Source organism: Calypte anna, chromosome 2 (genome assembly GCF_003957555.1).
Source record: "Calypte anna isolate BGI_N300 chromosome 2, bCalAnn1_v1.p, whole genome shotgun sequence".
Taxonomy (NCBI): domain Eukaryota; kingdom Metazoa; phylum Chordata; class Aves; order Apodiformes; family Trochilidae; genus Calypte; species Calypte anna.
Genome location: NC_044245.1, coordinates 112,402,616 through 112,472,982, shown reverse-complemented (window position 1 = coordinate 112,472,982; position 70,367 = coordinate 112,402,616). Strand labels below are relative to the sequence as shown.

The 70,367-nt window shown below is 39.2% G+C and overlaps 2 protein-coding genes across 3 annotated transcripts; both read left to right on the top strand.

Moving 5' to 3' along the window:
- The first annotated feature begins 33,214 nt into the window (after positions 1-33,214).
- On the top strand, positions 33,215-43,000 carry LOC103534668 (transmembrane protein 68-like). 2 transcript variants are annotated; one of them, XM_008500648.2, is made up of 6 exons: positions 33,215-33,542; positions 35,049-35,213; positions 37,684-37,877; positions 40,557-40,617; positions 41,000-41,139; positions 42,896-43,000. In XM_008500648.2, the coding sequence occupies exons 1-6, from the start codon at positions 33,215-33,217 to the stop codon at positions 42,998-43,000; spliced, it is 993 nt and encodes a 330-aa protein (XP_008498870.2). The 2 variants fall into 2 exon arrangements, with proteins under 2 accessions (XP_008498870.2, XP_030301387.1); XM_030445527.1 differs by having other exon boundaries at positions 40,557-40,644; positions 40,979-41,139.
- A 4,197-nt stretch (positions 43,001-47,197) lies between these two features.
- On the top strand, positions 47,198-68,625 carry LOC103534667 (transmembrane protein 68). Its single transcript, XM_030446317.1, has 7 exons — positions 47,198-47,268; positions 51,535-51,865; positions 54,178-54,342; positions 60,032-60,225; positions 62,360-62,420; positions 64,133-64,272; positions 66,290-68,625. Exons 2-7 carry the CDS (start codon positions 51,538-51,540, stop codon positions 66,392-66,394), a joined length of 993 nt encoding a protein of 330 aa, XP_030302177.1. The 5' UTR covers positions 47,198-47,268; positions 51,535-51,537; the 3' UTR covers positions 66,395-68,625.
- The last annotated feature ends 1,742 nt before the right edge of the window (positions 68,626-70,367 follow it).

The window sequence follows — 70,367 nt, the reverse complement described above, 5'->3', positions numbered from 1 at the left end:
ATACTGGACCAATTTTCTTGTGAACCCATCATCGAGCAGTCAATTGCACCAGTCTGTCAGCTTGTGTGAGAAATTATTGTATCATAAAATCATTTTTTGTTGGAAAAGACCTTTAAGATTAAGTCCAACCATCAACCTAACTCTTCTGTCTGGAGTGCTAAACCAGGCCCCTAAGCACCACATCTGCATTTCTTTTAAACATCAAAGATGGTGATTTAACCACCTCCCTGGGCAGTCTGCTCCAGTATTTCACACCCTTTCAGGAAAGAAGTTTCTTCAAATGTGGTGCTTGATGTGATATTTCCCCTATTGGAACAGTAAATGAGCAACCAGATCCCTTCCAATGTGAGATAATCTATGATTCTATCAGTACTTCACATTGAGTTGGTATGGGGTTAATATGCCCTTCACTGGAACCTGAACTGATTTGCCTGATACACATGAATGAAGCCAGAGCAATTAGTGGATCCATAGTGGGCTGCCCAGGCTTCCTGCCTCCCTCTGCCTGCCTGTGCTTCCCTCTGGCAGGACCTTGTTCTGGAATTCTTCCTTTGCTTCTCTCACCTACTTTCTGCTCCTTGCTCTCACACACGGTTGTGGGCCTCAGCTTCAAGGGCCTTCTTAGACCTACCTGTTGCTATTTTATTGTTCTGTAATTTAGGTGATAGTGAAGACCTCCACTTCCCTGTGATCTGGGGTTTGATGGTTTTATCGACCCAGAATGTGATCTTGCCTCCCAGATGACTTTAAAGCTCTTCATTATTTCCTTCTTTTTAAATCCCTTTTCAAGGCTAGTTCCCATTACAGATACTGACCAAGTAATGATAAACTTAGAGATGTTGAGAGTAGCATTTTTAACTCTTAATAATAAACCAAAAGCTAATACATGCAATGTGTATAACTAAGAAGATATTCTCAGAGTAACTCCTACCTTCTCACTTAATGCTGAGCTCCAGCCTTACATGCATGTCTCCTCACCATGTATGAGAAGTGCTGGAGAAATAAGGCAAATATTTCTGAGTCAAGCTGGACATTATTACATGTTTATGTAAGAACTTATGGAAAATAAACTTCACTGTTTCCTTGGAGGAAGTTACCAGATTATACATGTATCTGAGTATAATAAAAAAATCCAAGTAATGTATCATCATCTTGATTTATAAGTAGATTATAAGATTAAGAACAGTATTCAAAATTTTTTAAGCTATGTGGTACAAAAGACAAGTAATTCTATCATCTTTTTATAGTAGATAAACTGAGAGAAATATTTGAGCATGCTTAATTCAATGTATTTTGTTTTCTTATATCAGGAAGGGATTTATAGACCTGAATGACATACATGAAAATCTCTAATTTCAACAATTTATATATTGGAAGAATCAACTCAGCTGAAGTATCGTGATGTGTGCAAAGTTATTGGCTGATCCAAATTCCAGTTATAATGCTTTTAGTACCCGAGGTTTTTCTGCTTGGTATTCCATACCCTTTCAGTCTTTTGCTTCACATTTACAAGAGCAAGTGTGGCTTGAAGGGGCATTCCAACAAACTGAGGGACAGAAGGTGGCACATGGTGATCTATCTTTGGAATTTCTATGGAAAATTATGGTATAAGTGAGGGGTTTTTTTCTTTTAGCTTGAAAATAGCCTCTAATAAAGAAGAGGAACTGGAGGAAATGTCACTTCTCCAGCTGCAGATGTACGCAGAAGAAAGTACAATTGGCTTAAGCTTCAGACCTCCTCCAGTCCTCTAAAAAAGTATTTACCAGTGTATAAATGGCCAGATACATATTGCTCATGAAGTAGATGTTTCTCAGTATTATCTATGTTTCATTTTTGTTATGAAATGCAAATGCAAATGCAAATCATAAGGTCAAGGTATTCATATACAATTTTGTAACCATCTGTGAGAGAATTTTTTTTTTTCTGTGTCAAATTCCCCTTTGACACTTTGATAGTAGTGATCTGGCACACATGAAAGTATTTTGTGAGTCAACATTGTCTCAGTGAGAATTACTCTTACAGTTCCCAAAACCTTGCACTTCTAATTCTTGTTCAGCACATAACATCTTTTTTGCTTTGATTTTGAAAGACATTAGATTGCATGTGATAATTTCTTTAAATAGTTGATGGGCTAAGCAATTTTTTTAAAGGACAAAAAGCAAACATGATAACCAGGCATGGCTTTTGTTGTCTGTTTATTACTATATGGTGCATCTTTGATCCCCTGCTTGCCTTCTTAAAGACACATTGTCTCAGTCTTCTAGTAATGGGCAGAATCCTCTAATTCTACTGTAGCTCTACCCAGATTATGTTCATTACACAAATCCGTGAGAGATGGAAGTTCTTGTAATCCTTGTGATTGCCTGAGCTGTTATGGTTTGCTCAACAGTAATTACTTCTCTTTCACAGAAACAAAGCTGTTTAAGAGAAGGTCTATTGAAAAGCAAGAAACAGAGGTGCTTCAGTCCCAGCTCCACATCCTTCGATTCCAGTATAGAATATGAAATTGAGTTGTGCTTATTTTTTTACAGTGAAGGTCTCTAGGTTTTTTTGTTGGTTTTTTGTTTTGGTTATTGGGGGTTGTGGTTTGGGTTGTTTTTGTTTTGGTTTTTTTTTTGGGAGGGGGGCTATGTGTAGTTTCATAATTTTTTTTTTTTGGGTGATGGGGGTGATGTATTCTCTGTGTAAACCAGGCCAAATAAGTGTATGTGACATTTAATTAGCAGAAATTCCCAGAGAACAGGTAACTCATTTGTTGCACCCCCGGGTAGTCCCATTGGTTATTGCTGGTACCTTTAATTCCTACATAAAGAATCTTCTAGCTCACCCTCAGAGGCAAAAACCAGAAAAACCAGCCAGGTAACAGATAGCTTTTATAATGCTTGTACCATGGATTTGATTGTTCCCTGGGTCCCTGTGTCTTCAGAGCCCAAATGAATCTGGTCAGTGCCTACTGGCTTCAAGGCACCTTTGAATCCTGTGGGAACCATAGTTAATTGGAACAGTACCCATTTGGTCTTGCCAGTTATCAGGCACTGTTAACCTAATAGTTATTTCTTCCCATTGTAGTCCTTAGTTTAACTTTTTCTGTTCTTTTTTTTTCTTTTCTTTTTTCTTTTGTACCCTAGTACATGCAGTTAAATTGTATCCAGTTACACAGTCCTAGCTAATGGACCATACCATTTATTTTACGAGCAACCAGTATTCACTTGTACTTTTGGATGTGCTACTGATGTAGTTTAAGCCAGAGAAGACCACATCCTGAGACTATGAACACATCTGGGACATCTTAAAAAATGAATTTAAAGATATTTAGCTTTAATTCTTCTTTACTGTAAATTTCTCTTTGAATTAGGGTAGTTTTCGTAGGTGCAGCCTTCCATGACTATTCCTGCAAGGAGGTTTTATATGGCTTTATTACAGTTCTGCTTTTCAGTGCAACTCTGAGAATAATAACTGTGTTGCTTCTTAATTTTTGCTTGCAGGTTTTCTTACTTTTTAGCACTGTATAAGAGCTCTGGTCATAGATCCATTGTACTAAGTGGTACGTGCATACTGAGTGATCAGATTGCTTCTAATCTAAAGGGTGGGTAGCAACTTTGTGTAAATAATGAAGACTTCTGTGGAGATTATTACACTTTCAGGCCAAAAAGCAATGTCACAGACAAATCAAAGGACATGGCCATAAGCAAGAGCTGAGAAAAGTGATTAAGTTTTCACCTCAACAGCCACTGACCACAAAACTGTTTGAAGTAACTGGAGGGTAACAAAACTAACCTAATGGATCTCACCTCCTGAAAAACAGGGTCACAAATGAGGGACATGCCCTTTCCTGTCTGCAGTAAAGCAGTTTATTGTTAGTGCTTCTGTAACAAAAGGTCTTCCATACAGGGATTTCTCTCTGATGCTCACCCTTTTTTGTGCTGAGGTCCTGACCTGCAAGAGGAATGCTATCATTTGCAACTAATGTTTGGAGCTGGGACAAGCTGTTGCAGTAGCAGGCTGGCTGGTTTCTGAGGCTTCTTTTTATGTTAAAACTTCAAATGACTGGTAACTTTATTATTTTCTTTCTGTTAGTTCATAAAAATTATATATGTATTTCTTTCATGGTACCTTTGGATTATATGGTTTGAAATTTTTTTGCTGTGTTTCAGGATTAGTATTTTCAGTCAAATTCTAGGAGACACTGTTTCACTGAAACGAATCATTGAACCATCTTGCTTCCAGTTCATATTGAGGATCCAAAAGCTTTATCTGCATTTTTCTTTTAAATGTTTTTGCTGACTGGAAAACTTTTATTCCATTCTGCTCTTTCTGCACTCTGTAAGCCAATCAAGTATTCTTAATTACCTTAGTTGGTTATAGCACATGACTATGAGAAACTACAGATGGTTTGTTCATCTGGCAAGTATTTTCCCAAATTCAGCAGTTTGGCTGTTTTGTGGAGGTTTGACAACCTACTGAATTATAATTCATAAGTAAGAAATTTCCTTTATATATTACAAGCTCATATTAAAGAGTGACCATATATACAGAGAAATGGCACAGGAATGCATCAAACCAGCAACTTTCTTTAAGATGAAGAGTGATATATTTAGAGGATCAAGAAGCAGCTTGTTATTTTCTAATTATATTTACACTAGGAAATTAAAGAGTCAATCATCTGAGTTAAAGAGCTATTGTAACTTGAGTGTGATTCAGGGGTACTTGAGCTAATTGCTTACTGTTTTTTTTAATAGCATATTATTTTTTCAACACAAGGGAGTGTGGCAGAGAAGACTTTCTCAACTTTAGCACAAAACAGGATCAAAGTGGATTACTGATTTAGTAACGACACATAATTAGCCAGCAGTCTGTGAACTTCACATTTGCATAAATATCAGGAGGCCAACAGGAAAAAAAACCCCAACAAACAAAAACCAAAACAAAACACTTTCAAGATGCTAAAAAGCACCTGCAAGTTTCTAAACACTCTAATTTCTACCATTTCTAATCCGACAGGAGCCTCTTCCAGTGTGCACACCCCTCTCTCACAGCACAGGGGTGACAGGCACACCCTCCTCTTTTGGCCATGCATCTTCTCCTTCTGGAGATGGGGCTGCTCTGTCTTTGTGTGCAGCTCCCTGCTGCTTCCCAGCCTGTGCACTGGCAAGGAGGCTTCCCACAGGTTCCCACACCCCCCCCTGAGCTGTGGGTCCTTCTGCCACTGCACCCCATCCTGCCAGCCCTGTCTCCCCATGGGACAGGAATGGGGACACAATGCCAGTGGGTTGGCTCCTGGCAGCATTCAAGGCAGGGTCTGGTTACTGTGCTGGGTATCATCCCACAGTCACAAGTTTCCTGCCATCTTTTACACACCTCAAGCTCTTTTCTCAAGAGCCTCTTGGTGTAGCGGGAAGAGCCTTTCTTGCTCCTGAGGCTCGATGAGATGCTGGCCTCACCATTGCCTCGCACCAGAGTGAGCTTCTTTCTGTGGGTGTGTGTCCCACCTTTATTGACCCCCTAGTAATAGGGGGCCTGTCCTAACCAGGCACAGGTGGACTCACACCCACTCTTTGGCAGCTCGAGGCACCTGGTTTATCTTGTGTCTCTACATCTTGGTAATGCCCTGGCTGCTGCTTTATCCAGTGTATACCTGTTGTAAACAAATGTTGTCATTATTCCTTTCCTCACTTGATTCTCAGCTGACTCACAGCCTCATGTGCCAGCTGTGCTGGGAAGTCAGGTAGGACAGGGAAGGGTCAGATGCTGAGATGCTATCAGTTTTGGCCCAAGCCAAATAGCAGCCTATCCAACAGTTCCTGGGCACAGTGTGGGGAACAAAATCAGACACTGATTGTTTCCATCAGGCAGAATGAACGAAGCGACCCTGCTTTTGGAGGAGGGAGGAGAAAGGAGTTCAGTCCCACAGTCACAAGGACCTCTTCCTTGTCTTCATGGACAAAGAACAGTGTGGTCTGGTTTGATGTACTAATGTAAGTACAAGCAAGGAGAATGAATTACTTGGCCCTTAAGGTGGGTCCTACTGATCAGTGCTGAACTACCAGCATAGGGAAGCTTGTGCTGCCACTGTATTTGTTGAACATGTTGTGTAGCTTGAAAAAAAAATAAAGGAAAGGAAAGGAAAAAAGAAAAAAGAAAAAAAAAGAAAAAAAGAAGAAAAATTAAAAAAAAGAAAAATTAAAAAAAAGAAAAAAAAAGAAAAAAAAAAAAAGAAAAAAAGAAAAAAGAAAAATGCTTCAGTTTCCAATGTGTCACTTTGTACCCAAATCTCACACATAGAAGTTCTTTGGGAACAGATTTTTTTTCCTGTCCCATACCTTCTTGTTAGTGTATCTCTTTCCAAGGGAAACATATATTAGGTTCTGTTGTTCTGGGGAATGAATGTATTTGAGCGGTGAAAAGCCTCAGCATCTACTGTATGTTGCTAAAATGATACCAAATCCAATGGAATGTAAAGCCTGTAATGATTTAGACTTCTTCTTTGTACTCTCCAGAAGGCGATGCAGATGTCCATGTGGATTCTTGAATTTTGAGCTGAAAATGGAAGTGCAATATCACATGAGGCTTTTAGACTGCAGGAAGTGAAAGTCCTAGTGTTATCTAGGAAACAGACAAAAAGGCTGTCGATAGGCAGATGGTCTTTCTTTACCAATTTTTTCTTTTTTTCAAAAAGAATTTTGAAATTGTGTGTGTGATTTACTTATAAAATTGTCCTTTTAATTTAAGAGACTTACCTTGCTGCCACAATTCTGATTTGACTGTAAATTTATTTGGTTACCTTCCTCTTTGGATGTCCATGAGCAACACTTTTTTCTTTTTAATCACAATGACCATAAAACATCGATTTTAATATCTCTGCTAGGAAATGGCTTCCTGCTTTTGATTGTATTGTGTGCACAAATGCCATATTAAGCATAGGTGAAGAGACAAACAAAATCTCAGCTGCAAATGTCTTAAGCAGCTTCTTTGCCAGGTGTAATGAAAAAATTTGGTCACAAAAATTTGTTATCATTAGGACCATCTCCTGTACTCGGTCATATGATGGTTTCATATTTGTCTTATCAGATTTCTGCCTTCAATATTATTCTTGCTTTCCTCATCTACTCCTTTATTTTAGTGTTATTTTCAGATGGAAATTTCTATTCCAAATGATAATGTAGTACATCCATTAATGCATTCATAAGTTACACAAACTGGTGCTAAAAAAGCTGGTATTGAATTGGCTTGTAATAACTGCAGAGGTGTCAGTCAAGCAATATAATAAATTTTAGACATCTGTAGTGAAATGAATGCTGCACAAGAAAATCAGGCCATATGCTATGCTCTAGGTTTGTCTTCACATCATTTTGACCATGCTGACATTTTGAAACGTTTCACTGCCAAGACTCAATGCAAACTGCTGAAATATTTAATTCTTGACTGCCCACTGAATATTGACTAATGTGCACTTTCATTGACTGTGTCCCCAGCATGTTTTACAGAGATAAATTATAGGCTTCTGTCATGCTTTAATGCTGGGCCTGCAATTAAATGAATGACCAGGACAGATGCCTTGCCTAAATCTATTACTGGAAGCAGAGGATTCTGAGCACCTCACCATTTACGAACAGCGTGATGCTGAAACCACACTGGAGGGACCTTTGCTGATTGCTTATTGCCATGTTGCTGTTCTTAGAGATTACACTTCATTTCTGTATTAACACAGGCTGACTCTGCCATGCAGCAACTAATCACTTTATCAGCAGGATACCAGGTAAATACTTCTGTGGTAAATAATATGTTTAGAGCCTGAATTTGTAATCTAAATTCAGACAGCAGCCTCCGTACCACAATATACGGAATGGATTTTCCATTTTTTTGCTCAGTATTTCACTTCTGCTTGGTTCAGACACAACTGCTGTCAGCTGGAAGAATTAATTGCTTAATAATTTTTGCAACAATTTGGTGTCAGAGTTGCAAGCAAAAATATGAAACTTTTTAGATCACCTTTTACATCAGTGTAGCGAATGCATTTCATATACAGTAATTAAATTTTGCCACACTGCTGTATACCAGTAGAAAAGGCTTTAAAGGTTTTAAAACTGCAAAATAAAAAGGGGACAGCATAGCTTTACCAGGAGAAAGAAGAATCCAGAGCCATCTTACTCCAAGAGTGACACAGACAGAAGATTTGATTAATCTCAAGGATTCAGATCCAGCTCTGTGACCCAGAGGCCAGTTTGGTCTGTGGTCTGATGCTTCAAGGAGATAGGTTTTAAGCTGCAAAACATTACGTGAGCCATACAAAGGAAAGATAAAACCAAAGGCAAAGTGTAATTACTGAGTGATATTTGCGAGTAACTGAAGGAGAGAAAATAGCAAGAAAAATAGAGACTTGAAAGACAAAGGTGAGCATATTAATGCTTTCCTGGGTTGCACGTTAGTTGCAGCTCCTTATCCTTTGTGTTAGCCAGTAAATGATTGCTGAGTGCTCTTGAGCTGTGTGTATAATGCTTGTAAAATCTTTGAGTGATGAAATGTGACCACACCTATGGAGTGAGAGTTACCAAGGGTCTCTCTATAGTCTGCTGTATGAGGCAGTCTGTTGTCTATCCCAGTGGCTTTATCAGTCAGAAAGCTGTGGAGGTTCTGCCTTCTGCCTTGTGATTCCTTGAGAAAGAAAATAGGCTTCTCTTTCACAGCATGAAAATATGGCTGTATGACTTATGTATTTGCCTTTTACAAACAGGTGCCATCTTAGAAACATGCCCTGCATATACATGAAATAACCTGTGGGGTTAAGATATTGTGATTCTACTTTTCTTTGGGATTACAGGGATTTATTTATTTTTGCAGGTGAACTAACTTCACATTGTACCTGCTTGGCACAGTGCTACTAATCTGCATATATTTTGCATGTTTGATTCTTCCATCAGTCTGCTTATCAGATATGGTACTGTATTGCTATTTTAGGATGAGGCATAGGTAATCTAGTAATAATTGATCATGGATGCATTTTCATCTTGGCTTCTTAGAACTGACACATCCACAATTTCTACAGTTCTGCCCTAGGACCTGTTTTATTCAAGTTTTTACGCCTTCTTTATCCATCCTTCTATGAATAAATCTCAAGTAATTTAAAATAGCCTGGCTGTTTTCTGCAGTCTTTTATATATACAGAAGTTTTTTTACCTATTCCTGAACATGCAGAAATGTATTAGAGAGTGTCACAGTGTTTTTTAGTGTGCCTTTTTAAGGAGCAGTTGTTCATGACTTTGTCCAATTCTTGTCTAATCCCTTTTTGAACCTATTATCTCTCTTTGCCTTTATGAGCTTCTTTGATAGCAAATTCAAGAAACCCACTGCTGTATAATCAAGTATTTCCTTTTATCTTTCTGTAACCAATTATCTATCTGCCAGTAATTTCATTGAGTGTGCCTTGGTTTTAAAGCTGTGGGAGCTGATGAACAGTTCTCCATTCACCTTTTTTCCTGTCTTTATGACAGGGTAACCCCTAACCACATCCCTGTCAGCCTTCTCCCCTAGAAACTGAGAAATCTCATGTTTTTATCTCTCCTTTTAATTTTTTTGATCATCTTAGTTGCCTTTCTCTGTACCCGTTCTAACTTGGTCCTTGTGAGGCATAGTTACCCAAACTACACAAAGTTTGGGAGCATCACTCAAGGTGATGCTCAAGGTTTGGGAGCATCAGCTTTTTATATGGTCACAAAATGATATCTTCTGACTTGTTTTTTTGATTGTCACTAAACATTCAAATAATGATTTCAAACAACTCAGTGATAACTGTAGTGAAATGAGGCAACCAGGTGCCACTAATTGCCAGGTAGTGGGCATGAGCTTGTGTTAAGCCCACCTGTGCCTGATTAGAGTGGACCCCCACTGCACATGAGCAGGATACCTACCTTTTATTGGCCCCCTAATCCTGCTCATGCGCAGTTGGGGTCTGCCCTAATCAGGCACAGGTGGGCTTAACACAAGCTCATGCCCACTACCTGGCAATTAGTGGCACCTGGCCTCATTTCACTACAGATAACACTAGGGTCTCTTTATTGATCTGTGACTCAAATGTATCTTTCTTGAAAAAGCACTTTGGAACCAATCCCAAACAAACAGCTTTCAATCTTTGCAATTTATTAGTAAAATGAGCTGTGTGGTTATCCAAGCTCTGTGAATTATTCAAGGAACTGGCTGTAGATTTGATTTTGAACTGCTTTTATTGAAACTATTGATCACTTAAAACAGGAAATAAATTAAAACAGTACAAATGTTACTGGAAAGAAATGTATCTCCCTAAATATATTTCAAAATTTAATGACAGAGAAACATATACAGGAAGTCAATCCCTTAGGGGTCAATGCCTAAACTTCAAGGTATTAGGGTGCAAGCCAGAGCTCTCATTGCACCTCCAGGTGGGAGTACAAGGATAAGCACAGGAATACCAGAATAAACACCAGAAAGTCTGAAATCAAGCCCATCCCTTATCTTCCTACTACTAAAATAGATACAACTTCATAAAGAGTAGAGGGGGTGGATATACCTAACTGGTCATAACCTATCTTGGCAATCAGATCTAATTTTAACTGTATTTTGTTACTCTGTGTTTATCTAAGCCAGTCTAACCTTACATCCTGCAGTCAGTTCTGCCAGAGGTGAGAAGGTGATAATTTCTACAGTTCTTGCTTGCTTTCTTCCTTTGGTTTTCACTACTTTAACAATGCTGTGTGGACTGACTTGGAGAGAAACTCAATATAGAATGTGTCATCTGACCTACTAAAAGGGCTGTTACTGGTATTACCTCCCCTCCTGCTTTCTCTGAGAATGCTTTCTGCTTGCTCTCTGGATCAGGTGCAGACCTGATTGTGTTTATCTGGTACTTAGCATAAATGTGTTCTCAGTTCTATGTATCTAGATACTAATTAAGTTTTACACCAGTAAACCAGACTCTTAATAACAGATAAAAGAGGGAGAAGTAGCACAACTGGCTAATAGCATCAGATTTGCATGGAGAAACTGTTGGGAAGGGATCATAAGAGATTTCATCTTGTTTTCAAGAAAAATATTCTAATCAAATACAGATCAAGTTGACTCAGTATCTTCCCTGAGATATACAGGAAGGTTGAAAATAAAGATATACTGGTAACACACAGGTTGAAGTGAATGTGGCAGCCAATTGCAATTCACTGGTTATCACTGAAGAGGATGGGATCCAAACAGCAGGGGTGAGAAACTGAATTTTATCTGCTTAAAGTTTATGACCTTTTGACTTACATTATATCATGGGGAAAAAAAAACAACAGCCACATATAGAGTTAAATATGAAGAAGATTTTTTTAATTTGAGGGACTATATTGGCACACAGTCAAATTTTTGTCTTGGTAATAAATGGATATGAACTAGAAACTGTATCTGATGACCAAGAACTGGAATAGTGTCCTAAGTAGAGTCCTGAGCATAAAAAACCATAAGGGTCTTTAAAACTGAGTTTGAAATGTTTTGGTTTGTTTTTTTAAAGATTATATAGAATATCCTGAGAGAGAAAATTAAGTTCTTACATATTTCATGTGTTTATTACCTCAAAAAGGGCAAGCAAAAGAGCCTTTTATTTATACTTGAGTAACAGAATACAAACATTACATTGATCTTCATGCGTTGGCTTCTGCTACTTGTCTTTGGAGCAGGGCAGAGGGATCTCCTCTTCTTTTTCTAACCTTCCTCTCCTAATCTTACCCCTTCTTTCCTAACCCAAGTCTTGCAGAAAGAAATCTGTGTTCCTATTGACATTAAAGTTGCCCAGGTGTGTTTGTGGTGTACACTGCTTCCATGCTCAGCATCCATCTGTTTTGCCAGAATTGCTATCGAGGGAGAATTTTTTCCTAAGTCATTTTTGCAGGAACAACAGTTTCTCCCCATCATCTAAGAGTTTTCTTAAGCAAATTCCTTCTTGTTGCAGATATCTCAGTCACAGACAACTCCCTTAAGCTGTCCTATTATTGTCCTGTGACACCTAATTGCTATGACTCTTGACCTCTTATTAAAATTCTTAAGCTCATTGATGGGGATGCATCATGTGCCATTGCAATTGGAGGAGATGTTCTGTGGGCTTTTATCTGCCTGTACCTGAGACTTATAGAGAATGGATTTGCCCCCATTATTCTTTTTATTCTTTCTGATTTTATATTACAAGTAGTAGATGAGTAGCTTGTGCCTATCAGTTTTTTTCTTCAATGAAGGCTTGTTTATTTTTGTGGAAAGTACCAATTTGAGCTTTGCTGAACATTGGAGAAATGAAACAAAGGCAAGAGTATATACTCCACCTAATTTTACATGTTTAGATTCTTCTGATTCAGCTCTCCTTGATGAAACAGACTGAGGAAATTTAACTTTTGTGAAGGTCTGAGAAAAAAGATGCTGCAGCAAGGTCAGTTTGATTTGGACATAAACACAACTTTTTGGGCATCTTGGTCACCTAGTGACCCCACTGTGGTAGGTTTAGGACTCATCTCCAGCTTGAATTAGCTACAGAATCCAAAAGGCTGTCAGCTTCTATTCAGAATTGCTCAAAAGACTTGGGCAATCAAAAGGGAGATGTTTGAAGACGAGAAGAGTAGTTAATGCACTGGGTAGGTAGAAACAGATACATGTTAAAGAGAGATTGAATGAAATGGAATATTTTAAGGAAGAAGAGAAGCAGACATGAAGTTACAGTGTCACTGCTGTACATATGTGCTCTGTGTAGTTTTAAAATCTCTTCAATACAGTTAAAATTCTAGTGGATTTTAAAAAAGCTTTATATGGTTTGGCTAAAACTCAGTCATGAACATGCATCTCAAGTTTGAATAGAGAATGTCACAGTGCTAAGGTCTAGGGCTGCCAAAGAGATACCTGCTCTGGACTAGCTGCAATTTTTTTCTTTTTTCTAAATAAGACTTAAATGGGTTAAAAGTGCTCCCAAGCATTACTCCTTTTGCTTGGGTAAAGAAATCACTGCTGTACCTCAGGCCTTTGTTCTCCCTGATGAAGGTGACTGTAATTCCTCTGGGGACAGGAGACACAAGACTTAGAATCAGTTCTGAGGAATTGGGCAGCTTCATTTCTCTTGCAGTTTCCTTACAAACCATGAAAAAAATATAAAAAGAAAACCACCGAGGAAGCACATTTCAGCTTATTTATATTCTTTGAGCAGAAAAAATAACCGTATCATTGGCTGATATAACCAACTATATCAGCCTTCTTGCCAACTGTTAAAAATCCCACTGTTAACAAAAGAAAATGATTGCTTGCTGCTTTTTTTCTGTTTGAGTTCATTTGTTCAAAGCTCTTATGTGTTTTGTTCATATGGCAAATGAAGTGGCTCTTATCTGTACTCCTGAGTAAGCTGCCTGTGTTTGCTTTTACTGAGCAATTAAGTTTTAATTTTATTAACTGAGTAGAAAAAAGGCAATAAAATACTTATCATTAAATTCATTATAATTAAATTAGAAAGAAGAGAGAATTTACAAATCAAAACAGTGTTCTTCAGGCAGGAAGGAAAAATAAATTGAGCTGTGAACAAAAACCTCATGTTGCACCAATATTGAAATTATGATTACAGAACTTGAAAGATAATTCCAATAGAAATTGAGCTTTTTCCTGATCATAACTGCTACAGAAAATAGTGTAGAGGAGTGAGGATGTGAATTTATAGAAGATTAAAAAAAATTAATTCTGGAATTGCATTTAATCAAAACCAGTTTACAATGTAATCCAGATTTAGATTGTGAAAACTGGTTCACTGAAGTGAACTCTGAAGTGTTAGCACTTCTGGTAATGAATTACATGCCAGTGAAGTAATATCCATGCCAAATGTGACCCTTCACTTGGTTCTTCTACAGATATATCAAAAGAGGAGCAAGATCAGTCCTTCAGCTGCCCTTTATCAAGAACCTTACTTGAGAAACTCAGCAAGACCAAAAAAAAAAAAAAAAAAAAAAAAGCAAACTAATAAATAAATAAAATAAAAAATAATTCAGCAGTCATCATGAAAAACATCTAATATCATAGCCTTCCACAAAATACGTTTGGAGATCTATACTCTTTGAGAGTACATGTCATCCTTTTCATAGAGGGTAATGTCACTGACCTTCTGGAGTAATTATTACTTTCTAGGAATGCAAGGACTGAGACCAGTGGCTTGTCCCTTAGTGGAGCTGCATGAAAGTCCATGAAGGCTGCATGAGAATGCATCTCAAGAACTAAATAGTATCTATCTGTAATAATTTAGGAAAATGATGCAGTTAAAAAAATGCAAAGGTCCCTTAAAATGCAGCAATGAGTAAAATATTTTAGGGGAGAGGAGGTAGCAAAACAACTGTGTATTATGGCCACACAATTAATCAGGAAATGACAGATATATTTAAATTCAGTTCTCAGAAAAACCTCTGAACCCATCACAGAAGTGGTGTTCAAAGGGCAACTTTAAAATCTGTCTTCCCAGATAGATTGTGGAGTCTCCTTCTCTGTAGACTTTCAAGACCCATCTGGATGCATCTCTGAGTGACCTGCCCTAGTTTTGGTCCCACTCTGGCAGGAGGCTTGGACTCGATGATCTTCAGAAGACCCTTCCAACCCTTGACTGTGATTCTGTGAATTAATTCAAGCCTAGATACATTTAGACAGGGGAGATTTTGCCAGCAGCTTGCTGAGATTGCCTGAGGAGCAACGAACACTTTTCTTGCAAGCAAGAAAAACCAAAAGATTGGAAATAGATTAATAGGGTAACATTCCCACTTTAATGGGTTCTAGTGGTAGACCCTAAACTTGCAGAGGGGAGTTTTGAGATTCAGTCTCTTTGGAGCTGCTCGCTTCCTTATTTAAAATGTACAATGTCTACATATAGATAATGCAACTCTCATCATTATATGGAGGGAAATACATCTGCAATGGATGTAAAACACTTAGGAGCTTTTAGTCTGTTTTTGTATCATTTGCGAGTAATTTATATAAACAAGCACTTAAGAGAAAGGACATTAAGATTTGCTAATGTAAAGTCACAAATTGACAATTTTAGGCTAACTACCTCAACATTAGCTCATCACAGATGAACATGGCATCATTTTCCTCTCATATGATGTATGTATTAGTTGGTGCAAGTGGGTTCAGATGCATCAAGGCACTAAAAATCCTTTTGTTTTTAACATATCTCTTGTTATTCTAAACCCCTATTATCAGCTATTTTTTTAATAAAGCTTTTTTTTAGAAAAAGAACAAGCCCAAAAGCTCACTATGTATCTAGACATATATAAAATATATACAGAAAAAGAAGAAATCAAGGTAGAAAGGCTCTATATAATGTCAACTGTTACACAACATTTACAGGCAATGTTCTACCCAGGATGATTAACGAGACTATTTCCGCATCTGGGTGGTGCTAATGGAAGAGTTAATTATTTGTTATAACTTTGATTAAACTGTTTATGACCTTTGGCTTTACTATCAACTCTCTGACTTAGAGTGCCTAGGTAAGTGCTACTCCTGTGGGTTTCAAAGATGGTTTTGACCCATAGATGTTAAATCAATTAGTGGTTTGTTCTCTCACTTTTACTTTAATGATCCTGGTAAGTTCTGACCAGGAGAGGTGAGGAGCTTGGCTCTTGAAGAAGTCCCTGGCTTTGAACATTTTATCATACAGGCCACATTTATGATGGTCAGGAGATGCTTTTTTACAGAGGCACAACATTGAGGCAAGAACATAAAGAAAATGAAAATCTACCGAATTTTTTTACTATTAGCTACTCTCAGCTGCATGTTTAGAAAAACTTTTTCATTGGGTGAATGATTCAGACACTGTTCTGATAACCGTACGGGGTATAGGAGTCCTTTGCTAGGGGTGTTTGGACTATGTTGCTATAAAGCAGAACTTCTGAAACTCTTATTAACTGAGCAATCTACTTATAGCTCATGATGTTGTATAAAAGATGAGTATTATAACAGCTGCTCATAACTGTACACCCTTCTCAGCAAATGGAGTCTATTTTTAGGATGTATATTAAGAATGTAAAGAAAATTAATAAAAGAAAATGAAAAGAACATAAGAAAATTTAATTTTAGTTTATCTTTTCTGATTCAGGGAATGAAAAAGGGCATTTTTTTCTTTGATTCATTAATTCAACTACATGTTCCCAAACACAAATGGCAAAAAAAATCAGTTGTTTCCTACTTGCGGGTGATGGGAAGTAAGGATATCCTACCAGAAGCAATAGGATTTTGTTTGCAATTTCAGTTGCTAGGTTTGGAGTTATGTGGACAGCCAGTACCCTTGACAGATGGAAACAAGGATGATCTCAGCTGTGGGACTGAGTCATGAAGCAGATAGGCAGTCAGAAGGCCTAGGGCAGCAGCTGTAAGAGGACATTAATTCAAGATGAAATCTGTAACACTGTGACCAAATTATCAGGCAGTACACTCTGTTTAGGACTCACCCTTTACCCAACAATTACTGGTAATAACAGGGCATTTAATCACAATGTTAAATAATTATTTTATATATTTTAATAATGTTATATGTTTTAATAATTTAATAAAATATTAAATACATATGGATTTTTTTATAACCTTCCACCAGAATTATTTCACTCCTTAGGGATTTACAAATTTACCTTTTTCCATCAGAAGTCAGCAAGCTAGGAGCCTGTATCCTGTATCAAACATGCTACTGAATTAAAAACAAGCCATATTGTGCCAGCTCTTAGGTGTTCATAGCAGCAAAGTAACTGAAGTCTTGAAGGTGTGCAGTAGAATTGCAGGTTTGCACACTGGGGTGTGTGGTCTTCAGAGCTTGAAGAGTGTTGAGTCTTGAAGTGAGTGTGTGGGTCAGGACTCTTCCTGCTTCCTCACACCCTCTGTATGAGTACATGGGATGGAAAATGTCTGGCATCAGTCAGACTTCTCTTGATGCTAAAATCCCAGAATCCATATTCATAGCAGATTCTGGAGGAGAATAGAAAAATGGTAAGAGGCAGATCACCATAAAGGCAATACATTTCAAAGTCACTTTCTTTTTTCCTTTAACATGGCTGTTGATATGCATGTTAGCTTCATGGAGGACCTTTAGGAGCTGTTCACAGTTACTGGGCAATGGGTTTCATAATTCAAGAACTTCAGAAGCTTTTCTCATGAGTGGAAGTCCTTCTGGAAGGCTCAGTAGTGGCAGAGTGTTGCCCCTGTACTCAGTGCTGGTGAGGCCACACCTCGAGTACTGTGTCCAGTTCTGGGCCCCTCAGTTTAGGAAGGATATCGAGGTGCTGGAGCAGGTCCAAAGGAGGGCAACCAGGCTGGTGAAGGGACTCGAGCACAGACCGTATGAGGAGAGGCTGAGGGAGCTGGGGCTGGCTGGAGGTTCAGCCTGGAGAAGAGGAGGCTCAGAGGAGACCTCATCACTCTCTACAACTCCCTGAAAGGAGGGTGTAGCCAGAGGGGGTTGGGCTCTTTTGCCAGACGACTTTCAACAAGACAAGAGGGCACGGTCTTAAGTTGTGCCAGGGGAGGTTTAGGTTAGATATTAGAAAGAATTTCTTTACGGAGAGGGTGATCAGGCATTGGAATGGGCTGCCCAGGGAAGTAGTGGATTCTCCGTCCCTGGAGATATTTAAAAAGAGACTGGATGTGGCACTCAGTGCCATGGTCTAGCAACCGCAACGGTGGTTCAAGGGTGATGATCTCTGAGGTCCCTTCCAACCCAGCCAATTCTATGGTTCTATGATTCTGTGAAGCAGCATGGATGCAGTTACAGATGGGATATGGGCTGTGTGAGAATGGCAGTAACTACATCCCCTTCTTGCTGAGGCCACAGATACAGCTGGGACCCTGGAGGTGTGGGCTGTAATGACAGAGGACACTTCCATCCACCTTAGCAGTGTCATGACAAGCCTCAGTGCAGTCTGCTCTGTGGCTTTCTCAGTGTGGAGATGACTGTACCTCTGGATTTCTTGTCTGCTAATCTGATCAGCTTCCCAGACCATCTGGAAAAAAAACAGTCTTGAGCAAGTGAAAAGAGATGGTCTTGATATCTGCAGCATACATCTCAGCCTCGGAGTAACAAGGTTTAGGAAAAAACACAGGTGATTTAATTCTCTGATCAAATGTTAATATCTGGGAAAAAAATTTGCCCCAGAGGTACCCAATCAAAAAAAAAAGAGTATTACATTGGAATAAGCAGCTACATTGGTCTTGATCTTCTTCAGCCTCATGGCACCTGTTATCATCGGGAGAAACACCCTCCTGAGTAGGTGTAATGATGAATACATTGCCAGGGGCTCAAGAGGTGGATCCAGGAAGGCTGCAAATGATATCAGGTGACAGTGTTTTACAGATGGGAACAAGTTGGCCAATCCCTGAAAAGGATTGTGTGTAAATATATTTGTGGAAACACTGAAATATAGAAATGCCACACAGTTAAGTGTGGCTAAGTTAGCTGCCAGATGAGCTACTGGAGGCTTGGTCTGACCTAAAAAAATGATAGACACCTTCAATTCTAACAAAAAATTTAGGATCATTAAGCTAATTCAAGCAGACAGAAAGAAGCCTGTCTTCACTAGACTCATAATCTGGTATATTTTGTCAAAAGAGTTTCATGGGTCAACTTTTATTATTATTAAGCACTTTTTTTTTTTTTTTTCACAAGGAAACAAGTATTCCCCAAAGGCAGATTAGCAGCCATTCAAACCATTATGTCAGGCATCCGTGGATTGGGATGGTAGAGCATCACAGAGTTCTGTGCTAGTAAACTGGGAAGAAAAAGTCAAACAGTTTAAATCATGATATGCAAAAACATAGCAGATTAACTGTTTCCATAATTTTCTCAAATGCAAATCTGGCAATTGGTGATAAGAATACCTCTGGCTAGTACTTGGTATCTCCTATCTTACTGTAACCAGTGAGAAAAGAAACAGAACTACCTTAAATTGCTTTGTTCAGGTCAAGAGGAGCATCCTTAGCTGAAAACACCATCTTAAATCTCGCTGGTGTTGACTGTTCTGTGCTCAGATTCCTTATCCCAAAATATCTTCAAGAAATTAATGAACTCTGGAAGAAACCTCTAATTATCCAGACAGGAAAAGGAAATGAGTTCAATGTTCAAACAGTTGGAAGCAATATTTATTCAAGAATACTCACAGAAGAAAATATGAGAAGGATTATTTTTGTGATTCAAGTTATTTGATCTCAGGTGGCTGAACACAGGCACATTCACATGGTGATCATGGGAACATACTTAGGTGTCAAAGTACAGCTCATGTTTTGGAAATGAACTGCATTTTAAAAGTGAAATGCATATTTTTTTATAGAATCCCTATTTTACACTTGTCAGTAACACCTTACAAGCAGTGTACAGAAGAAGCCCTAGAGATATATAAATAATAAGCAGCTTTTCAGGTGTCCTCAAGCTGCTAGAGCAGTGTAAAATGAACTCAAGTGTGGGTAAGAACCAAGGATCTCGGCTGCATCACCAGTGTTACTTGAAATATCTGTGGCTCAGTGGGTGAAGTGAATGCAGTTCAACACCTTGCAGCAAGTCTATGAAATTCAGATTCTATCCTGAAATACCTATGCAAAAGATTGTAGGGTTTTTTTTCATGGATGGCTTTATTTTAGAAACATGCTGAGGTGATTAAACAACAACAACAACAACAAAAATGCTTATAGTAATAGGCTTTGTGGTGATAAATGTAACCTTAAAATGTTAGTAAATCTAAGAGTAAAGTAACTGTACTATAAATCAGCAATTTGATTCCTTACTAGCCAGCAAGGTCTTGAAAAATCTCAGAAAATATAAAAATTAAAAATCTAGAAAAATAATCAAGTTCTAGAAAATCTTTTTTGTATGTTTTCTGAAAGGAATAGGGGATTGAAAGACATGTAGGGGAGAAAAAATGTTTAAAGCAGTCTAATTAAAGAAGTGTGATGGCTTGGGTTACTTTCTTATTACTAAAATACAAGCCTAATTTCACCCATTTTTCAGATTTCTTTAAGTTAATTGCTTTTGAAAAATTACTCAAAATAATTATTTATCAGTGTTTTATTGCTAAGATTACTTCACTTTATGTACTCCTGAAGAGCTCCTAAATTTTTTAATGTGCCAGGAACCGAGCATTTAAAATTGCAGCAAATAAAACGGACGTGTATCTGTGTTTACTACCAAGTTTAACCACATATTAAAGTACTTTAATTCATCATCTTTCAATCCCTCCCATCAGACCAATTCTTTATATTCTGAAACATCTGTTTCCTTTACAGAAGGCTCATAACAAAATCATTGTAATAATAATAATCATCATCATCACCATCTTGTAGTGTTGTGGGGTAATCTCTATTGCTACATTTTTTTAGACCAATACTGACAACCATTTATAAAGACACAGACATAGGAGGAACTGCCTGAAGCGAGGGGATGGACCTGATCACCTCTTGAGGTGACCTGGTCCCTTCCAGACCTGCTCTGGCCTCTCCCTCTACCTCCTTGAACAGAAGAATTGGGCAACATTTTTGTCTGGGGAGTGACACCAGAGATCACTGTCACTGTCCTGAGATGGCTAAGTCCATCCATTAAGTGCAGTTAAATTCAGATTTTTAATGTCACCAGCGATGTGGCCTACCCAGTGATGGTAAAACCTGGTCTCAAACACATGACAATATAAAATAGTCCAGAAGTTTTGCCATTTTCTGTGTGAAAGGGTGGCTTACTGAACAAGTAGTTCAAATGGCTTAGAGACACTGGACTAAATGTGTTTTCCAGGCATCCATCTGTTGTACTGAACACCCTCAGAAAAACTGCTCTTGCAACAAACTTGACTACAGCTTCTGACTCCTCATTTGTAGGCTGATGTTCACATTTCTGCCTGGGCTTTCTGGTTTTCTTTAAGAATTAAAAAAAATCCTGCAACTTAAAATGAGTTGAAGTATTTTCTCATTTGTCTTTAAATATATTCACACCTATGAAATGGTTTCTCTAATGTTCAAATGCTCAGCAAACTCTCCCAGGCTTTAACCTTTTCTTTCTGCTGTGGTTTAGTCAAGATAATAATTCATATAGCCTTTATCATAGAATCATAGAATTGGCTGGGTTGGAAGGGACCTCAGAGATCATCGAGTCCAACCCTTGAACCACTGTTGAGTGCCACATCCAGTCTCTTTTTAAATATCTCCAGGGATGGAGAATCCACTACTTCCCTGGGCAGCCCATTCCAATGCTTGATCACCCTCTCTGTAAAGAAATTCTTTCTAATATCTAACCTAAACCTCCCCTGGCACAACTTAAGACCGTGCCCTCTTGTCTTGTTGAAAGTCATCTGGCAAAAGAGACCAACCCCCCCCCTGGCTACACCCTCCTTTCAGGGAGTTGTAGAGAATGATGAGGTCTCCTCTGAGCCTCCTCTTCTTCAGGCTGAACAGCCCCAGCTCCCTCAGCCTCTCCTCATAGGATCTGTGCTCGAGTCCCTTCACCAACCTGGTTGCCCTCCTTTGGATCTACTCCAGGACCTCGATATCCTTCCTAAACTGAGGGGCAAACTTACTTAATGATGATGAAGAAAACACAGCATTTTCATTTTAGTCAGGGCATTTGAAGTTCCACTATCGTAAGTGTCCAAATGAAAATTACATTTCATACATCAAGAAGATGCTAGGGAAAAAAACCTCCCAAAATCAAAGAATGTCTTAAGTATGTTTTCCCAAAGCATAATGTATCCTACACAAATCCATTCAGCAAAGTGCATGCTCCTGTAAGGTTTTATGACCCTTCAGCTCTTCAGAATGCTTCCTTGTTGTGTACATCCTGTGTGGGCAATCTGAAAGGGTGTATAAAGGAGGCATGTCACCCACACTTGATATTACAGCTCATCTACCTCATTTTCACCTGTGCAAATTCTACCCACTTAGGCAATTGCTACATATACACCCACTCAACTCCTAGCAATAGAAAGAATGCTATTATTACAGTATTTATCTGAAGTAATAACCAGAGCAAGGCTGCCTAACATCTTGACAATCAGGACATGAATTCTATTTCAATGTCTATTTTAAGACTCAATGGTGTGTACATTTTATAGTGCTTGTAGTGGTGCAAAATCATTCAGAAGCAATCAGGCCATCACTTAGACTGCTCTGAAGTGGAGACCTCAGTCCTGACTGTAGTCCAGCCATGGTACAAGCTGTACCCCTATGTAAATGTCTGATGAGATAAGGCTGAATTCTACTGTGTCTACACCTGTGTAAGCTTAGAAAATAACCATGTATTCAGGATGCACACAATAGTTAATAGCTGTGTAATTTGCATATGTGCTTGTCAGTCACATCACTGTGGGGCAAGTAGATTAAATACACTTCAGTCTTGCTAAAAGATGCACACTTATGATCATCACTGGTATCTTGACTGCTCACAGCAACACTGGGCTTGGTCCATTCTGCCCAGAATGAGACTACATTATCAGAGATACTCTATGTGTGTTTTTTCCTGAGGGACCACACAAGTGTTGCAGTGCAGAAAACAGTGTGTAACTACCCCAAGTGTTTCTGGATCTCTGTATATTTGGGAGGAATAATTTTTTCCTCTCTTTTCTCTGAACTTTCTGACAGCAGGTTGTGATATAGTTACTGTCAAGAGGCAAAATTTAAGTATTTCTATCCCATGAGCTATATGGATCTCTTGGTTGACTTTACCACCTGCTTCTTGAGCTTTCAGCCATTGATATGGAGGCTGAATAGTCAGTTGTGAAGCTGGAGTGAATGAAGGGAAATCACCAGATATATTTCTGACCTGCATCTAGGCTCACCTACTATGAAACATGAAAAATGCAGTGTGCTTGTGTCAAAAAGAGCATCACCTTTTAAAATCTAAATATTTGCAAAGACTGTCCTCTTTGTATACTATGATTCCTCACAATACAGCATTTATATATTATATGTACTATATAATATATATCTTATATAGCATCAATCAAACTACTACTAAGCAAAACAACTCATCCTATTCCCTCTAACTCTAGGTGCAAAAATAGCTCAGGGCTTTCATTGAGGCAATGAGATTTTATGGCAACTGCTGAATTCCAGGAGACCAGAGGGAGAGAGAAGTGCAAGGGACTAATAGAGATTGTGGTAATGAAGGGTGGGGAGCCAAAGGTGGGGAGATTGTGATAATCTGGGAAAAAAAAATTAGGAACCATGGTGATGAGGAAAAAGCAGCTGTTTTTCAGGTGAGGCAGATTAATATTGAGACTAGAAAGAGAGAGATGCAGAAATGAGAGAGAAAATTTCAACATAAGAAGCAATGCTGGGGGAAAAGGAATAAGGAGTAAGAATAATTCAGATTGAGACTAAATAAGAAGGATAAGAAGGGAAGGGAAATTATATGAATGTCAATGAAGTGGAGATATATGGAAAAGAATGTAGAGGACACTTGCAAAATATTAAGGTGCAGAGAAAAGAGAGAGAATAATACCTGCTAGACAGCATGCTCCTTTATAAATTGGAAAAGACATAAACATTTCTGATGACTTGTCACATCTCTGCTATCAGAAAATGATCTGTTGAACACCATGGAAAAGTATTCATGACAAGAAAGCAGGATGAAAACCTGTTGTCTAGTGAAGGGTTACACTTCCATCAAGTGTTGAGCTCCAGCTGTAGTGCTCAGAAGGTCTCCAGCCCTGCAGGCTGAGAAGCACCATCCCTACCAGCGGGGAGATGCTGAATTTGGAGGGAGCTGGTTTACACTGAGAGCTGTGAAAGGGAACAATAATAAGAGCAGGGATATGAAAGATAAATGGGGAGATTTGAGTACCAAAGCAGCCTTTTCTCTCATGATCTTGCATATGTAAGAGACAGATTTTGGGGAGTATGGCATCAGGATCAGTAAGCTTTTCCTAGAGCTCAGAGTAAGTACTCTGTTGTCACCCAGATCAGCTCCTTCTGCTTCAGGGCAAATGAACTGAGCTAGGTTTTAGACCACAAAATCCTAATGTCAAGTGATTTCTGTTTTCTTCCAGGTCAGCAATGATATTTGCAAGAACAGGCTAAGGCTGAGCCATCAGCCTTGCCAGAGTTTGGCTTCACTCTGCCCATTTTACATAGCCAGAAGAGAATAACCTTTCACATGTAATGTCCATATACCCCTGCCTGGGCAATATGGCTTCTCACAACATCTACAGCCACCAAATTCTACACATCTAATAGCTTTCCAAGAGTGCTACTGGGAGATTTTTCCTTGAGGATATGAGGAAAAAGTAGTATCCTTTGATTTACTTGATCCTGTTTCATGAAGCAAGTCTCCTAGAAAATTAACCCCAGAAAAATTTGTCTCAGGTCTCACATCTACTATTTCCAAGCATGTCTGCAATCAATCCCACAACTGTGGTACTATTTCCTATCAATGATTGGTATCTCTAGAATATCAGTTCTGAAAGACAAAAAAAAAAGTGTTCACGTTTAGCTTGTTGAGACTAGAGACCTCCAAGACAGCGACCTTTTCCCATCACTCTTACATTACTAGCTGAAATAAGATCCAGTTCAAAGGACCCATGAATGCCACCACTTGCTCCATAATGGGGTCAGTAGCCATTGCTAACCCTGTTCAGGTCCTGTTGTTTATGGAGCAGCAAGTATTAAGAGAAAGGAGGCAAAACTGAGGCAGATTTTTTTGCACCATTATCAAATAATGACTTTCATTTAGTTATGAAACTTCCCAGCTTGCAAACCCAGATGGTTATTTTATGTTCAGCATCAATCATTCCACATTCTACTGGAGCAGTACTCAGTGAAAAGGAGCCACCTCTGAGTGCAACCCACCCGCAGCATCATGCTATTTTTATTTTTAATTTTTTGCCAGAAATCTTATGCAAATATAAAACATGCTAAAGCTGTAGACTGATCACACTAACATTTATTCTGACTGACCTTTAGCTGAGCTATGTTTCTCCCTTATCCCTTAGCCTTCAAATTATTTAACAGTAAGTTATAAACCATTTGAAATTTCCTTTCGCTAGACTTTTAAAAAAACCCACATGCCTCTGTTATATTCTCCTAAAACAAGCTTCTGCATCTGTCATCCTTTGAGTTCCTTTTTAATTCCTTTTATTAATCTAAATTAATCTGTATAAACAAGAAGGAAATTGAATTAAATAGAATATTTGGAAGATGATCTCAGTAATGCCTTCTTGCACTGGATGTAACACTTCACTAATCCCACAAGGAAGTATTGCCAAATAAACTGTAAGGTAATACCTCTTCCATAGCTTCATCCAATTGGAAGGATTGCCTGTCAGGATTTAAAATTGGAACATAAACCATGAGTTTATAATGTCTCTACATCTTGAACTACTATTTTCTTAACATGTATTGGTCTGGAACACATTGGAGTATACAGGAGACTCCTAAGACAGAAACCAGTAGAAAAGTATCACTGCATGGATGCTGTTTTGCAGGTTTGTGGCTACTTCCCCTGAATCACAGGCACAGCTCAACATATATGCAGAAAGAAATGCACTGCAGCCATGTAATTTATTTCATGGCAGTCACTGGGATTTCATGGCTGCAACTGAGATAAACGCAGCTAATGAGAAGATGCTCAGATTGCAGCACTGTTTTCTGTCCTCTGGAGCTTCTGAAGAGCAGATGGCAAACCAATCTGCTTGAGTCAGCTGAATCAAGGTAATCAAAAGGTTTGAAGGCAGTCTAGCTGTTCAAGAATCCTCTTTGGGAATAAATCCTACTGGACAATCATGGCAAATCCTTTTTACAGTGTTACTGAATATGCTTTTTTGCTCCTCTGAGCATTCCCATGTTTGGGTGAGGCTTTCTTAATGCAGTGTCACACTGTGAACAGCAGCTGGTGGCCAATTCTGCCTTCCTTCAGGACCTGTTTCAATGCTCAATGAGTATGCTGCATCCTGGCAGAGACAAACTTCAGGTTCTCTCCAGAAGTCTCTTCATTCTTCAGAAGCTGACTCTACTCATATAAACATTTTTTTCTGGTGTTCACCTGGGAAACCAGATTCCAGGGTCTTCTCTTCATTTGCAATTCAAATCTGCATCAAATCAGATAAATTAAATGCTATCACCTGCCTTAAATAGGTCAGATTAATTCTTTTCTGAACTGAAGAGTTGGTATCTATTTGATTTATCAGTCTAGATTTGATCCCAGCCATGTTAGCTACGGGGTGAACAACAATAAATAAGGCTATTACTTTTCAGGTTTCCTCTGCATAATTTATCCATAACAGCATAGTCTAGCTGCTATTTAATTATACCCCAACTCTGTGTGACACCCAGTTCTCCTAAGCTTTTTAAAGAGATTTTTCCTTTGGAAAACCAATTCAACTCAGTGGTCAGTGCTGATGCCCTAAAGTTTCTTTAATCAACATACCCATATGTTTATGTCCAGGGGATGCTTCTTTCTTCCAAGCAGAGAGCAGGTGCTCCCGCCTTATGGCCAGTGATGAAGGCTGTGTGGGAAGCTGTGCGAATAGCAAAATTCACTACCTGCAGCTACTTTGAGTCCCACCTACCTATAGGATACATTGGCTGAACTGACTGTAGTTTCGAAGTAGCTGGGTAGGAAACATCGCTTCGTCAATCGCTTCGGGCTAAAGCCGCAGAGTGTCACCCCCGTCTGCAGCCCGAGAGCCTCGATAGCCCCAGTAGTTTTCCCGTGCCAGTCTCGTCCTAGGCTTCTTGGTGGGCAACCCTTCCCGGGAACCAAGTGGAGGGGAGAAAAGGGGCGTCCCAGCCTCCGCTGGGGATGGGGAGATCCCCGGGGTGGGGGCAGGAGGCAGGGGCCGCTCATCCCCCCGCGGAGGGGCTGAGGGAGACGGGGGGAGGGAAGGGAAGGAGAAAAAGGAGGGAGTTAAGGGGGGGACGAGGGAGCTGAGGATGCGATGCTGCCGAAAGCTCCGCTTCTCCCTGTCCCCTTTGCGGTGCGAAGCGGCGCCTCCAACCCCCCGCGGCGCCTGTCCCGGGATTTATTTATTTATTTCAGGTTTTTTTGGGTTTTTTTGTTTTTAGTTATGCATTAAAAAAACAAAACAAAACAAAACAAAAACCCAAACCAAACAACAACAACAACAACAACAAAAAAAAACCACCAAAAAACTTTGAAGAATTAAAAATGGAGATTTGGGCGCGGAACCTCCCGGGGCTGCCAGGCCCGGTCCCGCCTCCTGGGCCCCGGGTGCGGGGGCGGCTGTGGCGCTTATCCCGGGATCGCGCTGCGGCTGCGGGGTCCTCGTAACCACCGCTGGTGCTGCTGCTGCCCCGGGCAGGTGAGCGGGGACGAGAGGGAGGGGGCAAAAGAGGGAGTTGGGGGGTGGGTGGGGGAGTGGGGTGACGGAGACTGTCGCCCCCGAGGGTGTGGTGGTAGAACCGTGTGCTTGAATGACGAGTCTTCCTCGGGGCCCCTCAGCACCAGAAATGAAGGTGCCCCCCCCTCCCCCCTTGCCCCCCTCCTTCGGGTTTTTGCAGGTTAATGATGTTCAAAAATGTTAACGACGTTTCCAGGTGGAGAAAAGGGATAAATGCAGGGGTAGGGGTGTTGCCCTGTTGTAACTTGTGCCTGAGCGTGAGGGGTACCACCATTAAACTGTGGTCCTGCTCCTTAGGCTCCTTCTTCCAGCTCTTACCCACCGCATTTCGGGAGACCGAGCTGAGTGCTGATGCCCGGCCAGGGATGTTTCCTCATTTCCACGTGTTGAATTAAGTACGGGTGGGAATTTAATTAATCACAGAATCACATGAATTGTCATGGTGGGAAAAGACCTCTGAGATCATCGCATCCAACTATCAACCTCCTCCCTGCCCAAAAAACCCCAACCCCACATATATATATATAATATATATATATGTATATATGCCCACTAGAGCATGTCCTGAAGAGCCTCATCTACATTGTTTTTAAATACCTTCAGGGATGGTGACTCCACCACCTCCCTGGGCATCCTGTTCCTGCTCCTGACTATTCTCTCAGTAAATAAATTCTTTATAATACCTAATCTAGACCGTCCCTGGTCCCTGGTGCAACTTTAGGCCATCTCCTCTAGTCCTAAGTCATATTTGCTGAGGCTGTAAGAGAATAGTTGGGAAACAATACTCTGTGCAAGGCAACTTTGGTGAGTGTGAAAGGGCAAAAGCCACTGAAAAAAAGGGACTAGGCTCTGTAATTGCTGGTAGGTTTTATTTTTGGGGGGTGACAGACCCTTCAGGTTTAGGTTGGATGTGCTGATAATTCATGAAAGTATAAAAAGCTGTAGAACTAGAGCAGTGTACAAGATAGGTAAATAAAGTGGGTGGTGATGGTGTAAGAGCAGCAAAAAGGTTGTTTTCTGTGGAACTGGCTCAAAAATTCTGGGAAATGTAAAATTGATATTGGAAGGCAAGATGCAGAGTTGTAACTGTCTGATCACTCCCCTTGTGAAACAGAGTGTTTGAGTTTAACAGACGAGAAGTAGGAGCCTGTCACAGGAGAGCAGATGTCAAAAAATTCTCTGTAGGAGTCTCCAGTTACTTTACACCCACCTGCCCACTATGTTCTGCTAAGCCTGTTGCCAAGAACAAACTGGTGAGCAGCAAGCCTGAGATTACCCACTCTTTAGTCATGGTTGGAAGGTTTTAATTTTGATGCTGTGGGTCTCTTGTGACAGCTTTGTTGTTGCACTTCCGTTTCCTGGGATTACGGTGTTGACAAGACTACACTTATCAATCAGTGATGCTTCAGCAAGAGCTTGGGTTCTGGATGACTTGTAGTACAGGAGGCTTTTTTTGGAAGGGGAGCTCCCCTTTAAGTAGGGAGATATTAGTTGTCTCCCTCTGACATCATCTGTAATTTTACATCATAGATATGGCTATTACTCTGGAATTTGATACGCTTTATAGGTGGAGCCCAAGCAAACATCTTTCCTGTCAACACAGATGTTCTCTAGAAGAACAATGAAATCACTCAGAACAGCAACATTTCCAGTCCATCACTAGATGAGATGAGAGAAATATATACAATTTAAAAAATGTTTGTTCACAAAACACTATACGCACTTATTAACCTAGCATAGGATATTCAGTACTGAAGAACATGAGGACTGCTCTTGGCTCAGATTTGGTAAAAGCAGAAGAGAAATTCCTCTCTTAAATTTTGAGACTCGGGGCAAACCAGAGTAGATAGGAGTAAACATGTTGAGGTAACACTCTTGCATTGTCTTCCAGTGCATAGTTAAGCAGATCTTTGGTAACAGTCTTGTAACAGGCACACAAATAGTTATGTAATGATTTCCTATGTGGTGTCTGATAGAAAGGATGCTTCAAAATTGTCTTTGTGGTCTCAGCAAGGGGCTGGTGAGACATGGCCAGTTAAAACATGGCAAAAATAGTTGTCATGCTGCAGTCCTTTGATTTTTTTCCTGGCAGTAGAGAAGGATAAACTGACCATGTTGGACTCACATTTTATGTTCCAAGAAACAGGGTCAGGGTTCAAGTGATGAGGCTTCATTCTTTCCTTATGAAATGGTGGAGGTTGTGTGCAACTGAACTGTGGGAGCAGGAAGTGAAACCTGTCTGAGCACCCAGCTTCTAGTTTTTCTTCAGTCAATCATTTTTTTTTTTTCCGATCTGGATTCAACTGGAATGATGTTGACTTATCTTGTGTCCCACTCTCCCTGCTGGCTGGTGTAAAGGGAACTTACTCCATGTGTACCCAGCTACTTTCGTATGTCCTTAGTCAAATCTGTACTACTAATGCCTGTTTTGTAGGTTTAAAAGTAAATTATTTTGCACATATATCTAACGTTTTTGGTTTTTTGGTTTTTTTTGTCTGCATAAGGTTAAAATCAGAAATTAATAAATTACTATGTTCTTTTATACTGTAATCTGTGAGCAAACAATATTAAATATAATGGTCTTCCAGCCAGCAAATAATTTTCTGTTACATGAAAATTGGGTTTGAGGTAGAAGAATCAGTGGGATGTTACACTGAACAATAAAAATATCCCACTAATATTAGGAGAAAATTCTGAAAATGATGAATAAGTTAGGACATAGCCTTAACTCTGGGGATTCCTCCACTGTGACTGCGTTTTTGCCATGACAGTTAATGACATCATTTGTTTCATGTGTGTTCAGTTTCATGAACTTTATCTTATGGAGAAAATGGCAAGTGGTATCGGTAATGTACCGTCCCAGTCCCTGTAGGCCAACTTAAATTTGGGATGTTTGCAGGAGTGTTTTTACTTCTGCCAGCATTTTTGCAGCCTCCTGTTAGCAGGGAGACAGCTGATCCTGTCAGACACCAGGCTTATGGGGAGAATCATAGAATCATTGGGTTGGAAGGGACCCTTAAGGTCATTTAATCCAACTCCCCTGCAGTGAGCAGGGACACCTTTTACTGGACCAAGATGCTCAGAGCCCCATCAAGCTTGACTTGGAAATGTCTTCAGGGACAAGTTTTTCACCACCTCCCTGGGCAACCTCTTCCACTGTTTCACCACCCACATAAAGAATTCCTTCCTAAAATCCAACTTAAATCTATCCAGTGGTCTAGTTTAAGACCACTACCGTCATCCTATTGCTACACTCTCTTGAATGGTGAGAGAACATGCAGTGAGGGGCTGGCAGAACAGTGAGTTCCAAGCTGCAGCTCACGTGTAGCTTAAAGTGACTCTTTCATAAGCCCCTGGTAACACTGTGTGTGTGTGTGACACCTGCACAAGCTATTAAACCTCCAATTTCCTCAAAGAAGAGAGGTGCATTTGTTTAAAAGATCTGTTTCTCACAAAATTATAACAAAAGGCATCAGTTACCTTTGTCACATACCAGCTTTTCCATAACCCTGCCAGGAATTTATGACTGCTGAGTCTGCAGTTTCTTGTCTCTGGGGACCTTGGAATAATTTAAATCTCTTCCAGTCCTCTGTTTTTTCCCTACTCTTTCAAGAGTTACTAAAAATTAGTATTAGGAGGCCAGAGGAAACTTCAGGTGATTTTAAAAAGAATGTTAGGTACAGGAAAATACCTGTATTTGTTAATCATAATATGTTGGTATATTATACAATCTCTTGATAACTAGGTAGCTCTTAGTGATTACCACTATATCCATATTAATCTCAAATCAAATAGGGGTTATTATTGGTACATTTACTGTCAGTGTGGACGTTTTATCTGCATTTTTAAGCCAGTTTTGCTGCTGGCTGTTGTAGTCTGTGCTCCCAGCTTCATGCCCCCATAGCCATACAAAATCCACTTGGGTCCTTCACCCTGTGTTGCAGACTGAATGAGTTTTTCCTGGTACGGTTCAGTATTTCTGATTCAGCAGTCTGAGACAAGCCCTTAACATGGCCTTCTCCTGGGCTCTGTCAGTGCACAAGATGCTTTGCAGGCATCAGAGGATTTGCAGTCCTTGCTCTTATCAGCAACTTTAAGCAATTAATAACTTCTTTAATATAGTGTAGCACCACACCATCAGCCTTATTCTTCTTACACACCTTCCAAGCAGAGAATTTAGTCTGAATCATGCAGACTGTTCCTTTTATGTCTTTCATGTTATTGATAAAATCTCTTTTCAATGATGATTTTCATATCTTCCTATATCTCAGGCAACAGTCATCAAGATATAAACAGTTTTATATTAATTCTTGTGATGTTCTTCATCCCATTGGTATCGTTTGTGCATCATTTAATACAGTGCTTGCTTCCTTTCACCTCCTAGTTTACTGTCTCCCCATCTTGTGCTCTGCCTTTATCTTAGCCCACAAATTTTTGCACTTTTACCCTTCTAATTCTTTCCCCCATTCCACTGCAGGGGAAAGTGAGTGAGCAGCTTTGTGGTGCTCAGCTGTCTACTGAAGTTAAACCATGACAGTCCTTTTTGGTGCACAAAAGGGATGTCATAGAGTTTGACTCAAGGACAGACTTGATTGCAGAGTGAAAGATCAGATTTATAGCTTTACAGCTACTCATCAGCAAGGCTTGCCATGAGGCTTGCTTGCCTTACTGCATATTAAGGCTCTAGTGCTTTTTCATGGCTGCTTTTTGCTTTTGCTGTTTTCTATAAACCTTGCTGTCCATAATTCTGAACAGAGCTGTGCTTTACACCAGTCCACCCCTACCAAGGGCTTCAAAGAAACAAAAAAAAGTGGAGTGCGTAGTATATAACAGGTATATAACAGGTTTGTTCATATAAGTATGCAGCTGAAGACATGAAGTCAGAAAAGTCTGGACTTGCTCTACCTTATGATCTTGCACTGACTGTGGCAATTGTGATTTGTTTCCTGTAGGTACTTGTTCTGTTGTTGGAGCAGAAAATCTTATTCCTTAAACAAGTAGTAACCTGATTGAGCCATATAAAAGATGCATTCAGTTATGGATTACTGGACCTGCTTGCAATGTTTAAATCTCTGCCTAATGCTCAAGACTCTTAAAATCAGCCAGAGACGTTGGAATGCTCCTGCATTCCAGAGAAACCACTACCTGCTGTCAGGCAGGCCAGGTCAGCTGTAGGAACAGACCAGCTAGGGAGCTGTGTGTGGCAAATGTATCACTAGGGCCATGGAGACTTTGCCAGGGCTAGAAAAATCAGAAAAAAGGGTGTTTGCACAATTGTGTGGATAAAGGGCGAAGAGCTGCTTTTCCCAGTGGTACCGGCAGTAGAAAACACTGACATCTCCAGGCCTCAGGAAGGAGCCACAGCTGCTCAGGTTTTGCTTGAAGCTCTTCAGCTTCTCCCTCTGTGTTTTTTTCCCCTTGCTGCCAGCCACTGCTAAACTGGGATGGACCAGAAGCCCAGACTGGGCTCCCTGCAGAAGACTGGGAGAGCCCAGCCCCCTGGTAGCAGTCTTCTTGGCTAATGCTGCTGAAAATACTTGCTACTTACCCTCTTCTGAGCTTCTGAAAAGTAAGCCATCCTTACAGAGACAAATCATCTGATCGGCCATGTTACATGTGTCCTGAGGCTTCCTTGGACTCCAGCCCTTGTCCTTTCAGCCCCTATTATCTGGATATATATAAAAAGGCATGTAAATACATGGGAAAATGTCACTGCTCTTCTCAGGCAGCACTGGGTGGCACGTGCCAGCAGCTGTTATGACAGAGAGAGACAAAATGTTTGACTGTGAATCAGGTATATCTACAGAAAAGTTTTTTCCTGTATTGAGAAGCTTCAATGATTTGACAAATTAGAGCTGAATTTTTTTTTTTCCTCCTCCTTGCAGAATATGATAGGTAGAAAAGAATACTGTGCTTCAGGACAGATACCGATGACCAACCTGAGCTGCCTTGCCTACATACTAGAAGAATGGACTGTTCTGGAGTACCTGAAGAAATACTTCCTTCATGTGATCATTATCTCACTGACAATTTGTGCAATATTAGTTTTTTTTATAGTTCCTTTAACAATCCTCTTTTTCATTTACCTCAGTAATATTTTGCTTCTAATGTATCAGAGGAACAGTGAGGTAAAAGCAGATCCCTTGAGTGACGTTTGGGATAGTGCAAGGAAAACTATAGCAAACTTTTGGGATATATATGCACGAGTATGGCATGGTAAGTATGACATGACTTGCTTGGGGGGTTGAATTACAATAACTATTAAGTGCACATAAGTTTTAATTTTTTTTTATTTCTTCCAAGTTGATGTACAAAAATTACATTTGCTATACTTTACATGGCATCTAACCCAATTTTTTTTGCCTAAAAGACCAATTGCAATATAAAATAAGCAGAATAAGGGGCAGAAATTGGTATATATAAGGTAAATTTCTCCTAGGTGGCTACGCAGGTACACTTTTCAGAGTGAAATGCAGTGTTGTTTGTTTTAGTGATGTAATTGTGAGATACATGTCTGATTTATTTTTTATTTTAGTAGCTGCTTAAAACTCACTTAATAAATGACCAAAACACAACTAGCCAGAAATGTTATTAGTGTAGTATTAGTGGGCAAAAGCTACTTTCTGTTATAATTGAAAACAATTTTAAGATCTGTATGGACAAAGAAATAATTAGATAACACATTTAAGTTTGTACTGTAGCAGAATTTTAAAGTAACCTTATTTTTCAGTTTCATTAAACTCAGCCTTCAGATACTTTCAGAACACTCTATTCCTTAAGAAAATCCTCAGCTGTGTTCTAGGCTCTTGCTCTTCCCTCATATGTAGTTAAAGGCTATCAGCAAGACTTTGCTGCCCAAAGGATGAAGGCTAACAGGTTATCTATGTTCTCATCTTCACATTTTTTTTCCCTTAATCTTTGAACATCCCACAGTATGAAACATTCCGCACATCTGCCTAGGACTCTGCCTGCTCCATCCCCATCCTCTCTGACAGGTCATGATAGGAGCTGTCTCAGAGATGGAAATGAAGGCAGACAAGGTGGAACAGAGATTTTTGTTGTTAGAAGCTGTGACTTTTCTGAGCCTTTGTGTACATTAATCTTCTAGTCTGGCTCCACCTAAAATCCAAATCAAACTTAGAAAGAGCCAGGACAGGGATTTAAACAAGTCCATGTCTGTCAGGAAATGCCCTTCCACTGTGAAGTGAATACATTTAGCTCTTGTGGAAAGAACCTCTTTTTGGGATTGTTATAGATTCTGGTTTGGATTTAAACATCTCAACCATCTCATTCTGTCTGACAAAGAATAGAGATTCATACTGCCATTAATTCAGGAAAGACTGCTTCTTTGCTCATTTGCCTCTCATTCTGCCAATGGGTTCCCACTAGTATAGTATTTTTTAAAAACTTTTTTCCTAAATTTACTTTGGACTTGGAAAAGATCCTAATGGGAAATAATTAATTTAGTCCTCTAACAGGGGAAAATGTCAGATTTAGGTCTGATCCAGTAATTAAACTGACCAACAAGTAGGTCCATTGATAGCTAGTGGTATTTGAGGAGTTTGCTATTGACCAAAAATTCAATCCAGAACTCAAATCTTTTAAAAGCTTTCACAAAGGATTTCACAACTCTCCAGAAGTCATTTAAGAAAGGGTTGTAAAGAATTTTCTTTTAACTACCAAGTGTTTTACAGCTATTATTGTCATTTCCATCCCAAACAGGTTATGAGCTGCATGGTGTGAAAAACCTACCAGAAGGACCAGCCATTCTTGTGTATTACCATGGAGCTATTCCTGTAGACTACCTTTACTTTTTGTCTAGGCTGTTTCTCTGGAAGAAAAGACTTTGTCTGTCAGTAGCTGATCATTTTGTCTTTCGTTTGCCAGGTAAAAACATATCCTCTTGTATTAAAATATCCTGGATGCACTCAACCTATCACTGCTTTTGGTGAAATTTACATTCATTACACTTTCAAGACATCCTTTAAACTGAAAGACTGGTTTTAGACTTTTAAAGTAAAAGCTGGTAGATGCAGAAGGGCAAACAGCATAGAATACCCTGTCTTTTAGGTGAAAGTTCAAAAATATTGGTAGGCTCTCCAGAGACAACAAATAGACATTATATAATCCCTTTGAGATGAAATATCATGCCTTAGTAGAAAGTGCAGGGTAGGACTATATTAATCACCCAGTCCTGGATGGTCATCTATTGTCCATAAGTGCAGAAGAGCTCAGTAAATGGTAGGATATCAGTTACTTACTTGTTCTCTACATTGGGTAGCCATTATAGGATGGGATATGACATAAAATCTACCTTTTGATAAAAGGAGAGATTATTTACAGACAACTTTCACCATTTACATAAAAAATTCTAAGAGGAAAGGAAGCTATGTACAAGTAGAAAGACATTCTTCAGAAAAGGAAGTTGTGTCCATACACTGGAAACAAACAGCACAGACTCAAGCAAGTTAGATTCATGAACATATTAAAGCATCCCTGGAAAGATGATGAGGAAGAATTTGCTAGAAGCATACATAGTAAATATTTTGTAGTACTAAACCCAAGAGATGATTAATGGTCATCAAGAGCTTATTGGCTTTTAAGAGGATCTCGAAAGGAAGATAGAGGTTAGCAGAATTTTGTGAAGGAGACTCCTTTTTTGAGTCCCTTTAATGAGAAGGGACTGTTTCAAATTGAAGCCTTCATGGCACAGATTTTTATTACAAATGCATAGTAAACTACTGTAAGGATCAAGCAGCTCTCTCAGCTGTGCAATTTCCAGACTACTGATGTGTACATAACATATTGCTTGAATTATGTTCATACTAGAGGAACAGAAGGTGGCAAATATGGTGTCAACCTATAAGCAGGCTACCAAAAAAGGCATCTGGTAAAAAAGACCACAAGTAATGGAGATTATGTCTCCCTGTTTTCTGCATTAGTAGAAAATGTGGCTAAAAGTAATTGAAACTTCTTCCTGACCTTCTCTTGCCCTACCTTACTAACTTGGTTTTTGCAGAGAAATGATGCACTTCTCAGACTGGTTCTTTAAAGCATATACTGATCCTCAGTCTGCTGGATTAGCTACAGTTATGGGAGAAGTCTTTTTTTTTTTTTTCTTTTATGATTGAGTAATTGGCTAAAAGGTAAATGAAGGGTAGAAATAAATACTTCGTTTTCACAAAGCCACATAATTCACCAGGTATACCAATGATGACCAGTGCTGACACCTATATTGTTCAAAATAGTCATCATCTAGATCAGGAGTGAAGTGGAAAAGCTTTATACTGGCCTTTTCTTTTTGGGGCAGTGAAAGTCCACACACAGAATAGAATTGTCTACTGATCCTAAATAACAAAGGGACTAAAAAAAGCCAACATCTGTCTTTAACAGAAAGAGCTACCAAACATGATGCCTTGAATATGATTAAATACACTTCAATTAGAGGATGCAGCACTGTGTATACCACTGGCTTCCAAAGTTCCTGTTGCAGACCTTTGTCAAGGCTGCAGTCCCAGACACCAGTTCTTGTTGTTTACAATTGTTAATATAAACGATTTGTTTTCAAACCATGGTGTTGGAACAGTGAATCTGAAAGTTGGGGAAGCTCTTATTTGCTGAAGCTGAAGCTGCATGAGTTCCCAAGTGATAGATTTAAAATGTGGAGACAATATAAGAAAGTATAGACTGCTTCCATGCTTTTAAGTCTTTCTTTTGGAGAAATCCCAGGTATGGAAACAAAGGAAGAAGAATCACTGAGCTGTTGATGCAGTGCTGAAATTGCCCTGCTAACTTCTGTCATTCACACATCTTAGAGTTGTACAGCAGTCCAATTTGAACCATGTAGTTTGCAATTTAACCACAAAATAGCTCTAAGAATAACAACTCAAAACCTGAAAGTTTAGAATGTTAAACAACAGAACACTAAAAGTAGTTGCTTACCAGGTATTTATTTTTGCAGTAGTTTTTATTGTATTGGAAATGTATATTCTCTATATTAAAATTTTTAAAAAGAAGGAGGGAGGAATAGATGTTTATTTTCAGATTTCTAGTTATGATGCACAAGTTTTGGTTGCATGGCTGGTGTTTGGGTAATTATGTAAAACAGCATGTGGAGGTTTTGGTTTTCTAAGATGCTTTGGATAAGCTATCTTCATAACATTTGGGAAAAAAAAAATCACATTTGTCATTTTGCCAGTATTTACTCTGTAGGTGTTTTGCTTCCTTCGTACAAGCATGCCTAAGTCTAAATATATAGCTATTAGCTTTTAATCTATCAGCAATCTTATTCCTACATGCAAGCAGTATTTGTGATACACTGTTATAATAATATGGATTTGCTACTTATTTATTGCAGGACTTAAATTATTACTGGAGGTGACGGGTGTTATACCAGGTACAAGGGAGGAGTGCCTAGGTGCACTGAAGAATGGATACTTGGTGTCCATCTCACCAGGTGGAGTTAGAGAAGCTCTGTTCAGTGATGAAAGTTATCAGCTAATCTGGGGAAATCGAAAAGGCTTTGCTCAGGTTGCTCTAGAAGCAAAAGTGGTGAGTATGGTTTGACACCAATATCAGGTTATGCTTACTGCACATATGCTTTGTAATAAAACACAGCTTAGGAGTCTTTGTTTGAACATCTCTCAGACAGAATAAAAGGCTTGGAGTTTCTTTTCCTTTTTCCATCACTTGGAGTAGGGAGCAAGGATTTTCTGGAACTGTATAGCTTTTTCTTGCCTGTTGCAAGGCATCCATCTCTGTAGTTCCATGCCTGCAGTTCCATCATGCAGGAGTCCAATTTCTTGTCTTGACTGTATGTCAGGAATCTTTACTGTTGTCTTCCACATTGCCCTAAGGTTTTGTTCTTTTTTTCAACCTACTAGGCTTCTATCTTTATCTTACTTCTACATACCCAGTCATTTTCTTATGGCTCTTGAATGTATTATCCTTATCTTTCTTCTTATTTATTTTGGGAGGATCCAGGATTTTGTTCTTACCCTTTTTCTGCCTGTTTACCCAATGGATAAAGGAATTTTAATCCGGGAATTCCATTACCACATCTATGTCTTGTTATGTTGCCTTTTAAAAGTCATGTTCTATGTGCTTCTGCTCCCTCTCCTGCTCTGTTTCTCAGAAGTGTGGGCTGGTAAATCTTAGTCACAATACTTCATAGATTGTGTGGGCCTGTATACCACACTACTAGGAAAGTACCTGAATGGGAATAGGATAAACCCAATCAAGTTCATACGGGCATTCTGAAGTCCCTTATGGTCTTTTTTTCTTATGTATTAATTTAATAATATACTCAAAGAATCAGAAAGAGGTGTCAGTTTAACAACTTCAGTGATTTCTAATCATTTTTCTTCCATATCTTTCTTTTAAGCTACTTCAGACTTTTGAACAATCTTTTGCTAGATGTTTTCACTTCAGGTGGAACCTTATAGTGTAGGTCTGCAATGTAATAAGATGCTTAGGTTTTTTTGGTTTGGTTTGGTGGGGTTTTTTTGTTTGTTTTTGTTTGGTGTTTTTTTTAATAAAAATTAATAAAATTTATAAATTAATAAAAATTTATAAATTAATAAAAATTAAATTAAGAACTCCAAGATCCCTTAATGTAGAATGCATGCCACCCTGGTCAAAACACATCACAGAAATCCTTACTAGCACCCTTCATCCTTCCAGACTTCCATAATGTAAAAGCACATGGAAATAGCTAAATAATAGTACTTAAATTTGTTAACAATTTGTGTTAACAGGGTTTGTGGGCCTTTTTATTTAGTTAACTGGTTATTCATTGAGGATAAATTTCTTGCAATGTGAAAGGTTCTTGTGGTCATTTGTATAACATTCGGTAAAACAGATGCTAGGTAGGATTATCTGTTACCTGGAAGGCAGAGAGAGTATTTTCTTCTTTGACACCTACTAGCCTCATCCACTGCTACTGGATCTTGTACCATTTATTATTGAACTCATTCAGTTTTGTGGCTTTTTTAAATAATCAGGAAGTCTGACTGGATCCCAGTATCATGGGCATCACTGTAATTAGCTTGGTGGCTCCACTGAATTTTTGGTTATTTTTGATATTTCTATGGAAATCTGTGATCAGACACACCTTAGGTAACTAAGAACTTAAAAAAGCAAAACATAAAAGTACTGTGCTTGTAACAGTAGAGGGGCCATTATTAACCTCATAGAGCATTTCTTATATAAAGTTAGGCCCGTAGTAGTAACTGGATTCCAATTAATCCAGCAACTCTGGGCAAATAATTCCAGCAATGTGCTCAAGATATGGTTTAAAAAAAAATAAAAGTGACAGTAGACTGTGAAAGGAGTCATTGTGTGTATGGATGAAGTCACTTATTTTGTTTATAAATGATGAAATCTTAGGCTGTAGGACATGACTGTTTCAAGTTCAGGTGTCTCAGCTGCCTTTCTTTTTAGTCACAATAGTGAAGTGAACCTGTTCTGTCACTGCCTAAGGATCTGCCCTCCAGAAGGTTTGTAGTCCAGGTCAATGAGGACGTAAAATTGCCTTTTTTGTCCAAGGGATCCAGAGTTTATTTCCATTGGGGTGTTATCCAAGCATTGGTGCCTCAGTAAGATCTTTCTTTGAGAAGCAGATGAGATGAACTAAAGATGAATGTCTGGTTGCTTTCTGCAAGACTTCAAAGACTGAATACTTCTCTATTCACTGCACATGATGTAAGCTTTAGACAGAGAATCTGCAGAACATCATTTTCATGTTCCAGTCAGGGATACTGCAATAAATATATAACATGAGAATTACTTTTTTTAGAATCTAGCTTGGCTTTATTAATGTACAGTCTGAACGAAGGGTTTAAGGCTTTAATGCAATATCATTTTCCTTATGGATGGTAACTTTAAAACAGAAATGTATGTAGGAGTTGAGAAATAAAATTTAATTTTAATTCTTACATATATTTATTCTTTTTTGTTCTTCTCTATTCTATATTCTATTCTATTGTATATATTCTATATTCTATTCTCTATATATTCTATATTCTTCCATAAATTCTATATTCCTCTTTATAATACTTATTCTTCTAATATTTAATGCTTTTTCCTTTGTTACAAGATTGTCTTCTGCTTTTCTGATAATTATCCACTTTATGCAAGTCATCTTCTTAGCTACATTAAAAGGCACTAAAACATTAATTCAAATCTGGTATAACATTTCCACCTTTTTGTGTCTTTTTTGTGATACTTTAGCCCATCATTCCAATGTATACTCAAAATGTCCGGGAAGGATATAGGATGTTTAAAGAAAGAAGTAAGAACTTTAAAATATATTTTAATTATTTGGACTATTTTCTCCACTTTTCTCTCGGTGTTCTCTTAGATTCTGCTTTTCAGACTTCTATTGACTTACTTTTTATTCTCTAAACTGCTTGCTGTGGATCAGAGATATATCAAATGCAGGAACTGGTTGGTTACTGGTTGGTGCTGTGGGATTTGGTTCTTTAATGCAGTCTTACTTCAGTTATCTCTTGAGTCTGCTGAGCTTTGTTTCAGTGGACAGACACCTAAACGCTGTGATTTCTTCTGGACTTGACAAAGCATGCATTTTAAGTAGTCGTCCATAGGAATCAGATTTGAAGTTTGAACTGTGTTTTCTGTGACTATTATCTGACTTTTTCCTCCCTTAATTCCAGGATTATTTAGACAGTTATATGAAAGTACTCGATTGCCATTTACTCCTCCGTACGGAGGCCTTCCGGTTAAGTTTCGGACGTACATCGGGGAGCCAATTCCTTATGATCCAAATATAACTACAGAGGAATTAGTTGAAAAGGTGAGTTAGCTCTCCCTGCAATACTGAGCTGCACACTTTGCCCTCTATTAAATATGCATGTGAAACTAGTTGGGTTTTTTTTTATATATAGCCGAATAAAGAAAAATACAGTTTTCCTAGCTTGTTAAAGCAAAGGGAAGTTGAGCTCCAGATTATTTAGTGTGTGGATACCTACAAGTAAATAGTGGCATCATAGTAGTTGATTGGGATGCCCCCATCCTTGCAGAATGTTTGAGTTCTCTCTTCTTGGGATGCTGATATTGTTTCTTCCTTGCTTTGATAACTTTGATAGCTGAAGTGATGTAAACTATGTTTTCAGTTCAGTTTTCAGTAACTAGGAAAATAAATTTCACTGTCAGGATCTTTTCTGAATAACATAGGGGTCTAGAGACAAAGTTCCAAAAGAGGTTCAGTCTCATTGTAAAAAGAAAAATGTAAAAAAAATAATTTGCATCCAAAATATACCTACAGGTTGGTGAAACCAGTGGTGCCTGGGATCATAAAATCGTTTATAAATCCAGGGTTTAGGCATTTTTCAAAACAATAATCTGTGCATAAAATGCAATTTAAAAAAAAAATTCATAAAAGGTTGAAAGAGAGTTTTATGCAAAAAATCTAGTATGGCCTAGGCATACGCAGATCAAAACTCTTGCTAGGAATCTGATGTAAAAAATACCTTGCTGCCCTCATAGATTATTTTTATTTTTTTTTTAAGGATTGTTCTAGGCTTCACAGCAGTGAAACCAGAAAGACAGGTTTGGTCTGTTACAAGGGAACTGCCCCAGCAAGCTGTGGAGCTTGGTTTTAGCAGATTTAGGAGGCTGGAAGTAATATCAGTGCTAAGACTGCCCTTGCAGTTATCCATATTCTTGTCTTATGGGTGAACAGTATTTTTTGTACCAGCAAAACTGAAAGAGAAATTTCCCATGGCATTTATTTGCTTTAGTAAGTCAAGGCATTGATCACCCACTTCTGCAGGTCAGTAGGAGTATGGTTATATCTTCTCTGGGTCATATTAGTTAAACAAAAAAACTTAAATGGGCTTGAAAGTGAGTAGTGGCCTGGCTGACCTCAATTTTATCCTGCCCTGGAAAATGATATTCAAATATCCAGTGATATTCAAACATCACTCTGGGGTAGACCACTGGAGTACATAGCTATCATTATTTCAATTTTAAATACATGAGATAAAACTAAGGGAGAGAAATACAGATAATTTTATGCATTCTCTTTACAAACCTGCTTTTAAGTCTCATGTACAGTAAAAAGGAAGAGAAACTAGATACGAAGTCTCTTATTGTGTGCATACTGTACATGATACATGATTTCCAAGAATTCATCTTGGGAAGGACAGATGGAGGTCCCTATATGCTCCAAAATCCTGGTACCAGCAAGATCAGCTCTGAGATCAGATGAGGTTGATCAGGCCTTATCCAGCACTTACGATGAAAACCTTCAGGGATGGAGACTGCACAAGCTCAATATTTGCATGTGTTACACTTTGACTTAGTAATGCCCAGCCTTGATAAACCTCAATACTTCCAGCCTATCCAAACTGTAATCAATGTTTTTAGTCCATTTCTTTCCATGGAAAGTTTTATTAGGACAACTAGGTAATTTGATAACTTTTTTCTTAAAGTAGATCTAAAGAGTGAATTTCCCAATACCTCTTGAACTTTGAAGAAGCAGCCACTGACTATACTGTCCTTCCTTGCATAAGCAGGTCTGTAAAGGCAACTTTCTCTTCTCTTTTCAGACAAAGACTGCTGTCCAGGCTCTCATAAGCAAGCACCAAAGAATCCCAGGCAGCATATGGAAGGCTTTACTGGAGCGATTTGATAAACGCTGTAAAAGTGATTAGAATGCTTATGTTTATTTCATTGTTTTTACAGCCTACAGTAAAAAACCAATGTCCTATGGCAATGATGACTAGTAATTGGCATTCAACCAGTTTAATTCAGCAACTGGTGTTCAACAAGTTTCTACAGATTTGACAGAAGAAAACAATTAACCTCTTGAATTGAGCAATGCAACAGCTAAACTTCCCCCCCAGGAAATCACGTAGCCAGGATTTGCCTGGTTCCTAAAACAAGTATGCACATACATCTGACAGCCTCAGAAGTTTTATTGAGGTGGGTGGTTTTATGTTTTGAGCTGTTCACAGTCCACAGTGTTGGAGCAGAACCTCAGAGCTGGTGTTGTCCCAACAGAGCCCACCTCTCAGTGGGGACCTACCCCGTCGGACCCCATGCAAGACAGTGTCAGAAGAAAAACTGTCTTGCTTTAGCTGATGATCTACTTAGATCAGGCCATTTTTCTGGGAGACTATACCAAGAGAAATAATCTCATTAAACCAGACACCAGACTCCTGCAAACACATCAGCTTAGTAGTTTGGTACCCTAGAAACTAGGAATGCTACACCCAAGACTTTGCCCCACAGAAAAAGACACTCAAGGAGAGAAAAAAAGCTTTAATTAAGTGTAGCACTATGCAAGTACATGTAGAAAGTGGTTTCCAGGCTGAGCCAGTGAATTCATGGACTATTACACCATACAGTACTGGTTTAGGGGATGAGGCTGCCCCCAGCCTCAGAATCCCTGCATCCTAGTGTGTCTGCAGTACATGTGCTGTACTCACCCTGATACCTGGATGAGCAGGGAGCAGGCTGGGGGGAAGATTCCTTAGGTAATGCAGCCCTGAGGCTTATTGCAACTGGTCCACTGCCCAAAAATACAGTATTGTAACACCGCTGTCCCCATATGGATCAAACCTTAATGCCTGTTTGGGCAGGTGGACAGAGGCAGTGTTGTGCCTAATAAAACTTGCAGAATACTGCAACTTGCTACAAAGCAGAATGTGTTTTTCCAAGCTGTGGGATGTTGTTAACTGGTGGGAGTGGGAGAACTTTGTGTAATCTATCCAATTTGCCATTAAATGTAACAAAGCTTGTTAACTTCAAACACCAAGAAAAGTAATTTTTGTGCTTTGTTCTTCCTCCTTGTACTTTTAATACCCATATTTCTTTCCCTCAACATCCTAAGATTTTGTGAAGCATCCAAGGAACTATTTACAACATTCACCCATTTTCACTACAAAGCTAAATGTACTGTTTGGATTAAAATAAATCCATTTTCTTCCCATGCTGCTTCTCCACAAATATTTCTTGCACATCTGGAGAAGGGAGCAGGATAGACAGGTGAGTTATTTCCCTGGAGCAAAAAGACACGAGTCCTGTCCTGAAGAAAAAGTCTCAGATCTGTTCTAGGAGATAGGAATGTTTACTTAACACCTTAACTATAATTGCTGTACACTGGTGGAAAGCTTTTTCTTCCACTGGAGACTCAACATGCATAGGAGATGATAAACTAAGGCAAATCAAGATGCTGATATGCCTGGACATGAACAGAGATTCAAATCATGCAATCTTACATAGGTTTATGTACATAAACCTTACATAGGTTTATGTAAGACTCCAGCAATTTAAGCTAAAATTTAAAGCCTGAGCTTAAGCTGAGAAAAGGAACTAAAAGAATGGGCTATCAGATCCTCAAGTAGAGCATTCTCTTAGAAGAAGCAAGAGGAATGGAGAGTAACTGGAGTCTGAAAGCATTCATTGTATTGCAGAAACTATGCAGAAGGCCCAGACATCATCCTTCTCTGAATACCCTTGTTTCCAGGTACCTTAGCATAATCAATTAACACACTTTAGTCATCTGAATTTGCACAGCCTTTGAAACTCCGTGCTCCCTGGATGCCTGATGCTTGGGGCTGTGCTGCAGCTCTGAACAGGGTACCAGCCTTGGATAGGGAAAATTTAATCAGAGTATTCATAAACTTTCAAAGCAGGGATTTGAGCCTCAATCTCCTGCATCTCAGGCAGCTCTTAACAGTTTGCTAACAAAGTTCAAGTTTTTCCTGAGCTATTTTACAGACCAGACAGCATACCTGTATATCTGTGCACAACTGAAGAGAGAGGGAGTAAAACCTAATTTCTATTAGTTGTCTTCTGCCACAGTTGTCTTAGGAGTATTTTCTGGGGTCTCAAGGTGATAGACAAAACTATTATTGAGATGTGAGTGGTTCTGAATGATGTGCATTACACTGATTTTTCTAATACAAAAAAAAAAAAAATTTTCCAGAATTATTATAACACTGCTCTAATAAAAAGGAATGGCTATAATGTTTAGAGGTCCATTCTAAATTTTAACTCTTTCTAGAGCTGTATTATAGAAACTAGAAAGTATTACAGAAACTAGCATTTCTTTCCATACAAATAGCATTGTAATTACAGGTCAGATCACTCCCTAACTACACATATTTTTTAGCCTCTGTCATATGATGAAAAAGGAATGAAAAGCACAAAATGCAATGACCTGGGCCTGCCTCAAAAGGTAAGCAGCATTTTTCCTTTATGCTCTTTGGGGGATAGTTTGCCTATTGAACAGTACAGCCAGTCAGGAAAGTGTGACTGGCAAACCTGGAGGCACCTGCAGCCAGCTGTGGCTAAACTGTTCCCACCTGGAAGTTATTGTAGAATCATAAAAGGATTTGGTTGGAAAAGCCCTTTAAGACCAAGTCCAACCATTAGCACTGCCAGGTGCACCACTAAACCATATCCCCAAAATCCACACCTAGATACCAGTATCTCTAGGGATGATGACACTGCCGCTTCCCTGGGCACCCTTGTTCCACTGCCTGACAACCCTTTTGGTGAAGAAGTTCCTTTCAGTATCCAGTCTAAACCTTCCCTGGCACAACTTGAGGTCATTTCCTCTTCTCCTGTTTCTTGTTACTGGGGAGAAGAGACCAACCCCACCTCTCTAGAACCTCCTTGCATGTAGAGAGTGATAAGGTTTTCCTTTAACCTACTTTCTCCAGACTAAACCCCCAGTTCTATCAGGTTTCTCTCATAGGATTTATTCTCCAGCCCCTTCACCACCTTCCTTGCCCTTCTCTGAACTCTCTCCAGCACCCCAATGTCCTTCATGTAGCGAGGGGCACAGCACTGAACACAGTACTCGAGGTGCAACCTCGTCAGTGCTGAGTACAGAGGGATCATTTCCCCTTTTCCTGCTGGCCACACTGTTCCTGGTGCAAGCCAGGATGCTGTTGGCCTTTTTGGCCACCTGGGCACACTGCCGGCTACACTCAGTGGCGCCGCAGCTCCATCATCCGCTGTCCCTGACACCCCCCATTCTTCCTCAGATCCCTTTTTAAGATTTTTTTTTCTTTTACATCTCTTCAGATTCCACACAGCAGGCACACACCCTCAGCCACAGCCCTGCAGGGTGGTGCTGCCCTTCTTCCTTCCCTTTTTCCTTTCCTTTCCTTTTTCCTTTCCTTTCCTTTTTCCTTTCCCTTCCTTTCCTTTCCTTTTTCCTTTCCTTTCCTTTTCCTTTCCTTTCCTTTTTCCTTTCCCTTCCTTTCCTTTCCTTTCCTTCCTTTCCTTTCCTTTCCTTTCCTTTCCTTTCCTTTCCTTTCCTTTCCTTTCCTTTCCTTTCCTTTCCTTTTTCCTTCCTTCCTTTTTCCTTTCCTTTCCTTTTCCTTTCCTTTTTCCTTTCCTTTTTCCTTTCCTTTTCTTTTCCTTTTTCCTTTTCCTTTTTCCTTTTTCCTTTCCTTTCCTTTCCTTTCCTTTCCTTTCCTTTCCTTTCCTTTCCTTTCCTTTCCTTTCCTTTCCTTTCCTTTCCTTTCCTTTCCTTCCGTTTCCCTTTCCCTTTCCTTTCCCTTCTTCCCTTTTTCCCCTTCTTTTTCCCTTTTTTCCCCCTTTTTCCCTCTATTTTCCCCCTCCCGCCGGCGGGGAGCGCACTCCCCCTGCCGGAGCCGCTCATCCTCCACCGGAAGCGGTGCGTTCCGGACGCCGTCCGGGTGCCTCCCTCAGCCCCAGCAGCGCGGAGTTCCCCCTTTTTTCCTCTGCCGCTGCCTTCCTTCCCTCCTCCGCCGCCTCCTCCTCTCCCACCTGCCGGCGGCACGGTGCCCTCCCTCCTCCGCCTCTGCCCCGCCGCGGGGAACCGCCCTAGCCTGGCCGCCCCGCGGGCACCCGGCCTCCGCGGGGGCGGCGGGCGGAGAAGTAAAACCAGGCCCCGGCAGGGACGCGGGGCTGGAGCCGGAGCCGCCGCCGCCAGGGCAAGGTGAGCGGGCGCTGCCGGGCGGGCGGCGGGGCCCCGTCTGCCCTCTGGGCCCCTCCTCGGGCCTTTGGGCCCCCGCTGCAGCTCCCCGGGCGGGCGGTGGCTTGGCTGAGTCGCCACCGAGCCTGCGGCCTCGCTCGGGCCGCCGTCAGGACGGGGACTGCGGGGCGGGGCGAGGCGGGGGTCAGCCGGGCCGGGGCTGTGTCCTGTCAGGAAGCAGAGACTCTGAGAGCCACCCCCCCCCTCAGCCCCTCTGCTTCAGGAGTCACTGCCATGCTGAGGAGGGAGCCGACAGCGGGACGGTGCTTGTGTCCAGGCAGGGACAGAAACGCCCTCTGACTGCCAGGGTCTCTGCCCTTGCAGGTGCCATGAGCGGGAGTATCAGTCTTCTGGGTTTTGGGTTTTTTTCTGTGTGTCTGTGGTGGCACGGCGAATTCTGGTAGAAATAATCTTCGTAGCTGAGCGATGGAGTTCAGAGCAGTGCGTGTCTGTTGTTGCTTTGCAGTATCTTTCTCGTTGGGAATTCCTGGAATATTCTCCAGGGGTTCCACTCAGGTGTTTCCTATACATGCGGTTTACAGTAGTGTATGTTGCTTTTTCTAGCACGATCAGTGGGGTTTCAGTTAACCCAGGGTCTGCAGACTACAGCTGAAGAGCACTGCTATAGTTTAGGTAAGGACTCCTCTGGGTCACATGCTAGGAGTCAGTGAAAGGATTTGTATGTTACCCTTGTTTCCACTTCACTGCCAGTGTAAAGCCCTAAGCATAAACACAAGTCAGTGTGCCCTGTCATTATTCAAAAGAAACTGTATCTTTTTCATCTAGTGGAAATGTATCTAAGCTGCTGCATTCGGAAATTAGAACTTAAAAACATTTAGTTTGAACTGCGCAGGAGGAAATGTGTTGGTGGTGTCACTTAAAATAAGAAGTTCTTTAAGGATATACTTGTGTTGCAGGGGGATTTTGCCTGCAAGTTGAGTTGGCTAAAGGTGAGGCTTGGTAGTACTGCACCTCCTTGTAGTTTTTAGATGTGGATAGTGACAGATGTCACTATCAGGAAAATTGATGAGGAAAGGACAGTCTCACTTTGCTTGGAAAAGGTCCTAATCAGAGTGACTTTGCTGGTGTTTCTAGAAGACAATGTGCTTTGTCTTGTAATTTTAAGTGCACTGGGGAGTCCTAGAGTAGGCAGCTGTGAAGCTGGAAGAGATCAAAATGATGTTTGTTAGTAGCATGTATGAATTATGTTGGACCTTTATTCAGTGTGGAGCATCCTGTGCTTTTTTTGAGCATGGAAACAGAATCAATCTTGTGTTCTTCACTGCTTTTGTAGGATGCTCAGTGTGGTAGTAACATACATGACACTTGGGACTGAACGTGGAGTGTTTTTGTGGGTGTACCATGGGTGATCAGAAAAAATGCTGGACTTGTTAGGAGGGGAGCAGGATTACAGGAGATAAAAGCTTTTTTCAGGTGGATGGTAAATCAAATATGAGTGAGGATAGCCATCTGCATTTTGGTCTATAGCCACAGCTGTTAGATTGAGGAAATATTTATTGCCCTCTTTTGAGACCACAAGTACAGTTTAGAGCCCCACAATACAAGAAAGATGCTGACAAAATGGAAGGGATGGAGATAAAGGCCACTGACATTGCTGGGTGTCTGGAGCATCTTGTGTCTGTGGAGAAGCTGAATGTGTTTAGCTAGAAGACATGAGGGCTTAAAGGGGGTTTTACCACTGCTCTTAATGAGTGGTTACAGCAAAGGGGAAGTTAAGGCTCTTCTCAGCAAGAGGCAACATGCACAAATTGCAGTAAGGGGAATTCTAAGCACAATAAGGAGAAACATATTCACCATGAAAGGTGGTCAGGCATTCCCAGAGAAGCAGTGGGGTCTCCATTTATGGAGATATTACTAACTGGACTGAGCATGGCCTTGAGCAACCTGATCTAAAGCTACAGTTAGCAAGAGCTTGGACAAGTGCTGTCTAATGAGTCTTTCTGACATAAGTTACTCCATGATACTCTTCAAAATGAGGAACCAACATTGTTCAAGTAGAGTTTACTGTCCCTAGGAGAGGCCAGTACTTTAGACATTACCTCTGTGACTGACAGCAAGGAAGATGTCAGATTTTAATTTCTATTGGAGGTTAGTGCACAGATGTGCAAGTAAACTTATAAAACAGTGATGATTGCATTTGAGGTATTGCAACTGACATTGCAGGCAAAAGGACAAGTAATATTTTGCAAGGCTGACATGTGTGAACAGGACTTTACCTTTACTTGATGAGTATTTTGTGTTTGGAGAAAGCCATAAACAATTAAAAATTAACAGGTGGGAGACTATAACTTAAAGATCCAAGTTATACAATCACCCTCTGAGTTCTGAAAAATGTTTCTGTTCCATAACCCATGCTCCATATTATTCTTTAGCTAGCAGGTGGGACCACTGGAGAAGTCCAGGCGTAACAATCTGATAAATATTGTAGTGTTGAATGCTACTCCTAAATCCTGCTTGGTCTCACAAGTTGTGTTTCTTGTACTTGCTGTGGGTGTTTGCTGCCTGACAGGTTCTGGAGTTCAGCTCTGGCAATTGGAATGAGAAAGAGCTTTCTTTTGCTCTCCCATACACTCACTCCCTCCTGTCCTTTCCCCCTAACTGACATGCATTAAATCAGTAAATCAATGAAGTCCATGCCACTAATGCCAGGTGCTTATATATTGCTGAAGATAATGTGACAAGCAGATGATTTGTCCTTGAGGACATGCCAAGGAGCAAAATGTTGTAAGCCTGAATTAGTGGAAAAGGCATGGATCATGGCTGCAAACTCCTTGTCACGGCATCAGCTCTCTTCTCATTAACAGGAGTTATCTTGAGCAGTGTGGGTAGAGGCCAGTTTCAGAACTGAAGAAAAAGGAACATCCTTGCTCTGTCAGAATAGGAGGAAAAACTGAGGCCAGAAAATATGTGAGATGAGTTCTGCTCTAGTACACGTTTCACTATCTCATAGCAACGGTGGAGCAAAACTAATGTGCTGTCTACCTTTTGTTGTCATTGGGGTTCCAGTGCTGTTAGCAAAATTATAATCCACATTTCAGTCACTTGTTGCTTGAAAAAACAAAATGAGTAAAGGAGTGATAGACATATGTCTTAACTAGGCGTAGGAATGCTGCAATCGTACGTGCTGAAAGTTACATTTTAATAAAGAATCAAAATGCAAGAACCCCAAGCTTATGTTCTTCCAGATATTATTGATTTTACCTGTTTCCCTCTACAGGCATACTTTATACTTGCAAAATGTTTTTCTTCTTGGTCCTGACTAACAGTTACTCTAAGTCATTGACCAAAACTTTTCTAGACAACAAGAATTTTTTCCCACAAGGCACTGTTTATGTTATTTCTCTTGTTTGTAAGGTGAAGTGAATAGCAACTTTCCCCCCTGAAATTTGCACAGCTAAGAGAAAAGTGTTGCTCCGGATTTATAGGAAGCCTGAAATATCAGCCCAGAGAGGTCTAGCCCTACAACTTTTTAGGAACTTTGGAGAGATTGCTACACATAGGCACAGTAAAGTTACAACATTAAAACTTTTTCTGTGATAGTTTTTACTCATTCTTTCTCCTGTCACTCTGTATTCTGCTCTGGGAGTTGGCATTTAACCATCTGTAAATTTCTAGGTACAGTTCAAGGTCTCTACAGGAATGAAACTTGCTTATTTGAGTCTTCTCCCTGAGTCATCGTATGCTTGTGGTTAGTGGAAGTGTTCAGCTGTTTTTTATACCACTGGATTTGAGATTGTGCTATTTCCTGCTGTAGTAGGTGCTTAGGAGAAAGTTTTGAGTGTACTGTGTAGCAAATAAATTAGCATAGTCAAGGTGGCTTTCTGAACATCAAAAATACAGTATACATTGGTGTTGGAACAGTATAAATGTTCTGGATCTACTCAAGTTGAACAGTTTTTAATGAGATAAAATCTTAGCCTAAGATTAAGCAATAATACTCTTTCTCAGCTGTCAGCATTTCTACCACACACACACACACACACACAAAAGACTAAAAAAAAACCAATTAAAATTTTGCTGTATAAACCATTATGTTTCTAGTAAGTGCAGCTGGGATATGAGGTAAATGGTATTTGAATAAAACACATTGGAGGGGTTGGTTTTTTGTTTTTTTTTAGTGTCTATGTTTAAACTGTATAGGCAGGTTATCTCTTTTTGAGGACTTATTCACCTGCCTTTGTTTTTTAAAATTTTATTTTAATTAAACAGGAGATGATAGGTGGAAATGAATCCTGTACTGCAGGACCGATACCTATGTCCTACTTAACCTGCCTGACTTACATTCTGGGAGAATGGACTGGCGTGGAGCATATTGAAGATTATCTGAGTTATGCAGTCTACCTTTTGTGGGTGCTTTTTCCACTTGCAGTAGTTTTCCTACTTCCAGGAGTTCTCGTCATCCTCTTCTACAGTTCCATTCTCTTTCTTCATATTTATAAAAGGAAGAATGAACTGAAGGAAGCTTATTCCAATGATTTTTGGGATGGTGCAAAACAAATGTTGGCTACCCTATGGGATGGACATGGAAGAATATGGCATGGTAAGTGAGATGTGGCTTTTCTGTAAAAATTCCTGAAGTTCTCATTCCTGGTTTACCTTTCAGGATTATTGATACGTATCTGACTATTGCAGCTCTTGCATGAAATGTAAAATTCAGGCCAAGTTTTTCTTCAGTTTTATCAATGACTGCTAGTGCTGCTCAGCAGAATGCACCGAGACTTTTTTGGATGTAAATTATTTTGACTTATGCATCTATGCTTTCCCTGCTACAAAATGACATCTTTCACCCAGCTGAATGTATACTCATTGAAGTGATTTCTATGATAAAAATTAGGTAAATTAACTGTATTATTTCAGTGATATGAACACTGGAAGTTAGTGCCAGTTGTCTAATAGCCAGTATGTCACAACATGTTAGTATAATTTAATTACGCTTAACCAGTCTTTTACATATAATGCCAAATGATGGCTAAAAGGAGCACTTAGTGCCAATTCACTTTGAGATACTTCAAATTGACTTTGAAATCCAAAACTGTTATAGAACCGTACTTTTTAATTTTCTTTCTATGTATTTTTGACAACTGCTTTCTCTCCTTGGATGTCAAAACTAAAGGCTCTGTTCCTTGTCCTTCTACTATTATTTCTTTTATAAAGACTGACTCAATAAATGATTTGGCTTTTCTTTCTAAGGAAATCATAAGCTTCTTTCAGAACCATTCAGTCTAGATACAGCTAAAGGAGAAAGAGATGTTTTAGAGCAATTTACATAAAGAACAAATCCTTCTTGAAAATCATCTCTATTTGTTCTCTAGTCAAAGGGAAGTGGGTTTTCAAGGCATTGATTACCAGATGGTGCAGCGGCTGTATCAGATAGGCTTTGTAAGAGTAAGATGTAACTTGCAAATCTAGGGAAGTGCACCAGATCAAAATCAACAGCTACATCAAAGAGCTTAAAATGCTCGTTTCACAATAAAGAGCTATTTACTTTTTTTCATAAGAAAATGATTTCTTAAGGCCTTAGCTCTTTTTATCCTTAGTAACTTTTTGTTTTTTTAAGGTCTGACTTTTTATTTGTGAAGAAAAGATTCTTATCCAGTCCCTCACTGTCAGTTGTGAATTTTTCTGCCCTGCCAGCTGCTTTCATGTTCTCTATATACTTCTTTTGCTAAAGAATGAAATGTTATGTGATTTGTTTTTCTCCCACTTGATTAATCAATATATCATAGGCAGCACTTTTCATTCTGAAATCTCAGAGCATAAGAAAAAAAACCTACAACCTACAACCAAAATGTCTAAAACCCAGAACTGGTGTGGGACATCTTTTACCTTATATATATATATAATGGAGATGCTAGATGTAGATATCATTCCTGCTCTGATTGGCTGGGGCAGAGCACAGTTAGTGGTCACTTGGGATGGTACAGATGATACTTTTGCAATATAGTGCAGCTCCATAGGTATAGAAAGTAAATTAGAGGGAGAAGAGCTAAGAATACCTTCAGAATAAAAAATAAATAAAAAACCCAACAATGGTATGGGAATTGCAGACATGATTAGCTTCAGAAGGGTTTTTTTTCCCTCTAGTTTTTTTTTGTTGGTTTTTTTTTTGGTTTTTATATTTTGTTTGTTTGAAAAAAAAATACCTGCAAACAACATACTGTAACAGTGTCACCTGGATACTTTCTATGTGATGCATTTTGATGTTTTGTGTTAACTGAATATATTCTGAACTGTTGACTTAATTCAGAAGTAAGAAAGCTCAGTAAGAAACTTGTGTGTGTTTAAGTACATTTCTGTTAATCATACAAAGCCATAAAAAGGTTTTAGTATATAGAGATGGAAAAATGGAGCAAGTGCAACTGTGAGAGAAATAACAAAGATAAGCTTCATACCCTGGAGTAAATGGAGACATGTAAATGGCTGTTGTTATGTCAAATCTATTTAAACAGTTACTGGTGACAATGAGCTTTGAAAGGTAAATAATACCTAGGAATAGTTATTTCACCACTCCAAGCCTTACAGTGATTTCTCTTGAATAATTGATTCAGAGGACTCTGCAGCCTTGAAGACAGTGAACTGAAAAAATAAGGAAAAATTCCATTGTTCAAATGGTGTTTTGTTTTCAGGGATTTTATAGCTGTTCTTTTTTTTAATGTGGCTATTTTGCTTTAACTGAAACTTATTTTTCCCATGAAAGCAACTTAGTAAATGCTGCAAGTTGCCTTTTGACGTTTTGCTCTTGCCACTTGTCAATAGCTATCACTATAATTTTTCCTACTTGTGGCAAGTTAGCTTCTTTGGGATAGAACTGTATCAGACTTTGACATCTCTTATGCCTTTAACTCCTAACAGGTTATGAGCTTCATGGTACAAAAAACATTCCTGAAGGACCAGGGCTTATTGTGTTTTATCATGGAGCTACTCCTGCTGACTATGTCTATTTCACAGCGAGGCTTCTTATACGAAATAAGAGATACTGCCACGTAGTAGCTGATCATTTCGTCTTCAGATTGCCAGGTAACATACTTCATTATAAACAGCCAGTGTGAGAACTTAATTTTTTAATTATTATTAATATTTTTAATGGTGTAATTAATAAAAATTACACTCACCTCTCAGAACAGACATTCAGACAAAGTTAGTAAAAGTACTGAAGTACAGCTGTCTCTAACGTGTTCTTCAGGAACAAGAATGACTTTATGAGACTGGCCTGTGCAAGAATAGGTCATACTCCTGGCTGGAGGACACCTTCCAATGACTCTGGAGTGTTTAGAAACAAAGACATTGCAGGAGAAACAGCTGCCTCTGTATTAATCAATAGCAAAGACTTCAATAAGATGCTGCTTTTTTTTTTTTTTTTTTTTTTTTTTTAAATAAATATAGGCAGCTAGAGGTGGAGTGCATAGTGTAACCTGATAAAGAAACAAGCTCTTTGGAAGTAATGCTGTTAATGTTGACAGTATTAGTCTTATTAGTCTGGGGAGACAATGTATTGTCTATGTATTGTATATCAGGCAGTGGACCTTGTGCCCAAGAAGACTGTTAGAAGTAAAAGAATTTTTTGAGGAAAGCTGTAGAAATGTCTTAACAACTTTACATGAAACATTAAATGAAGCATAAAGGAAAGGATGAATATATTTTGGTCAAGATTTTGGCTGGACAGCCTAATGAAAAACACTGTTCATTGGTGAAATTAATTATGTGGGGGGTTTGTTTTTTGTGTGTGTGAAATACAAAAGAACCTAGTTCTTTTTTCACATTCAGTTTGTGACTAAAAGCCTTGTAATTAATTTTCTGAATCTACGGGAGTGTTCAGATGCTTTTAGTGGAAAAAAACTCATCTAAAAAACCCTATCCTTTTGCCAGCCTAGCTTTATTTCAGCTTTAATCCTTGAAAACTGAACTTCTTCATACTGATAACAGGATGACTGCCTCTACAACCACCTTTGCCAGCAGGCTGAAATTTGTCAATTGATTGTCAAATCTTTAGCATACAGCTGACTAATGTAGCTTATTTTGTAATTTATATTTTGCTCCATATTATAGCTGTTAATACTTATGGACAGTTATCAAATGGGGGATTGTTTTGTTTTTCTCCATTTCTGCTTTAAAATAAGGTTAGGAGTGTGGGTATACTTCTGAGTTCCCCAAATATCTTTTAGGAGCATTGCAGAGACTTCTGGCTCAATGGCTGGTCTCAGAGAATTGAGTTCAACAGTATAACATCTAGCTAGCAGCTGGTTTCTGCAGGCATTCCTCAGGGATTTATACTGGACAAATGCTGCTTAATGTTTGTATTGCACACCTGGATGAAGGGTTGGGCCATGCTTGCAGGAAGGTCACTGATTATACCAAATTGGGAGAGCACTCAAGGCACTGGGGCTTAGGGCTGATCCTGAGTACCTTCACAGAAATGAGCTGGCAGAAACTCAACAAAGTTTAGCAAAAGCAAATGTGAAGTTGTGCATCTGGGATGGAGCAATCCCATGGGACAGTACCCTGGGTAGAAGGTGGCTTTGCAGGAAAGTACTTTGGCATTCTAGTGGACAATGAGTGGAACATGAGTCAGTAACGTGCTCTTGCAGCAAAGAAGATAAACTGCACACTGAGCTTTCTTTTAGCATGAGTGAAGCCAGTAGGCTGAGTGAAGAGTTTTTTTCCTTTGACTTGGCACCTGTGCAAGCATGTCTTGCAATATGGTGTTCATTTTTGGACTCCTCAGTGCCAGACAGATATTGAGACACTAGAGCATGTTCAATGTGTGATGGGTGGGCTGGAGCACAGGATGAGTGAGGAGAGAACTGGATTTGTTTGGTCTGTACCAGATACGGTTGGGAGAAGATATTATTGCTGTCCTCAGCATCCTAACAGGAGGGTGCAGAGAAGAGGGAGTCAGACTCTTCTGGTTTGCACAGTGACAGAATAAGAAGTAACAGAGACAAGTTGCAACACAGGAAATTTTGATTAGATGTGTGGAAAGGTATTTTACAATGAGGGTGATCAGACACCTGAACAGATTGCCTAGACAAGTTAGGAATCTCCATCCCTGGAGACTTTCAAAACTCCACTGGGTGAGGCTCTGAGCAACCAGATCTAGTTGGACCCGCTTTGAGTGGGAGGTTGGATTAGGTGACCTCCAAGAGGTCTCTTCCAACCTACATAATTCTCTGGTTCTGTGAATGAATTAAGGCTGTTCAAGGAAGACAAGCCCAGAGAGCCCAGTTAGTGTTCTGGATTGTTTCAAAATCATCCATGACTGGCAGCCCGGATAGATGCTGCTTCTCTTGTGACTCAAACCGGAAAGACTACCATAATTTTATCCTAGTACTAAGACTGCCAGGTCTTAATTAAGTCCTCAGATTAAATTTGATGCCTTTTGAGAAGATCTTTTAATTAAACAGGAGTTGTTAAGCTCAGTGCGAGAGAAATTAGTGGGCTTGGAAAATCTGTAGGCTGTTAGGTGTACTTGGGTTGGATGATTTTATGGTCTGTTTTTATGATTATTGAATCTACTCTGAATAGCTGTAAGAAATGACTTGTCCTGTGAATCTGAGTCTAAGGTCCATGCCATTAGGTAACTGCATGCAGTCTCACTGCATCCTCTGCATTGGGCATTGCTGTCCTGGATGAACTGCAGCTGACTGGAGTGTGTTTGTAAATTGTTGCTGTGCCTCCAAAGGGATCCATGAGCCTGCAAGGAATCAAACGTGCCTCTCCCTGCTGCTTAGTCTTTAAAGCTTAATAACTTCTGGGAGACAGTACAGCCTAATCAGAAATCTCCTATAGATATTTTTAGGTTCCTATTGAATGTTTCCTGATGCGTCTTTCTTTCATGCCTTCATGCAAAAAGAAATTATTTAATTGTATCAGTATTATGTATGCCTCTGTTACTTGCGTTTTGGGACAGGAGGATATGAAATATAGTCCTTGTTATAGGCTTCTTATAAGGCTTCTTATTTTTTTTTTTTTTTTTCTTCAGTCACATACACAAAAAAGAATGTTCCAGTGATTTCTAGTTCTTCAAGATTCTTAGCTGTGTGATGCTCAGGAAGACTGTGATTTCTCTAAGGTTTTCTTAAGGTTTTCATCTTTTCCCAGAGTGCAGTGAGGCCTCGCCATGTTTGCTTCCTAGAGTCTTAAGGGAGCCTTCTTTATAAGGTATTTGAGGGATCTAAGACAATCACTCTCCTTTAATGTCACAGGTGAAAGGGGCTGTGGTTTCTTGTCTGTTGTATACACAAGGTGTTGCAAGGTGTCTTGTGGACTAGATGCTCTGCAGAGAGTTATGTGTGGTTACTTACAATTGTGGAAGGTTTTATTCAGTTGTCTAAATGGTTCCTCTCTGTTTATAGTCCTAAAGATCAGCCATAGAAAAATGATGACACTGTTGCTGTCCTTCTATCAGGTAGCTGACAGGCACCTATGTTACACTCACTGGTGCTAAGCCAGAGAAATGCATATAGTGCATTTACAGAGATAAGTGTTAAATGTATTACTGGGTACTCTATAAAGGTTTTTTAAGCATCAGTGCTGACACAGTGCTGTGGAGAATAGGAGAAGAGTGTTCTGGAGCAATGGGGAGAGTTCAGGTTGAGCTATGGAATAAAATTAAGTTTGGACTTAAGTGTGGTATTTGGAAAAAATAGCATCTCTTCATGCTCTGGGAGACTGATAGCCTGTGCTTAAGGTAACATTGAGAGTTGCTTTTTTTTTTTTTGTTGTTGTTTAAACTGGAAAAACAGATTCTTGGTCAATTTCATGCAACAGCCAGGTACTACCCCAGTGTTTTTCCAACCCAGTGATGATCTTTGCCTTGAGCACAGGGTACCCTGGTTGTCCTAGGGCCACTGCACTGGTTCCTTTCTCTCTGCTGCTCTAACAGTGTCGGGGTCTTATTTGCCACAGAAGCAGAGATATTGATAGTAATGTGTGATTTGGCTAGGTTATGAGGTATGGCTCAGCATATAAAGTTTATACTACAAGTAAAAGTGGGAAATATGGCTGAGAGATTTTGTTAATAACTGAAACCCCAAAACTATTCTGTTCTTTTTTTCCTCACATATGAACTAGACAGACTCAAATGGTGCTTATCAGTCATACATGCACACACCTGCCCTCCCTTCCTTAGCATGTCTGATGTGGAAAGGAAAATTATCTTCACAGCTTCTGCTTCCTTGGAGTCTGCTCAGCCTTTCTCATTAATGTTTTGTATCTGTCCTGAACTTACTGAGAGGAAGGGCCTAGAGACAAGCAGTTCCCTACCACCAGGTACATTCCAGAAATCTTTAATTAGTTTGGTAATGTAAAATCTTGTGAAAAACAGCTATTTAAGATTCCACAAACAGCACCTGAGAGCAATTAAATTACTTTAGGAAAACTCTGTCTCAGGACTCTGTGCAAATGGTAGGTGAAGACTGCTCGTGTCTCCTGCAGTGTGCAGGGCAGGCACAGCACTTGTGTTCTGTTATGTTTACAGATAGATCCCAACTGTGTATAGATATAAATCAGGAGTAACTATTGCAGACCAGCTACAAAGAACAGAGATCAGAGTGTAGTTAAGAATAAAGTAATGATATGCTGCTTCCTGCTCACCATCCCAAGCCCTTGTTTTATGTGGGCTGTGAGAGAAGATCCATCTCTGTTTTCTTAACTATATTTGGGCTCTTCATTGTGTGTGTGTTCATAGTACTAACTATTAATTTGTTAGCCTGAGGATAAAAAATGAAGATCTGTTACTGAGAGGCAGACTTGACTAGATCAGTTCTGTGTCCTTGTTGATAAGGTTGTTTGCCTTAGTGTGAAATTCCAAGAAAGAGAAGTAATCTTTTCCATACTGCTTAGTCATCTAAAGTTCCCATTTTCATATGTAGTACTCATAAATACTATGTAAATTTAAAATTTATTGAACCAAGTGAACATGATTTATTTCCTGCAAATAGACATTCATGTTAGTTACACTCTCTCACATTAGACTAATAGGCACATTTCTCATCAATTTAGACTATCTGATGTTTGAAAGCAAATTTTTAATACTGCTACTTCTTGAAAAGTAGAGTCAGTATGGCATTTCACATTCAAGATGGTATGAGGAATTTGTGTAACTTTACAGTTAAATATTAAATGAAAAATCATACCCTAAGATGAATATATCCAGTCCAGGCTTGCTAGATGCCTCTTTGTGTGAAATGCTGTCCAGGTACTCACAGACTGAACCACAGAGGTTCAGTGATCTGTGACACAGAGAATGTTGCATTCTTCTTGTGCACTGGCTGCTCTTGGTTTGCCAAAGTTAAAAAAAAAACCAACAAAAACCATGATGGTTTGCTGCTATGTTCTCTTTTTGCACTTTATTAGGAATGTGCTTAATTCAAAAAGCAGGGCTTGGGCACTGGACCTGACTTAACTCCCTTGAAGGAACATATGAAAGATCACACAGAATACTTGCCATTTTTTCCCAGTTTAGTCCTGACTGTGAGATAGCACTTGACTTTTATTATGACAAAAAGCCACTGAAACCCCTAAATCTTTAGCTTTTTAGACCACCATTTATAAACCAGAAGTTATTGCTTCAGTCCTTCTAGAAACATCTTCGATTTGGGGTTACAGGTTTTTAGACAAGTTTATCTATTGTGTTCTGTGCTGGGAAACGGTTCTCAATGGCAGGATGAGTTCATATTTTCTAAATGAATACTTTCTGACCCTACAGGTTTTAAAATATTACTTGATGTACTTGGAGTTATGCATGGACCAAAAGAAGTATGTGTCAGTGCTTTGAAGAAGGGCCGTCTGCTGGCCATTGCCCCAGGTGGTGTTCGGGAAGCACTCTTTAGTGATGAAATGTATACTATTATCTGGGGTGATCGGAAGGGCTTTGCTCAGGTGGCCATTGATGCAAAAGTGGTAAGTATGACAAAAAAGAAGCAAAACCTGCTAAATTACTAGTGTTTTTTTCCTAGGGAAAACTGTTTTGAATATCATAGATTTTTTGTTACGTTGCTGGATATCATGAACATGGTTAACTTGCTCTCATAAATACATTCCAAGACTTTTTTTTCTCACTGTCGATAAGAAGGCCTTGGAGTCAGCTAATAGTGTGGTCAGGAAATGCAGAGTTTGAAAGAATGAGATATGAAGCCCAGGGCAGTTTCTACAAACTTGTGCCATTTCCTGCATACCTAGTCGGGTTTGTGGTGGCTCAACCCCTGACCAGAATAGCTGGGAAGCAGCCATACGTCAATATTTCTGTTTTCCCTGTCACTGATGTATTCTGTGATCCAGTGTAGTATAGGCTCACTGGCACTATGCATTCTATGGGCATTTTTATGGGATTTTGAGGGCATACAGCTGCAGCAAGAGGTCACTAGTGTGAACTATTTCACTTCGGTTCTAATTAATATGAAGATAAGTGCTTGGTCACCAGGCAGATAGTGATTCATATGGGACCAACTGTAGAATGCACATAGGGGTATGATATGTTTGAATTGCAGCTATTTTAATAATCCTTTCAGAGTCCCTTTCAATCTATATTTGTACATGAAAGATCTGTGCTTTTGTCTGTAGGTCTGCATATAGCTTAATTTGAAAGTAAGTTTAGCACCAAGAGTTTTATATTTAGGGACTGTCACAAAGATACTAGTTAAATCTCTGAATTTTATACAGAAATAGAATACCTTTAATACCTGATTTTAAGTGTATGTCACTTTTCTCAGGAGGAAAATAACAGTTTAAAAAGGATATTTTCATCAGAGCTAGATTTTGCTATTGTATTGTAATAGCATATGGAAAGCCATTCTTGGGATTCAACTGTAGTTGTTCTGGTTATATTTATTTTATTGAATGTATGTTTAGTTTACTTTGTGCACTAACAAAGATCTTGTGGCTTCATCCCTCCCCAAACAAACCCTCAAGAGATGCAGCAGAATAGGAATAGTGCCAGAGGCAGGCTGAAACTTGGGGAAAAAAAAAATCTTTATTTAGATTTAAAGGTGAACTTTATGTCACCTTTAATCATGCACATAACTCCTCATGGGGAGAAAATGTGTCTAAAACATTGGAAAAAATTGTCAAAAACTGGGACCTTCAACTTCTTGAGGCTGTCTCATTTCAGCAGGCTATTTTGCCAGCATAGTTGTCATATAACCCAACTTTGTACATGCAATGTTTTCTACCTCACGAAATGTTCCAAATAAGATGGTTCTAGAATAAATTCATTTGTTACCATTCTGTTTAAGCAACTGCACTTCTTTTTAGACTCTATAGTTGCATTAGATTTTTTACAGACTTCCCCCTGTGCACCAAAAGCCAACATGGTACCCTTTTGAAAAGTTTCATTTACTAATTTATCTCCATGCTTGTTTAAAAAAGTTTGAAAGAATCTGAATAGTAGAAAATCCCATAGAGTTCTGTATTTCTGATGATGCTATGTACAGTGAGTACATACTAAAAAATAGAAAACTTTATGTAGGAGTCAACACCCTCCTGGTTCTTCAGTCTTGACAGCCATTTACAAATTCTGAAATGGCAATAAAAACTTTAAATATTCAACACCAACACAAATATTAATCAGCCAAAATATGTCATTGATATTTACTGAATATGACACACCACGCGTGAAGCCATAAATTCAGCAGAGCAGAGACAAATCAGGCAAGTTTAGGGTCCCAATCCTGTGAATTCTTTCCTTTGAGCATAACTGCACTTTAGGTAAATGGTTTAAGTGCTTAAGTGCTATGCAAACATTGCTAGACTGGGGGGGGGGGAATGCCCAAATGCTCCACTGATTCTGAAATCCAGGAGTACTTTGAGAAAATGGACTTCCTGAAGCAGTGACTTGCTGATATCTTGTAGTGTTTTCCACCTCGAAACCTCATGGCAGAAGGTCACGGAAGAATTTAAGAATACTTGTTTTGCTCTCTAAATGTCCTTGTCTGAGAAACACTTCTGAAATCAGTTTGCTTGCTGGGTTTGAGTGAGGTAGAAGTTTTTAGATAGTGCTATCTTCATTAAATTCTTAATTATTTTTTTTCCCTCCTAGCCCATCATTCCTATGTTTACACAAAATGTTCGAGAAGGCGTTAGGACATTAGGAGGAATAAGTAAGATATTTTCTATTGTTTTTGTAGTTTATTTTTCCATATGTGTTTAGCTTATCTCTGTAGAAATAATCCCCATATAAATCTGAGATTTGATACAGCCTTGTTTCTGGAGGTATTTAGTATCAGTATTGGATGTGATATTGGCTCATCTAAGTTATTCTCCACATAACTGCCTTCACAGAAGCAGTAGAAGGAAGGGAAAAGGAGCTAGAAAAAGGCAAAGAGATTTAGAGCACTTTTTTTCTCTGCTTATTTTGCTAGGCCAACTCTAGATTTAATGCTGTCTGTTGAGAAGCAGAGCAAACAACGGTTTATAACTGACACATAATTTCTTATATATCCTTCTAAGGTTCTGTGCTTACACCTCTGCCTGTACTTCAGCTTCAAGTGTTTTAAATTATGTTTAATCTGTAGTTGGTTTACTATTCAGCACTAGAACTGGGGTTCCTCAGAAAACCTGCTCTCCTTTATCTCCATAGGACTTCCAGTCATCATATAAATAGATGGGTATACATCTAAAGGGTCCATCTCTGGGGTGATTAGATGCTTACAACTCTGCTGATCTGCTAGTATTAACCCCCCTTCTTTTATATTCTCCAATTATCTGTACAGCAGAAAGGGCCTGAACAGTCTCCTCCACAGCACATGTTCTGCCTCAAGTATGGCATAGTCATATTCATCAGCAGACTGCAGGGCAAAGCAGTTCTGCTTCTCTCCATCTCTAATTAAAAGCTATACATTGCACAGAGAAAGCCAAGCCATGCAGAGTAATTCACACATTTGTCAGCTTGTACAAAAATAAACAGCAATTGTTGCTGTGTTCAGAAGAATCTTCCCAAACAAGCAGGAACTGAAGCCAAAATAATTCATTCTACTACAGCAGAGGTGCTAGAGGAAATGAATTCTGTTGATTGCTAGTCATTACTCCAGCTTCAGTAGTTTTAGAATTTTCTTTTTTCTTACAGATTGTGTAAAGAAAGTTCCACATCTTGGTCAGTGGGGATTTTCTTGTGCCAACAGCTATGTAAAAGGAATTTCTTGTCAGAAATTTAGAGGGAGAATATTAGCATCCATTCTGCAAGGAATCTATTCTGAGTACATTTGGGCTAGGTGGAAGTGGCATATGGGGAAGATGATATCTCCTCTTGGATCTGATTGAAACAGATGTTTTTTCCCTCTCTTTTTATATTGTTTCATTGCAACCACTTTGTGATCTGAAAGGAACTCACTGTTTTAGCATGACTGACCTTTAGGCAAACTATTTCTAATCCTCTGGCCCTCAACTGTACTGAAGAGAACAGTCTTGCAATACTAGTTTCTTCAGCTAGCCTGTAAAATTAGCTGAACCTGTAACCTGTACTGAGTAGCATTCCCCTCCTCACGAGAGAGGCAGATACTGGATTTTTCTCCTTTTCCTTCTCTTTGCAGCTACTCTTAGGTGGAGAAATGTCACACCAAGTCAGGTGGAAACAAATCTGATGTTGGCATTAACAAAGCTTTTAGGAAATGAAAATAAAGGATAGAATAGCACTTGAGATGACACATTTTTTGATCTAGATCAGGAGCTGGATTACTTGACAAGTCAGATTCAGTTTTAAGACACATTGGGAAAAAAACTTCACAAGAATAATCTCAATCTCTCTCTTTTTCTGTACTCTCCACCCTCCCTTTTCCTTCTGCTTTCTCTCTCCCCCTAAATTTTTTCACTTTAGAAATACTTAGGTCACTATATGAACGTATTAGATTGCCTATAGTTCCTCTGTATGGTGGATTTCCAGTCAAACTTCGTACATTTATTGGAGAACCCATTCCATATGAACCAAATATAACTGCTGAGGAACTAACTGAAAAGGTAAGATAAATTTTCATTTCTATATATTTAATTTATTGGCTGTTCTTATAGAAAACATTGGAATGTTCTTGTAAAGTGATTCCTGCTTTGTAGAAGTTGGTGGAATCATGATAAGTTTTGGACTTGCTTAACTCTGAATGTCCTTCCTAAATTCTGTCTTTTGTATTACTGAAGCTTTCAGATGTTCTAGGCTTTTTAAAGTCAATGCTGCATCCTGTGTTTACTTTGAGAGATAAATTGCTTTAGGGACTGAAGAAAGAAGTTCTGTCAGATAAGACAGCTCTGGGTTGATGCAGACCCTTCCCTTTACCCAGATCTGGTGATCTGTTTTTTTTGTCTGTTCAAAAGCATAATAAGGAAGCCTTTCAAATACTGCAAATCTGTGTTCACAACATGTTGACATTCCATACAATAAAACAGTTAAGATAAATAGTTTTACGTCTTTGTATGCTTCCATGTCTGTTTCCTCCACCTTCTCACCCAATAAATTAAGTTTTGAATGTTCCTCTAGTTCAAATTTAAGTGGCTTATAGAAGGATTGTCAGGTCTTTACTTTCATTCAGATCATTACTAGATTTCACAGTGCAGAGGCATAAAAGAGTTAAGTGATGGAGCAGTCAGCTGGAGGAGGCTGAAACAGCCATTTTTGAAAGCTCCCCAGATGATCACTTTTAGCATTCTGAAAACTTCACTTGAGAGAAAGGCATTTTCTTCGTGACAATGCAGGTGTCAGTTCAGTTGTCTCTTGTCACCTTTTTACCCTTTGATTAGGTCTCTGTAAAATGCCATCTTACAGTATTCAGCTGCACTATCTTATGCCCTTGTTATGGAAAACTGATTGTTCCTTTTGGGGGTTTGGTTTGATGGGAGTTCAGACCTGTTCGCTCTCAGGAGAGAATGTGTTTAAATATTTTTCCAAACATACTTTGGTGTTTTACATTTGTGCCAACCCTCACTTTGTTCTGACTGAAGTGCAAATTCTTCTAGAGGAGGCCTCTAGAATGTGAATCCCACAGAAATGTAGTTAGAGTGATTTTTGAAGTTGCATCTCATGTTTCAGGCTATGGCACTGTATGCATTTTCCCATTATGAGTCAAAACAATTAAGCTACATTTTTTTACCTAACAGAAATTTTAGATCTTTATAGACACTTAGGGCTAGATCTACAGAGATGTGGGCAGGAGCTTTCTCCCTGAACTTAACAGTTGATCACATATGCCATATAAACAGTGGGAGCTTGTACCAAGAATCAGTTTTTCTCTTGTTGAACAGTGTTTATAAAGGCAAATGGTTCCTTGTTCTGTCACTGGCCTTAAGAATTCAGTTGTCAGTGCTTTTCTGGGCAGAACAGGAAGGTTACAGCATGCCCTCACCATTCCTTCTGCATATTGACGTTTTTGAATGTTCCCTGTAGGGTTTTTGTATAATAAGAATGGCTTCTATTAGCATCTTGGTCTGCAGTGTTTTTGAGTGAAAGCCAATGCTGTTGTCACATTCAGGTATGGTCTAAGTGTGCTTTACAGAACTGTCTCTTTTAGGTGCCTTGGGTGCAGGGATAGTTATTTCCAACAAACCAAATGTGCTGAGACACAATGGTGTTCCCAGTGCTGCTTTTCAGCATGTGTAGAAGCAAAAGTCTTGCATACTGGAAGCCTGTTACTGGTGCAAACCTGGGCACAGGCAGAATTTTCTGAGTTACAATGCAGCACCCAAGCACTTTCATGCTTTATAAATCTAAATGTCTTCAGTAATTTACACCAATATAATTATACTGTTTCACATCACAAATGGAGCTTGTGAGCACAGCTACCAGAGATAAAAGATGTGGTTTTTTATCTGTTTCTTAGCAGTGATCCTACAGGCACATCCTGTCGGCTTAAGTGTGGAAAAACAGTATTTCAAACTTGTAGTAGTTCTGTGACATTTGAAAGGATGAAAAGGAGTCTTGAAATTGTGTTACTGTATGAGCAATATAAAGATGAATTAATCTGACAAAATCTTTTCTCTTCCCATACAGACAAAAGCAGCACTTGAAGCTCTAATAGAAAAACATCAGAAAATACCAGGAAATATATTTAGGGCTTTAATGGAACGATTTCAAACACACAAGAAAGAAGATTAAGGTCTTCTGGATAAACTACTACTTAGTTATAATATTCTTAGACTCCTATTAGTAAATTATTCATTCTTTTAATAATAGGTTTGAAGTACTGTCCTAATAGTACTGATATAGAACTTAAGGTATGAGACACTTTCCCTTGACCTTCACCTGTCCAGTATCAAGCTCAGGAACCCAAACTTGAAATCATTTGCAATACGGCAAAGTTTATTTTTTGATAAATACATTCCTACCTTAAAAGTGTGTTTTCTTTTTTTTTTTTTTTTTTTTTTTTTTCCCCTTTTAAATTTTTTTTATTTATTTAAATAGCACTGCAAGTCTTTGTGTACACAGGGTCTTCTCTCTTCCCCTCCCTTCCCCCAGGAAGCTCTTTAAACTGAACGTTAGGCTTGCTGCAGAGCTTGAGTCTTATTGTCTTCAATGACTGCAACTAGCTTTTGCAGGCCAGGTTAATGCCATACAGCATTTATGAAAACTTCTTTTAGAGTTTACTCCTGTGCTGCTAGAAAACAATCACATTCTGTGTCTTGCAGAACTTCTAGCTATGCCTGCAAAGCCTAGGGTGAGAAGTGTTTCTGAGCTTAACACAGTAAAACTAAAGAGTTTGCAGGAGAGAAAATTGCTTAGATACCTCCAGTGAACCAAGGAAGTTTTCTGCAGAAACCACTCCCGTGTGGTGAACAAGAACCCTAGAGCACAGTTGCTATTCCAAGCCCAGTCATTTTGGATATCTGCCCTTGAGCAGAGAGTTGTCCTGTATTCTTCTCTGTCAATCTGCAAATTCTCCTTTGCAAGAATGAGCCAAGCATTTAAACTTTAGAAGTGGAAATGAGAGTACTGTTCAGTTACATGAGTTTGTAAAGCTTTATTTTGAGGGAAGGAAGTACAATTAGTCCTTTTAAAAGTGGTAGTTCTTTTGAAAAACAGGATAGACATTCCTAAATACCCCTTAAATTTAGTATGTATGTAAGCTGTTAAATATTCATACTCTTCAAACACAGTTATTTAGGTGAGTTGAGGGTTGAGAGGGAAACCCTCTGTACTTTGCTTAAACGAAAACAATTGAATGAATAGGAAAGAGTTGCAGGATGTGGCTTCTGTGCACTTACAGTAAAGTATATTATTATATTTTTTCTGAACTAAAACCTATGCTTTTCTTGTCCAAATAGGAAATATCTGGAATATTTCCTCTGATTGCCAGCAAGTTTAATATACAGTTCTTAAATTAACATCTGGGAGCTCTTTACTTTTGGGATGAAGGCAAATTCCTTAAGGAAAGACAAAATAAGTTTTCTGTATATCATGTGATCTCCTTTCAGTATTGTTGGGGTTTGAACTTTTCTTAAAAACAAAACAACAAAAAAACCCCCCAAAACCCCAAAACAAAACAAAACAAAACCCCAACAAAACCGAGCCCCCCAACTTTTGGAAGGACAATTATATTCAATTTAGTATCCATCCCTATCAGCATTTAAACAAATGCTTTGAGTTATACTCTTATAAGTGTGTGTATTGATGAGAGCATGTAAGTGCATGTGGGTGGTGCCCTGTGTTAGAAAAATATCACTTTATGGGGAAGAGTATAAATTATGGCTTATAAAAAGTGAAAAGCTCACTTGTGATGTTGCTCTATATCAAAGACATTTTATGTGGTTTTGAGTTGAACTTGCTAAAGCTTGGGGAAGAATCATGTTACATAAAATGAAATGCCCATTCTGAAGTTTTGTAAATTCCTTGAGTATTATTTGAAGGCAAAATCATGTTCTTTTAAATTTATTGAAATTTTTCCCAATATGTGAATTTTTTTTCTTAAATATTATGTTAACAAAATGTCATTAAATTGATAATGCCAAGCTCCCACACCGGACCATAAGTATGACTTTTTTCTTTACTGCCCATCTTGAGAAAAGTGTACATCATTCTATTATAATGAAATTTTCAAAGGCAGCTGAACAAACTTTGTGTTGAGGTTGTGTGTATGTAAAGGAAAACTCAATGTAAAAATTTCTATTATACATGAACAGACCTTTGTGATTTGGATTTTGTCAAATCTATTTTACTAAATATGCTTGCAGTTTTGTCCCTTTAAGTATTGAAAGATGAGTATAAGAATGAGGGACAGTATTGGTACTCTTTTAAGTTGTCATATTTGTATAGGTCTTTCATATTTATTTCTACATATAAAAAATGATGTATAGAAGAACCTTTCGAATAAAATTGACAACTAGAACAGACTTCTGAAGTTTTGTGTTGTATTTGAACTAAATGAAATTATATGCAGCCTGCCTGATGGTCCTTCTTCAGTGCTTTTGAGCAGCATGTACACATCTGATTTGTGAATGACTACTTTATTCCATTGCAAAAGGGGACAGACTGGGAGAGAGACTCTTACAGGTAAGGCTGGAGGCTTCCTTTTTGCTGGTTTGGTTTACTGTGTGTTGAGCAGAAGTATTTAAAGGAAATTTTAACAGTGTTAGACTACTGCAGATTGTCTGGTTAGCCTTTAGGTGCACTGAAGATGTTCCAGGTTTCTTCATGCAAACAGCATAGCCCAGATGTGCATTTTTAGGTTGTTTTGAATTAGAAATTGACTGACAGCTGTACTGACAGGTATCTGTCATTATCTGTCAGCAAGATCCACATCTACTGGCCAATTTACTGTCCTGTTGTGTAAGAGATGATCAGACTGAGTTCTCCTATTATTACACTGCTTTCATATGAAATTAATCACTGCAAATGCAAGGTAGAGCAGTTAATCAACATCAACACAGTTGTGTGTGTTCATCCAGTATGGGGTTTGCTGTGCAAGTGAACCATTCTGTTGCTTCATCCTGTTTGTCCAGAGAAAGATAACAGCTGTGGTGGTGCTTAATGTGTTGGCTACATAGTGCTTAATCCCTATCCAGCCCATCACAGACACTAGACTGCTCTTTTTGTTACCAAAAGTTTCTAAATGAATGTAGTACCACAGAAAAGACATATTAAGTAAAATAATCCTCCAAAACACATTTACTGAAACTTCCTGAGTCAATCTGATGTCACTTACTTTCTTACTTCTGTTCGTTTCACTTAATGTCTGGGAAGGTCCTTGCCAGCAGCAGAGATCTGTTTCAGCTATTTAGATCCGTGGTGGTAATGCCTTTTTCTATATACATTTTTTTTAATTCAGTAGTAGCCAAAATGAACGGTGGCATCAACACAAATTGCTTTTCTCATCGTGGGTTATTTACAGCTTGTCTGCTTTTTTTTTTTGAGCAATTTTGTTTTGCACAGACGGTTGCAAATTTACCACTCACTACCTTGAATTTTGTCGTGGTGTACACTAAGTGCTTACTGGATGTTGCTTTCTGAAACATTTTAAAATTGCTGTGATGATCTCTTCATGTTAGAAAATTACTCACAAAAGAGTAATAAACTTTTGAACTTCGGGGAGAATATTTTTAAAGCAAAAATGTTTGCTTGCACTTCTTGCTTTTATGTGTGTGTGAAATATTACAGGAAGGGAAGATGTCATTTGCAGTTGACATCAGGCTTCATAAATAAGGTAGACTCAATATTTTTTCCCCACCACAGAGCTGAATTTGTTGTTGCAGAGCAGATAATACTCCACCAGGCCTTGTGTTGCAGCCATCACATGAGAGTAAGCCCATCACTCCCTGCTGTCTATGCCAGTCACTATAATGAGAGAGTGTGGCATGGTTCTTCAAATCAGCTTTGGCTCCTGTTTTCTAGCTAAAGCCACTGAATGCTCCAGAAACATGAGATGCCAAAGTTCTAACAAAATACAGAGGAGAGCATTGTATTTTTGAGAGCAGATCTCTTAAAAAAGGCAAGAAATGCAACTGTTTTTACCTAGTTCCTTTTAATGGAAAAAAGTGCCAAACATCAGGGAGGGTAGAGACTCTAGGGGTTTATGTCAACTTTCCAATTAATTTGTGGCAGATCAGTTGGGATGAGTCCTGTTGCAGATGTGGCT

Bases quoted from the DNA above. Each gene is read 5' to 3' on its own strand.
- LOC103534667 (XM_030446317.1), top strand. From the start codon at position 51,538: ATGATAGGTGGAAATGAATCCTGTACTGCAGGACCGATACCTATGTCC. The intron at 51,866-54,177 runs GTAAGTGAGATG...AACTCCTAACAG, and splicing joins ACATGGAAGAATATGGCATG to GTTATGAGCTTCATGGTACA. The intron at 64,273-66,289 runs GTAAGATAAATT...CTTCCCATACAG, and splicing joins CTGAGGAACTAACTGAAAAG to ACAAAAGCAGCACTTGAAGC.
- LOC103534668 (XM_030445527.1), top strand. From the start codon at position 33,215: ATGATAGGTAGAAAAGAATACTGTGCTTCAGGACAGATACCGATGACC. The intron at 33,543-35,048 runs GTAAGTATGACA...CATCCCAAACAG, and splicing joins ATATGCACGAGTATGGCATG to GTTATGAGCTGCATGGTGTG. The intron at 40,645-40,978 runs ATTTGGACTATT...CTATTATCTGAC, and splicing joins CTTTAAAATATATTTTAATT to TTTTTCCTCCCTTAATTCCA.